Genomic DNA, 72,089 nt, shown 5'->3' on the forward strand with positions numbered 1-72,089 from the left:
CAAATATGACCTAAGAAACACTAAACCAACCAAACCAAAGCTAAACTCACTGTCAGTGAGGCACATTCAATACACGGCAACCCTGTAGGACAGTGTAGAACTGCCCCCCGGGGGGTTTCTGAGATTGCAAATACTTATTGGAATAGTCAGCACCATCTCTCTCTCACTGGTGGGTTTGAGCCACTAGCCTCATAATTAGTAGCTGAAATTGTCTTAAAATGTCTTGGAAAGTAAGAAAGAAGCAATACATTTAAAAAACCATTTTATTGGGGGCTCATACAACTCATCACAACCATACATCCATCCATTGTGTCAAGCACTTTTGTACATTTGTTTCCCTCATCATTCTCAAAACATTTGCTTTCTACTTGAGTCCTTGGTAGAGCTCCTCATTTCCCTCCTCCCTCCCCACTCCACTCTCCCCCATGAACCCTTGATAATTTATACATTATTATTATTTCATCATATCTTACACAGTCCGATTTCTGCCTTCACCCACTTCTCCACTGTCCACCCCCCAGGAGGAGGTTATATGTAGATCCTTGTAATCTGTTCCCCCTCTACACCCCACTTTCCCTCCACCCTCCTGGTATTGCCACTCTCACCATTGGTCCTGAGGGGTTCATCTATCCTGGATTCCCAGTTTCCAGTTCCTATTTGTACCACTGTACATCCTCTGGTCCAGCCGGATTTGTAAGATAGATTTGGGATCATGATAGTAGGTAGAAGAAGCATTCAAGAACTAGAAGAATATCATATGTTTCATCATTGCTACACTATGCTCTGATTGGTTTGTCTCCTCTCCGCGACCCTTCTGCAAGGGGATGTCACATTTCCCACAGATGGGCTCTGGGTCCCAACTCTGCACTCCACCTTATTCACAATCCTATGATTTTTTATTTATTTTTTTGGTCTTTGATGCCTGATACTTTATCCCTTCGACATCTTGTGATCTCATAGGCAGGTGTGCTCCTTCCATGTGGTCTTTGTTGTTTCTCAGTTAGATGGCTGCTTGTTTATCTTCAGGCCTTTGAGACCTCAGATGCTATATCTTTTAATAGGCAGGCACCATCAGCTTTCTTCATCACATTTGCTTGTGCACCCATTGTCAAAAGCAACACTTGAAGAAATAATTGTTGAGATTGAGTCAAAACACACTACAAATATATATACCAAAATTATATATATATACCAAAATTAAGCTGCTGCAAAAAAATAAAGAGAAAAGTCATAAAAATATCCAGAGAAAGAATGCAGATTAAATTACGAAGAGTAATTTAAAAACCAACAGCTCATTTCTCAAGAGAAAAGAGGGCAACTTTGTTACAGTGGAATGGCATCTTAAGGGATTAAAAGAAAATAAGTGTTAATTCATCATTATGTACCCAGCAAGAATAGCCATTAAAATGCAGAAGAAATAAAGATGTCTGTCAAAAGCCCAGAGAGCTCTTTATCAACATACCTCATCTACATGAACTACTAAAAGGAAATCTTCACAATGAAACAGAGAAGTGTATAAACAAATGTAGACCATCTGAAAGGGTAAAATATGACAAAATACAATGAACATAACCCTAAAATAACCCAACAACAATGGGTTGTAGGATTTCAAATGTATGTACCAATAAGTGTATGACAATAACATGGGTGGGAGAGAGTGCACAGAGAAGCATTCACCTACCAGGTCTGAAACTGCTATCCTCTGCTCTGCAAGGTCCTTAGCTTCCGGGATCATCTGTGATCTCGGATTTTGAGAAAGCTATTCGTTTCAGGACTGTTCAGAGCGGCTCACTGTGCAAACAACTCGTCTTATGCTAAACATCTGATTTCCTTCTGTGGTTTTGGAATTTTGATATGTGCCAGACAGAAAGTGCATATGGGATCATCCTCTAAGAAGTGCCTCAGCTTCTGAGTGGCCAAAAAAAAAAAGCATTGACTTGAAAAATGTTGTGCTTTCAAAGAACAGCTCTGAAGTGACCCTGACCATTTCCCCAAGGTCATTACTAGTGACAAGACATGGTGCTATTTTTACAACCCCCAAATCAAACATCAGTCAAGCCAGTGGAAGATGCCAGTGGATGACTCCATCATCACCTCACCCAAAAGAACTTTGTCAAGTGAAAGCAAAGATGAAGACGATGCCCATTTGGTTTTTTGATGTGAGAGGGATAGTGCATTTGAAGTTCATTCCACTGTTAATCAAGCTTTCTATTTAGAGGTTCTGAAAATATTGCATGACAGTGTGTGACAAAAAAAGGCCTGATTTGTGGCAGTCAGGTGCCTGGTTTTGCCTAGTTTTGCCACCACGACAATGAGCCTGCTTACACAACCATATCAGTGCACCAGTTTTGGGGGAAAAACAGCAAGAGAGCCCCATGCACCTTACTCACCTGACCGCATTCCATGCGACTTTTTGTTTCCACAAATGAAGAGAGACATGAAAGGACAGCGATTTGAGGACACAGAAGGGATGAAGAAAAAACAACAACAAATAAACCAAGGGAAGTGCTTCTGTCAGCCATGCAAACAGATGAGTATGAAAAATGTTTCCAAGAATGGAATCACAGATTTGACAACTGTATTAAGTGTAATGGAGAATACTTTGGCGGTGATAAGGTTGCTATGTAAAAGCCATTTAAATACATAGCTTTGGGAAAAATCTCCATTTTTGGGGGAGAGTTATCCCATCATATATTTAAATGAACTATTCAGCTTAGGAGCTAGGACTACTCCAGAGAAATAAACTATGGGAAAGAAGAACATTATTCATGGGATAGATGGGGGAAACTCTTTAACCCTTTGTTACAGAGTAGATGCTGAATGATAATGACTCTGTAAGACAGAACAGAGGATTATCAGTGATGTAACCCATATAGCTTCTTCCCATGGAGTGGCAATTTGGACTGAACCAAAATGCTTTTGATAACAGCCAGTACTTAACCATTGTGCACAACTTCCTGAAAATGAAATGTGCAGTCACTGTGCACTCAAATACATCAAGAATAACATTCCATGTTGATGGCTTATATGGTAATTAAAAGACACATCACGAGATTGCTGCTAACAGAAGTCACACCTTAAATGTACGAAAAGAATGGTTGAAAGGAAAAGTATGAAAAAGATATATCAAGCAAACCGGTGGTGCCCTATAGTTAAAGGACTTTAAACACGTGATCACAAAACATTCAGGAAATGTACAACTCATTTGTTAATCCTCCATTTGAGCTTGACCATAACAGCAGGATTTGTACCAAGGAAACCTGAAAATGACACAAATGATGACATTTTTGTTTTCAGAGAACATATTTACCATTGATGCAAACCTTACTCCAAAGGTAGCAGCTATATCTATACCTAATCTATATCAAACAGTAATATCTGTCTTCTTCTATCAACAGATGAATGGATTCAAACACTGTGGTACATACATACAATGGAGTACTGTGCATCGCTTAAAAGCAGTGATGAACACATGAAGCACATTGCCTCATGGGAAGAACTGGAGGAAATTATGCTAAGTAAAGTAAGCCAAGTACTACATGAGTCCGCTGAGGTAAGTTTTAAAAAAAATTCAAAAGAGGCTCAGGGAAAATGCTACTGTATACAAACATTCCTCTGGTGAGGCCCAGGTAGTATGGCAGGGGCCAGACCTAATCTAGGGACACATGTAGCAGCCATCTGAAAAGGAGTGTGGTGGGGGGTGGGGGAGGAAAGGAAATAAAAGGGGATAGAAAGGTGTTTCAGGGTTACAGGGCATTAACCCACCCTAGGGGAGGAAATTGTTTATATCTCCACATGGACAGAAGGACCAGACTTAAATCCGGTGTTCTAGGATGTGAATGCAGCATGCCAGCATGGAGTGGGGAACCAGTGGAGGGACATGAGGGCTCAGCCCCATACAAACCACCTGAACAACTTCCTCTCCCTCTAGAATAATTTACTTTAGAGGACAGCACTGATGCTGCAGCTTGGGGAGAGGGACATGTGTGATCAGAGCACATGGGAGCAAATGAATGGGGAGGAAAAGAGAGTGGAGCACATCCTGGCCCACCAGGCTTGGAGGACGATATCCCTGCTCCAAACAGCCAATGCACAGAGTGGACCATAAGGCTGATCCCACTATGAGACACGATGTCCCTCGCTGACCAATGGCCCTAAAGGGAACAACACTGGAGACTCAGTGTTGGGATTGGCCTGGTCTGACCCCACCACACTGAGGCAAAACACTAAGGGTGTCTAGCAGAGGAGCGGGGAGGGGAGTTGGAGGGGAAGAGGGGGTAGAGGCAGAAGAGCAGGGAGGCCCCAAGGGAATGCAAAGGATAGACTTTTGGGCCAGAGTGTGGCACCCAATTGGACTCAACTGGAAGACACTCCTAGAGGTCAACAAACAGACCTTGAACTAGTTACAGGTTTTGCTTTATTATTATTATTTATTTATTTGGTCATTGGTTTTCTTTTTTGTTGTTGTGTTCTCTTTTGTTGCTTTGTCTTGCTTTGCCTTGGTTTTTTGGTGCATATTATTATCTCTACAGGTCTATCTAGATAAGATAGTTTGGATGAACAGTCTGGAGGAGAAAACAACGGGGCCGATGGTTCTGGGTGGACATGGGAGAGGGGGAGGTGGGGGAAAAGAGGTGGTGTTGACCAACCCAGGGACAAGGGAACTACTGATCCAAAATTAATGATAAGGAGGGTGTTAGAGGCCTGGTAGGGATTCATCAAGGGCAATGTAACCAAGAGAAATTACTGAAACCCAAATGAAGGCTGAGCACGATAGTGGGACAAGAGGAAAGAAAAAGGAAATAGAGCAAATAACTGGGAGGCAAAGGACATTTATAGAGGTCTAAATATAGGCACATATGTATATAAATATATTTATGGAGGATGATAGGGAAATAGACCTGTGTATGTAGGTTTGAAGAGGAACAACCAGCCATCTAACTGAGAAATAACAAAGCTCACATGGAAGAAGTACACCAGCCTTTGCGATCACGTGGCACCGAAGGGATCAGGTATCAGGCATGAAAGAACAAAAAAATCATAGCATTGTGAATGAGGGGGAGTGTAATGGGGGGAACCAGGTCTCATCTGTGGGCAATTGGACATCCCCTTGTGGAAAGGCCGTGGGAAGGAGACAATCTAGTCAGGGTGCAGTGTAGCAATGAAGAAAAACACTCTTAATAAGCGATTTAACCACTAGTAATGTATACAAATTTCCAATTTAATTATACCTAACAACATATTTTCATAAAATAAGAATCACATATTAATAGAGCTAAAGGGGATAGATAAAATTCACAGAAATTTTGGAAACTGTCAACACCTTGCTTAGTTTCTTAAGGCTGCCAAAACACAAAAACCACAGCAGGTAAATTTAAAGAACTACATTTATCTTCACACAGTTTTGAAGGCTAAAATTTCACATCCCTGTTTTAGTTGTGTTTATTTCCCTTTTGATTTTCCTGGGAATCCGTTAGTCCCTTGGCTCTTGAACACTTCTTACACGGCATCTGTCTTCTCCAGTATGTGTCTGCATCTGTGTCTAATCTGTTCTGTTCATACTTTTGAGGTAATTAGGTTTGGGACACACCAAGACCTCATTAATGCAACAAAGAGAACCATATTTCCACACAAAATTCCATTCACAAATATATAGATGTATTATGCTGGGTTTAGAGGAACAAAACCAGTGACTCTCACATGTATATAAGAGAGAACTTTCTATCAAGAAGTAATTTTATATTAAGAAGGAATCCCAGCCCCAATCAACTTAAGTCCATGGGTCGGATGCTAGCCGGAGCCCTCTTCAGACTCACAGAGGTGCAGGCCAGTGATGCAGAAAGATGTAGCGGGAAGCAGGGATCACGGGCTGCTAAGTGCAGCATTGTGTGCATTCAGGGTCTGTGGGAGCATGGCAGTGTGCTGGCAGCTCCCTCAATTGGTGGCCCAAATGCAGCCACTGCTGGAGGGAGACATAGAGTCCCAGCAAGGGAAGGTAAGGGGCAGAGAGATGAAGAATCCTTCTTACAGAAAGGGCCACATATGTTGGACTCGACTCGTACATTTTCTCACAGGGTAGAGTTGCCATAAAATGTACCTACCACAAAGTGGTGTGATTATAGCACATTTGGGGGGAAATACACTATGCAATCCATCACAACATCTTTATCAGTAAAAATTAAAGACATTGGGAGAATTCCTGCTTTTCCGAACCTGTTTCATGGGATTGGAGGATTGGATTGTCTCATCCACCACCTTCTGCTCAGTTCGGATGGTGCATCTGTCTCATTGACTTCTCACCCTTTGGACTTGAGCCAACAGCTTACCCAGATGGCCAGCCCGTCCGGGAGTGGGTCAGCAGCTTGCCGTCTGACTTGCCGAACTTGGATTCTTATGTCTTTGAAGTCTTCCTGCCGATCTCAGATCCATCATTGGCCACAGCTGTCTGACTCAGGAAAAGCCATTAGAGCCGCTGAATTGGCACTTGCTCAGACTTGGACTTTTCCATTTCTACAACTGCGAGAGCCATTTTCTTGATGTAGATTTCTCTATCAGTATACACATATATAAGCAACCAGTTTTGCTTCTGTTGAGAACCCAGCCTAAAACACCTCATCACAAATTAATGCTAAACTTTTGTGTGAGCGCGTCCTGTTCTTTTTGCAGAACGAATGTTGTTATTCTAGGGCATATGCTTCAGCTTCCATTTCAACTCGTTTTATCTTCAAATAGGCATGTAGTCTCTGTACTCAAATAATCAGGTCAAATACAGGGTACAGATGACTGTGCAAACTCTTATATAGGTTTTCAACATGGATTCTTCTGAACTATTTGCTGAATTTCACCCAGGTGAAGGGAAACTACACAGATCGAGAGGCAGTTGAGCAAACAGAACAAGGGAACACTGCGTGATTTCAAATCAAGAAAAGTGTAAGTCAGGGTTGTACCTTTTCAGGATCCTTACTCAGATTGTGTGTTGAGCAAATGATCAGAGAAGCTAGGTTACATGAAGATGACGTCAGTGTCTGGTTTTGAGGAAGGCTGAGAGACAGCCTTGTTTGCTGAAAGTGAGGTAGATTTGAAGCGCTTGCAGATGAAGATCAAGGATTGCAACTTTCAGCGTGGATTATAGCCTTACATAATGAGAGCAATCGGTGACATCATGATAAATGGAGAAAATACGGAGATGGTCAAGGATGTCATCTTGCTTGGATCTTCCATCAATCCCCATGGAAGCTGCAGCGAAGAGATCAAATGATATATTGCATTGGGTAAATCTGCTGCACAAGACCCTTTTAAAGTGTTGAAAAGCAAGGATGCTACTTTGAGGACTAAGGCATGCCTGTCATAAGATACAGTGTTTTTAATTGCCTCGTGGAAGTTGGATGTTGAACAAGGAAGACCAAAGAAGGATCTATGGGTTTGAAATATCATGTTAGTGAAGAATATTAAAAGTGCTATGGATTGCAGAAAAGCAAAAATTCTATCCTGGAAGAGGGGCAGCCAGAATGTTTCTTAGAAGCATGGAGGGTGAGACTTCATCTCAGAACTGACTTGGTGGCACCACAACAGCCAGGCGACATTTAGACTATCCAGAAAAAAATGAGAGCAGAGAGTTTTCTGTAATTATGTATTCTGTCATCAAATGCTAAGCTATACATTTGGTGCCAAAGATAGTACTGGACGTGGGAATATTAGTGTGACTTCAGGAATACATTACTTGACGTGGCATACTGGGGCAGTTTGTATGTTGACATCATACCAGAAGAAATGCCACCAGTGTCAAAATCCAGCATGGTCACTTGTGGTGGTCAGATGTCAGTGAAACTTCCAGAGCAGGCTAGGAAGAGGGAACAGGCTGTCCACTTCTTCTTCTTTTTTTTCTTAATGAAGGAAAATACACATAGATTAAGCCCCTGGTGAATCTCCTTCTGATCATGGACCAGGGATGGCAACAGCCTGGCTGGTGTGTGGAATGCCTTGGAAGGGAGATTGTTGCAGCTGCAGTTAGGCTAACACTTAGCATCCTATCATTTGATCTTCCATTTAAATTTATTCTAGTTTTGAATGTTTTCTGCTTTCTTTTTTGTTTTGTTTTGTTAAGATCATTTTATTGGAGACTCTTACAGGTCTTATAACAACCATACATCAATTGTATCGAGCATATTTGTAGATATGTTGCCATCATTATTTTCTAAACATTTACTTTCTTTTTTTAAAATCATTTTATTAGGGGCTCATACAGCTCTTATCACAATCCATACATACATCAATTGTGTAAAGCACATTTGTACATTCATTGCCCAACTGTCCCCTTCTAAAGAGATTTGTCACTAAAAATCTTATGAAATTTTGGCAGGCAGTGAACGTCTCATGTTGAAAAGCATTCAAAATACTATTGAAGAAGAGCTGGTCTCTTAAAATAGAGTTCACCTTAGTCACATGGATTAAGCTGAGTTTTTAGGACCTTCACTTGCAGATGGAGCATAACAAAATGAGAAGAAATCATTAATTAATTATTATTATTATTTATTATTATTATTAATAATTCTGAATTAATAATCAGAACATGGAATGCACCTAATATAATCTAGGAACATTGGAAGTGGTCGAATGTGAAACAGAGCCTCTAAAGTATTGCACTAGACAAATCTTCAGTACATGACTTTCTTAAAGGGTTGAAGAGGAAAATTGACATTTTGAGGACTTAGATGAATCTGACTTAAACTATGATATTTTCAATTGCCTCCTATATATGGGAAAGCTGGACAACAGCTAAGGAAGCTCAAAGAATAATTGACACATGTGAATTAAGGTGCTTGTGAAGATTGTTGAAAGCACCATGCTTGAAACCCCAGACGAACAAACAATTCCTTGAAGATGGACACCATGCTTGGCACAGTAAGGGGACAATGATAAAGAGAAGGCTGGATGAGATGAATTGTCCAATGACTGCAACCAGAGGCTCAAGCAAAACACTTCTGAGGATGCCGTAGGACCAAACAGTGTTTGTCGTAACGGATGTCGGACATCTATGAATTAAAACAGACTCAAGGGCACCTACCAATAGGTAACATGCCACTTGCCTTGGTGCTTGGAATTATGTTTTTTGGGGAACAATTATGCTGTCATCTGGGCTGTCTAGGAGCTGAAGCTTATTAGGAAGCTAGTGTAAGAAATGTTCCCCAATAAGGAGTTCTATGTTGAATGGTAACTAATAGCCTATTGAATTCTTTCTCTTGGAGAGTTTTGAAACAAGATGTGAAAGCTGAGCAGAGAGACCCCCAGAGAAGGGAATTGGGTTGGAACTGTGGCATCTCAGGGTAGAGAACAGTGGCTGTCCTCTCTGGGGAGACACATTTGAGAGGATTGCCAAAAGTGTACTTAAGCAATGAGTGCCATTTCATTGTCAAGAGGCGCAGTTGTGTGGCTTCCCATCTCGTTTCCCACTCCCAAACTACACAGACTCAGAATAAATCTCTGTCGTCTGAGGTACTGTCTCAGTTCCTATTCAACAGAGAAACAGAATTGTCTCATTCTCTCACCAACATGTCTCTCTTGCTCTCTTCCCCCCTCTCTCTCCCTCTCTCTGTATATGAGCTGGGGGTGAGTAACGAGGGTAATAGTTATATGTATATGAGAATGAGAAAGATTTGGGGTCAGGGCATGGTATCCCAACAGACTAGACTGGAAAACACCCCTAACGGCCAACAAATGATCCTTGAACTAAAAAAAAAAAAAGAGAAAGAAATAGGCTCATGTGCTTGTGAGGGTTGGAAATTCCAAACTTTGTAGGTTAGCTGATAGGCTGGTTGGTAATTTGTCCAACATTGTGCCCCAAATCCGTAAATTGGGCACCGTGTAAAGGATTCCTACAGCTTTGTGCTACCAAATGGGTCTCTCAAGAGACTAGAACAGATTCTTACAGTCCTATTTTCTAATATTAGATTAGATAATGAAGTTAGATAATGAGAAGACTAGAAGTGTTCTGGTATGACAAGGATTTATAGTCTTGAGGCAGAATATGCCACTGGGAAAATTCCCTTTTTGTTCATAGATCTTTAACCAGTTGGATGAAGCTTACTCACATTATGAAGGTTACCCTACATAAGACCAACTGACGTAATCATAAGTAACTACCTTAACAACATCTACATTAGTATTTGACGCCCAAACTGGGGACCATCGCCTAGAAAAGTTGACCTGTAAAATGAATCATACCTGGCATCCTAATGTTCCTGAATCTTGCGTCTCAACACAGCACAGTGGGTAAGTGTGATGGGAAGAAGGACCAGAGCAGCATCTCCCCAGCACAGATGAAGATGGAAGACCTGGCCCCGGCAAGAAGAAGAAGCTCCCCAGAGCAGCATCTCCCCAGCACAGATGAAAATGGAAGACCTGGCCCCGGCAAGAAGAAGAAGCTCCCAAGAGCAGCAGAGCCTCCCTGCACTTCCTGGAGCATGCCGGCCCTGCTTGCTGGTAAGGAGACAATAAGAACGCATAGGAACTGTTTAGCGGATATAAAATAGTGATGTTGGCATTGTTATCAATCATTATGACCTTTTTTTGTTGCAATTATTTGTTAGGGACTAAATGAGATCACACAAGGGAAGTACCAACCATGATGTTCATCAGAGGATTTGTATCCTCACTCCCAGGGCAGTAGGTAGTTAAAAGGGGGCCTTGAGTCATTTCCACCTGACAGTGGCTTTGTGTCAAACAGAATGAAGCCATGTCCAGGGGTATGCACGAGGCACATATTTGTTGTTAGGTTGGAGGTCATTGTCACAACCACTGTGTCATGTCGTGTCATTCAAGGACTTCCTTTTTTTCCCTCACCCTCTACTTCCCCAAGCACGCCGGCTAAACTCCTCCCAGGTAGATTTGTTCATTCTCTCAGTCTACAGTATGTGCGGCATTCCTCACCAACACCACAGTTCATATGCATCAAGTCTTCTCTGTCTTCCTTATTCATTGTCCAGCTTTCACATGCATATTCAGTGATTGAAAATTATGCATTTATGGCTTGGTTCAGGTGCATGCTAGCCCTCAAAGAGAGAGAGAGGGCTAAAGTGATAACCAATTTTTCTGCTTTTTAGGATAAAAGTAAATGAATATGTGCCATCCAAACAAGCATCATTTAAAGAAAATATTTCCTATTCTTCTCCAGTAGAAATCCTCCCTTTCAGTAACCTCGACCCCTAAACTGGAACACCTAACAACCATGCACAGTCCTTTCTCGACTTAAGTTGTTCCCCAAACATGGCTCATGAAGCAGCAGCTGCATCACGTGGGGACTTGTTAGAAATATAAATTCTTGGACCTTATCCCAAACTTTATGAAAAAAAAATTCTGGGGGGCCAATAATCCGTATGTTAAAACAGCTCACCAGGCATATAGTGTATATATGTATATATATATATATATGTGTGTGTGTGTGTGTGTGTGTGTGTGTATTAATATATATATTAAGCCTTAAAGTCACCTTCACTCCTGCTGTTACCAATGTTACCAAGCCTGAAATGCCCCATGGCTTCTCCGTACACGTCCCATCTCTGAAGCTAGCCTTACTCTCAGAAGTCATCCTAAAGAAATTTCTGCTCTGTCTTACAGAAATCTTGACACACCTAAACTAAGTCATCTGCAGTTTAATCTGTTCTCTAAGCGGTTTCATGTGTATGAGACACAAGCCTGAATAGTCTTTGAGGGCAAGATTTTTCCCATCCTAACTACACTGTGTGTGTGTGTGTGTGTGTGTGTATACCAAAAGCCAAACTCCCTGTCATCCAGTTGATGTCAATTTCTCATGACCTTATAGGGCAGAGTAAAACTGCCCCTGAGAGTTTCCAAGACTGTAACTCTTTGGGGGAGTAGAAAGCCCTGTCTTTCTCGAGAGGAGTGGCTGGTGGTTTCGAACTCTGGACCTTGGAGGGGGTAGTTTTGAACTGCGGTTTGAAACGGGAGGTAAGCAGCACAGTGTGTAACCACCTGGCCACCAGGACTCCCACTGTCAATGTGTACAGTGCATTGAATTGAAAGAGCGAGACATCTTTTGTAATGAGTGGTAATCCCCTTCAGGTTCAGGAGTGATATTGGCTTTCGCTTTTGCCTTCATCCTGTGTGAAGTAAGGATATCTAAGCGCTTTCTGAGTAGAGTTTGGGAGTCTCTTTCCCATCGACTGAAGAGACCCTGGTGGTGTCATGGCTACGCTAGGGGCTGCCCTCTGAAACCACCAGCAGCTCCATGGGAGAAAGATGTGGCTTTCTGCTCCCCTAAACAGTTACGGTCTTGGAAACCCACAGAGGATCACTGTGAGTCAGCATCGACTTGATGGCAGCGAGGTTGGTTTGGGGTTTTTTTTCTAGCCAACGACAACAGGCATGAAAACCGGGGGTTTCCTCCCCTTAAACCACCGGCGTGTTCTTGCAACTTCAGACGCGGTGCAAAATTTTTAGGAAAAATCTATGAAAAAGAGGATAAGACTTAAAAGTCCTCAACAATTTACCTGCTCCCTTTAAGACCTTACGAAACCCTTTAGGTGCATTAAAAATGTTTTCCTTTAATTTTTAATTTCTGTTTTACGATAAGGCTAATTAAAGCAACACCTGTTTGGAATGATATGGCTGGTGCTGGGTCAACATTTCCATTGGTTTATAATCCAGCTGTGAAAACTCAATTTGGACGAAAACTTGGGTGTATAATATCCAAGCCCAAGAGGATTCAAAAGAAACACTAATATACCAGTGTGCATATTAGGGGGCCGAGCAAATAGAGGCAAAGTGGTTTCAGGTGCTCTTTAGCACTGTGTAGCGTGCAAACAGTTTTTACAACCACAGTTTGGAGGCCTTCGGCTTCTCATGTAGGTAGGTTGCCTTTGGGTATTTAAAAAGAGTGAAAACAGGTCAGTTAGTCTACATAAAATGCTGGCTACTGTGCACTTGGTAATGAGGTTTCTCTCATCAGCGAGGTCTTAAGATATGAAGTGATCACTCTCATGTTTCTCTGGATTTAAGGCCCCCTTGAGATAAACTAATGTGACAGATGACAGGAGCTTTTGAAGACCAAGGGGCAGCTTCTGTCCTCCCTCTTCTGTGGGGAGGCCATGAAACTGAGATTTATTAGCTTGTCGTGTAAAGACTTGGGTTCACAGTGGAAATAACACTGTAGACTAGACCCGACTCTGTCCTACAGTGGTTTCTAGATACTTTAAAAATACCTACAGGGAGGCCAATAAATAAAGCAGATAAAAGTGAAACTGATCAGATAGAATTGGGGGGGGGGCTAGAGCCCCCCACCTGCTCATCCGTCTGACACCAAGAAACCCGGGAGAGACTAGTAGAACCTCTAGGCCAATGAGAAGCAGAATTTGAAAATGGCTCTGTGTCTCTCAGGCAATACAACTCTATGCTTTTATTTTATAAAAAGAAAAGAAGAACTGCTTCATTCTACCAAGGGGATAATGTCCCCATTTCCACTTTAATTTGGTACACACTCTCAATTCTTCCTTTGATTAGACATAATATTCACCATGGTACCAAGATGAGTGAATCTTTGCTTGCAATAATATTCCATGATTACTTCAGAGAGAGTCCTGCCCCCCACCAAACCAACAGCAATAGAAGGAACAGAAGCTAGACCAGTCTCTACAAAAGCTAAATAACTGTTTATTAAACTGTGCTTGATGATCCTCTTGAGAAACCCTGATACTCAGAGGAGTGGGGGGGATGTAAAGAAGAAGCACTTGGCTAGGAGGCAGGAGATGAGAATTCTGATTGCAGCTGTTCCCGTGCAGCTTTGTAAGTGAGACTCTTGCAAGTTATTAAGCCACAAAATCTTTCCCCTCAAAATGGAGAGGGTTATTCATAGGTTCTTTTGGAAGGTAGAGCGGTCAAATAAAATGAAGGATTTTAAAAATAATTTTATTGGCACTTTGTCCATATACAAATGAAAACATTTTTAAAGTATTTTGTGCCTGTGCTAAAAAAGGTGATAAATAAAATGCAGAAAGTATTGAATATCTCATGGAAGTAAAATTTTGCTGAAGATAATTCAAAAACAGGGAACTGCCAGGATTTCAAGCCTGGTTCAGAAGAGGGTGTCATTGCTGATTTTAGATGGATCATGAGTTACATCAGAGAACACCAGACAACGTTTACCTGTGTTTTATTGACTATTCAAAAGCACTTGATTGTGCATATTATGATAAGTTATGGTTAACATTGCAACGATTAGAAATTTTAGAACACTTTAATTGTGTACATGTGGAACACAGACCAAGAAGCACTGGGTCTAATAGAACAAGGAGACACTTAATGGTTTAAATGGTTTAAAGTTGTGTGTCAGGGTTCTATCCCTTCATCATGCTTTTTCAATGTGCACACTGAGGAAATAATCTGAGGAGCTTGTCTCTGGAAAAGAGCACAGCATCAACATTGGGAGAAGAGTCAGCAGCAACTGCTCTGTGCAAGAGACAACTTTGTTTGCTAAAGAAAATAACTTGAAGCACTTACTAATGAAGATCAAAGACTCCAGCCTCCAGAGAAGATCACACCTCAATGGAAAGAAAACAAAAGATGGGATCATTAAACAACATCATGATAAGCAGAAAAAATATTTAAATTGTTAAGGATTTCACTTTATTGAATCCACAAGCAATGCCCATGTAAACAAGAGTTAAGAAATCAAATGTCATGTTGGACTAGGAAAATCCATTGCTAATGACAATGAGTGTCAGAAGAAAATATTCTGAAATATTAACATACATGAATGATTAAATTATGTGTTTTGTGAATTATAGTCCAAAGGTATAATGATAATAAAATAATAATGCATTGAAAAGCAAAGATGTCCCTTAGAGGGCTATGTTGCCTCTGACCCCAAACCCATGATATTTTCAACTACCTGATGTGCAAGTTGGACAATTTGAATAAGGAAAACCAAAGAATGATTGCTATATTTGAATTATCAGGTTCAAGGGAAAAATGGATACACCATGAACTGTTAGAAGAATAAACAAATCTGTCTTGGAAGAAGTACAGCCAGAATGCTCTTTAGAAGTGAGACTTTGTTATACATACTTTGGACAAGCTCAGGAGGTACAATCCCCCCAAAGGTATATCATGCTCGGTAGCAGTCAATGAAAAAGAATACCTTCAATTAAATGGCTCGAATAGGAAGAAATTGCTTTGGAAATGTGGATGGCAGCCTATGTACAATACCATTGAATGAAGGATTGTTATAAGATTTCTAGGAACCCTAATAAAATAATTTAAAAATAAAAATAAATGTTAAATAAGAATAAGTAAACTGACACAGTGGCCGTAGTAATGGTTGACTGCATATTCTGGGGATGTTACATTTGTGGGCAGCTTTGTTCTCCTGTCCATAGATACGGCTGTGACAACTAGGATCTGACTCGACGGAATAGCAAGGCAGCACGTGATAGTTACTCTTAGGGGAGCAAAGGAGGGAGAAATGTTTCCAGGAACCATGTAGAAAGTCGTATGAAACCTAGACGGCTCATTGCACCGACTCCATCTGTGCTTTTACTTCGTCCATTCTCTTTAACTCTTCACACACACACACTTCCCAGATTCTCATAATTCCCATATCCCTCTGTCTCCTTGTCATTCTCATTAACTACTTCATCCATCTATAATAAATAAAGATCCTTCGAGGTAGGCATGCTTATCCCACTTGCCTTCTACTGTTGTAATTGAAAACGTTCCGTTTAGAATTCAGATCCCTGGATTCTCAGTCCAGGCTCTTTTGATGAAAGGCCCAGGTGTTCAACTCGTTCAGTAGCAGCGAGTGAAGACACTGCTGTGAACACACCAGCCATGCTCTTCTGTGTCTCTAACGCGCCCTCTCTATGGTGTCTTGGGGAGTCAGAGGACCTTCTACTTCTGAGTTCCTCCTAGGCAGCAAGTGGTCCTTCCTTCTGCCCTTCACCAGGCTGCACAACCCTCACTGCTACTGATTTCTGAAACCTTTTCATCACCTCAAAGAGAAATACTAAGTACATTGAGCAACAAGTCCTACGTTCTCCTTCCTCCAATCCTTGGTAACTGCCTGTCTTTATGAATTTGTCAATTGCGAACATTTGGCATGTGTGTAATCACATAATGTTTATCTTAGCCATTTCTTGAAGAGCTTGTAGCTAACAGAAAACAAGGGGCCTATGTCCCTTCTCCATCTCAGACTCCTGATGCTTCTCCCAATTCAATTACCATATAGACTAGAGTATAAGCTGACCCGAATGTCCATCGAGGCACCTTATTTTACCACAAAAACTGCATTAAAACCTGCTGAAAGACTCAGCTTATATACAGTATCAGCGACCTGATATCACCTTCTCTTTAAAAATGCCAGTGATCGATGGTACCTTTAAGTCCAGACACAGTTTAGGAGTTTGTTTAATATAAAACCTTGTGTTGAAATGATGAATTTCTGGTGGCTGTATTTGCAAGGTCAGCAGATATAACGGGGGAGGGCAGTGTTAGATTTCTTCAACCGTACTTTGGCCATCTTAGCAGGAGAGACCAGTCCCTGGGAAAGGACATCCTTCTTGGTAAAGTAGAGGGCAGTGACAAAGAGGAAGGCCCTTGACAAACTGGATGGACGTGGTAGCTGCACCTGGGCTCGAGCGCGACAAGAGTTGTGAGGACGTCGCAGTCACAGGCAGCACGGTGTTCTCTTGCACACGGGGTCTCTGTGAGCAAAACCGACTCCATGACACTTCGCAGCAGAATCGGCACCACGTTGGAATGTGTGCCTGCACCTCGCTTTGACTAGGTCCTTCCACTTCTCATTGCAAGACTCATTTAATCCTCTGTGGTGGTGATCCCACGACAGGAAGAGGGGCCGTGAGCAGAGCTGGAAACGTCTATGGTAGCCCTCTAGCCCAACTTTTTAAGATAAATTCAATGCTGTTGGTTACTTCCATGAAATGTTAGAAACCATTGAAGTCACGAGGAAGTCACAGTCTCTTAGTACCAGCCCTCCATTTCTGAGCATTTCTATGATGTGAGGAAAAGGAAAAATATTCTTTGTTGGTACATGTGCCTTGGTTTGTTTTTTTTTGTCTCAGAAAAATACAGTGAGTATACATAGGTAGGGAGCGGAAGCCACTCAGGTAATTATGGCATATCATGGCCCCGAAGGTTATGCAGCAAGGAAGAATTCAGGATAAGAGGTGAGGACAGAGAATGGCTTTTGTTTGCAGTTTGACAGCCTGGTGATGGCTGGGGAGCACCCGAGAGGCCCAAGGAGCTATCTGTCATACAAGCTTAACAGCAAGCTAAACCCACTTGATGGGACCGAGCTGGAGGCCGCTAACGCTGCCTTACCTCCCCTCCTTTGGGAGTCAGTCTGCAGTGTCTTTAGAGGGGAGAGGAGGCCCTCCTTTTCACCGAGTTTCCCCACATTTATCTCACACAACTCACCAAGCTGGAATTTGACCCATGAAGCCTTAATCGGAAATAACAGATTAACAAAGTAGCATGTCATCTAATTACACTTTCTATGATAGGTTACAGACTCAACATGTTATAGGTTTAAGATAAAGAGACAATAATATAAAATAAAGCAACCAATCAAAAATCTCCTTTGGCATTACATCTTGCTCTCTTTCCCTTTATATGTGATCCTCCTGCAAGAGTCCACAATCATTATGAATATCTACTACCTCTTCCAGTTTACCCCACAAGCTGTTTTATCCTGGTTTCTTCATTATAGGACCCTACTTTTTTGACTCACATGTTTGGCCACTCTCGCCTTGAAATTCTATCAAGCTTGGCTTCCTACCACTCAGTTCCATCACTAACGCCGCGCTCTGCATACTACTCATGTTCCTCCAATGACCTTCTCTTCTGCATAGGATACAAACCAAAGACTGTGAAAATCAGAATCCGCAGTCACACGCCTTGAGCATCCACCAATGCACACACTCAAAACATCCCAAACAAAATTTATTTTCCTTCCCCCCAAATTTCCTATATTCTCTACCTTGGCAAAAATCATCATTATTTGCTGAGGTATTCAAGCAATTAATTCAAAAGTCTCACTCTAGCCATTCCTTGCCCTCTACCCCCATGGTCCTGTAAAGATACCTTACCTCCTTCTTCTTCATCCAGTGTCTATTGCATTGGCTCAGACCCACATTCGTTCTCAACTGCCTTACTGCTGTAGTTCCTGTTATGGATTGACATGTGCTTGATCCCTACCCTTGCCCCCCACCATCCCCCGCAAAAAAAAAAATGCAGGTTCTTGGATTTCTGTTTAAAGCTTTGAAGATATGATCAGGTAAATTATCAAATTCATAGAGTCAGATGGGTCATAATTCTAAATGGTGCTTTATAATAGGGCTGAACAGATACAGAGATGGATCACATAGGAGAGGGTGCTATGTGAAATGTGTCTACAACTCAAGGACCAGTGAGACATGCCCAAGCTACCAAAATATGTAAAAGATAAGGAGAGGTCTACCTCCATGGTCGATGGAGCACTGGAAGCACTTACTAGTCGATGCTGGGAAATTTAGAAGTCAGCTACTTGGCTGACTGACTAGAAGAGATCCATATTTGTACCTGTTCCATAAAAAAGATGACCCAACAGAATGCTCAAAGTATCACACAGTGTCATTGGTGTCACATGCAAGTAAGGTTTTGCTGAAGATCATTCAATAACGATTGCAAAAGTACATTGGCAGGGAATCAGGGGTTTAAGTTGGATTTGGAAGAGAATGTGGAACAAGGGACATCATTGCTGATGCCAGAGGATCTTGGCTGAAAGCAGAGAATACCAAAAAGATGTTTACCTGTGCTTTGGTGACTATGCCAAGGCATTGAACTGTGTGGATCATAACAAATTATGGATAGTCTTGAAAAGCAGACTGGAAATTCCATTGTTATGTGGAACTTGTATGTATAAGGGGTGGTTGTACAAACAGAATAAGCAAATACTGCATGGTTTAAAATCAGGAAAATTGCGTGTCGGCGAGGTAATTTCTCATTATCCTTTTTCAATCCATCCACTGAGTAAATCATCAGGGAAATGGGATTACGTGAAGAAGAATGTGGCATCAGGATTGGAGGGAGGCTGTTCAACAATCTACAATATGCAAAACTTGCTGAAAGTGAAGAGGATTTGGTAACAACTGTCGATGAAAGTCAAAGTGTAGCCTTCAGTATGAATTACAACTCAGTGAAAAGAAAACGAAAACACTCACAACTAGACCAAAATAGGTAACATCACGATACAGGGAGAAAAGGTTGAAGTTATCAAGGCTGTTGTCTTGCTTGGACCCCCAATCAATGTTTCTGCAAGCAGCAGTCAAAAAATCAAATGGTACATTTCATTGGGTAAATCTGCTGCACAAGATCTCTTTAGAGTTTTGAAAAGCAGGATGACTACTTTGAGGATTTAGGAGCCTTTGATCTAAGCAATGGCATTTTCAATCCTTTCACATGCACATCAAAGTTAGATACGGAATAAGGAAGTCTGAAGAGTAGTTGATGTGTTTGAATCATGGTTATGGTGAAGATGATTGAAAGTACCATGGACTACTGAAAGGACAAACAGATCTTCCTGAGAAGTACAACCAGAGTGCTCCTTAGTGGCAAGGATGGGAGGCTTAGTGTTACACACTCTTGCTTGTTGTCAGGCCAGAACAGGCCCTCGAGAAGGACATCATGCTTGGCAAAGTACTGGGGCAGTGGAAGAAGGATGTCCTTCCATGATCATAGACAGGCAATGTGGCTGCAATGAAGAGCTCAAGCGTAGGCATAATTGTCATGATATGCCGGCCAGGACACGTCTTACTCTGTTGCCCATAGGCTCGTTATGGGCCGGAACTGACTCAAGGCACCTGACAACGCCTGTAAGGGGTGATGTGAGAGAGCATGGCCCTATCAGTACCATGGACGGTACATTTCTATGTTTCCGTATCATCCAGTTTGTGGTGTTTTATTCCGGCAGTTGTAGGAAAGGAAGGTAATTCTGCCCCACTCCCTTTTTCCTCCACTCTCTCCCTTTGCCCACATTTCTGTGGTTCTTCTCATTATAGTCAGTTCCCATTTCTCCCCCTTCCCCCACTACCCTCATGTATTGCTACTCCCATTACTGTTCCTGAAGGGTTTATTTGTCCTGGATTCCATGTGTTGAGAGCTCTTATCTGTACCAGTGAACATGTTCCAGTCCAGCTGGATCTGTAAGGTAGAATTGAGGTCATAGTGAAGGGAGGAGAGGAAACATTTAAAAAACTAGAGGAATGTTGTGTCTTCCATCGGTGCTATACTGCACTCTGGATGACTCATTCATTCCTTGTGACCCTTCTGTGAGGGAATGTCCAATTGTCTACAGATGAGCTTTGCATCAATATGTTTGTTTGTTTGGGGATTCCTGATGCCTGATCCTGCTGACACCTCATGATCACTTAGGCTGGTGTGCTTCTTCCATGTGCACTTGTTGCTTCTCTGCTAGGTGGCCGCTTGTTTAACCTCAAGGCTATAATACCTAGATACTATATCTTTTAATAGCCAGGCCCCATCAGCATTCTTCACCACATTTGCTTATGCACCCATTTTGCCTTCAGTGATCATGTTGAGAAGGTGAGCATCACAGATGAGGTTAGTAGAACAAAATGTTCTTGAGTTGAGGGAGTACTTGAGTAGAGACCCAATGCCTGTCTGTTACCTTAATACTTAACATTTAAATATATGTATATCTATATCCCTATTAATATATTTACATATGTGCATGCCTATATTTGTACCTCTATAAATGTATTTTCCACCTAGTTCTTTCCTCTAATTCTTTTTATTTTCCTCCTCTTTCACTATCCTGTTAAATCTTCATTCAAGTTTCAGTACTTTCTCTCTGCTACATTGCACTTGATCAAACACCACCAGGCATTCTACAACCTCCTTGTCATTGACTTTAGATCTCTTGTTGTTCCCTTGTCCCTGGGATTATTGGTTTTCCCCTCCCTTTCTCCCACCACCTCCTCTCCCATGTTCCCCTGAAACTGTTGGCCTCATTATTTTCTCCTCAGGATTAATTATCTGACCCATCTTATATGGATAGACATGAGAAAAAGAAGAAAAGGGGGGGGGAGCCTATAAATAGTTCCAGGTCTGTCTGCTGACCCTTCTGGTTGTTTTCCAATCAGATCTGGGGAAGCCCCACATTCTACCCAGCGATTCTGCAGTCAAGCTTAGGGATTCACCGGGGACTTCATTGCTTTGCTCCCCGTACTGCTCTGTAGTGCTCCCTTTGTGTTTTGTGTTTTGCTTCGGTGTGGGGGTTTCACACCATCCCAATTCCCACACTGTGTCTCCAGTGCTGTCCTCTGTAGCACTGTGGGTTAGTAAGGGCACATCATGTCTTGAGGTGGGGCCAACCCCATAGTCCTCTGGGCATTGACTGCTCTGAGCAGGAATGACATCCTTTAGACTTGGTGGGCCAGGATGCTCTCTTCTTTCTCTCCTTCCCTCTTGGTTTGCTCCTATGTGGTCTGGGCAGACTCTCCACTGTCCCCGGGCTGTATCTTCAGTGCTGTCCTCTATAGTTCATTCCTCTGGGGAGGGGTCAGCCTAGCTGGAACTGGGGCCTGCCCTGCAGATCTTTCTGTTAGTTTGCTACTTCATGCCAGTATGTTGTCCTCAAGGCTTGGTGCCCTAGGTTGAGGTCTGGTACCTTTCTTGATTTCCTGTGTGTGGGTTAGTGCCCTGTCCTCCTACTATCCACAGCTTCCTTCCCCCACCCCCTTTTACCCTTGTTTGTAGTTGGCTGCCATATGCATCCCAGGGTAAGGTGAGACCCCTGCCAGAGTGCCTGGACCTTACCCTGGGAATTTATGCATTTGCTGGCTTTCCCCTCCCCCTTGTTCTTTTTAAGCTGACCTCAATGGATTGATGTTGTTCTTGGCCTTTGTGCTTGGCTTACTTCACTTAGCATAATCTCCTCCCACTCTTCTCATGCATCCATGCACTTCATGAATTCAACACTGCTTTTTAGGCATGTGCCATACTCTATTGTACTTAGGGTTTCAGAGATTTTTCTCCAATTGGTTAATGGAAATGTTGGCTGTTTCCAACTCTTTGCAACTGTGAACTGCACTGCGATGAACATTGGAGCACAGATGTGTGGACTTGGTTTGTTTCTTACTTCTTCTGGATATATGCCCACTAGGGGGATTGCTGGGTCATATGGTAGCTCAATTTCCATTTGTTTAGGTAGTGCCGTATTGATTTCCAGAATTGCTGCACTTACCTATAGAACCACCGGCAGTGGATAAGAGTTCCTTTGTCACCACCCGCCCTCCAACACTTGCTGCTTTCGGATTTTTTTAATTAGGCTATCTCTGAGGGTATTAGGTGGTTATCTCAAGGTTGTTTTAAATTGACATTTAATTAGCCATTTCCCTTATGGCTAGTGATTGGGAACATTCTCTCAGATGTTTGTTGGCCATTTTGATTTCTGCCCTTATGAAACTTCTGTTCAGGTCTTTTGACCATCTCCTCAATGGAGTATTTATTTATTTATTTTCTTATTGTAGGCTAGCAGAGTCTTGTAGGTTTTAATAACAAAGTCGTTGTCTGATGTGTCATTGCTAAAGATGTTTTCCCAGTCTGTGGGCATTCTTATTACTCTCTTGGTGAAATCTTTTGATGTACATAGGGGTTTCATCTTCAGTATGTTCCACTTGTCAATTTGTGCCTCCTCTGTATTTGTATCCTTCCCCATTTCTGATAGCCTATGTATTCCCTGCACCAAAATTCTCAGGTTTGTCCCAATTCCCTCACTAAGGGCCCAAATGGTTTGCAGTTTTTCCTCAAGGTCTGTGATCCGCCTTGAGTTTATTCTTGTGTATGGAGTGAGGTAAGGGTCTTGCTTCTTTGTTTTGCAGGTAGATATCCATTTTTTCCAGCACCACTTGTTGAAGAGGGCATCTGCTTCCCATTTAATATTTTGGGTGCTTTTTACAAAAATCAGTTGTTTGTATGCTGATCATATCACTTCAGGGTTTTCAGTTCTTTTACATTATTTTGAATGTCTGTCATGATACCAGTACCATGCTGTTTTGACCACTGTGACTCTGTAATATATGCTAAGGTCAGTAAAGTAAGCCCTCTGACTTTGTCCTTCTTGAGGCGTTCTCTCAAGAACTGAGTTTCTTCCCTCTCCATATGAAGTTGGTAGTCGGTTTTTCCAATTCTTTGAAGAAGGATGTTGGTATTTGTATCAGATAGCATTACACTTGTATAGTGCCTTGGGTAGGATTGACATCTTTACTATCTTAAGTCTTCTGATCCATGACCATGGGATATCCTTCCATTTATGGAGGTCATTCTTGGTTTTTTGTAATAGTGTGCTGTAGTTCTCCCAGCACAAATCTTTTGGGGTTTTTTGATTAGGTCTATCCCTAGATCTTTCCATTTGTGCTTGGATATTGTGAAGGGAACTATCTCTTTGATCACCTCTTCCATGGACACCTTTGATGTATATAGAAATTTGATAGACTTCTGTTTATTGATCTTGTATCCTGCTACTCTGCCATATTCTTCTATCATGTCCAGGTCTCTGCTTGTGGAGCTTTTGGGGTTTTCCATAGATAAAATCATATAATTTATAAATATTGATAGTTTCACCTCCACAACTCTTCCTCTGAGGAACAGAGAAACCAAAATAATATGCTGTTATAATTTGAAGACAGTGCCTTTCCTCATTTAGGATCCTGTACTTATGAGAATTTTTGCTTTGAGAATTGTGTATTTGTGAGTAATGAAGTAAAAGGAGTTTTAGTATATGATGTGGTGGTTATAAGAATACTTTGTAAAGTGAAAAAAGGGGAAGCTGACTGGGGAGACAGATATGACTGTCAGTTTCACACAGGTGTTATTCAAAGAAAAACAGCCAAACAATCTACAAATGATACATCAGTCCCCAAATTCAAAGCATTAGCTTAGAAGAATAATCCCCAAAGAGAAGCATCGCTTTGGCAAGTGATTCCCCAATTAGAGCAGTCGAGGGATGGAGGGGGAGCAACTGCTGAGATGAGGTATGGTGTTGTCCATGGAGAAGAGGAGCAGACAACTGTGAATTATGGGCTCCACTTCCACCTGGGACGATGAGTCAATAACAATGTGCCAGAGGGAGGCTCCAGATGGTTTATGTAGTGAGTGTGACCAAAACTCCAAAGAGGAATTAGAGCCTGGTAATTCAAACCGGGCCTGCCTTCTTATGCTGTAGCAACACGCAAACCTGCCAGAATGTGTCTATCGGGTGGCTCTTCCCAGACTTCTGTGGAAACAACTCAGCCCAAACTCCAAGGCTATGCTACAGACTGGGAAATGCCCGACATTTCCTGGAAAGTGATTATTGATCACTTTAGAGCATCTCATGCTTCCTGAGATTTGCATCCACATGAAAGCCTGTCCCATATATTGTCAAATGACCGTCTCAGAGAGAGAAGGCAGAACTGGGCTAAGACAGGGAAGTCGCAACACTTCCTAACCCTCAGCTTCACATCTTCTAACCTCCACTCCTGGGTCCACCTTGCTTAGACAATAAATGGTGTGGGAAACACGGAGGACCTCCAGAGGCCTATCCCATGCATGGGTCAAAGGTACAGTCATACAGCTGAAAATATACAGGAGCCTCTCTCTTGACTCCTCCGTGTAAAGTTACCACCTGCACATCCGGAGGGTCCGAGCACCTGGTCTGAGCAAATCTGGGTGGGATTCACTCCTGCCCCATGTGTCCCCTGGGGCCCAGGAAGCCTTCAGGGCGGTAGTTAATAGCCTGAGGTAGGAAACGGAACAGCACACAGCAGAGCCTTCTGAAGGCCAGGAAAGAGAGAGAAAAGAGGAGCCGGCTGAAGCCTGGAGCCCATAGGGCCCCATATTTTACACAAAGACCAAGTATCAGGTTTGCATCACTGACCTTCAGATGTGCATATGGCTGAGGACACATGCTCTCTTTTAAGTTGGTAAAACAAAGCTTTTCATGAGTTCCTCACTCCCAATCCATTTTTGAGGATTTATTGCAAGGAGGATTAAGGGGGGAAAAGTACGATTTATGACAAAAACAATCATAGAGGGTGAATGCCTACAAAGGAATAAACTGAAAAATTTAAACATGTTGGATTATACTTGCTATGCACAAAGGTTTATGTCATCGTTTTTAATCTTCTAAATGTTTACTCAATACTTGGTATCCCCGCCCCCCAGGGCCCCAGAACAACGAGTATTCGCAGCTCCTACAGGAGTGCTTGTAAAGGAAAATGCGTGGCTTACACAATGCTTTTCCCCAAAGCCACTGAGTGTACTCATTTGGTAAGAGCATGGTATTCACAAAGGGCAGGACAAAGGGACACCTAGTTGAAAGCTACTGTCGGTGACAAAGCACTCACATCCGACCTGAGGGACAAACAAGCAATGCATCCTGGTGGAGGTTAGGAACCAGGGGATCGATGAGGAGGGAATCGCTACTCAGGGTTTGCAGAGCCTAAAAACCTTCCTCCAGGAGGTGGTATTTCTGCTGAGACGCAAAAGGGGGAAAGAATCTGAAACCAGAGATGCGAGCTCAACAGGTCAAAGTTACGAGAAGATGAACTCATTTGATATTGCTGCTGTCACATCAACACCATGAGTGAGTGACGATAAGGGACAGACATTTATTTCCTTTTGGTCTGGTTGTTGTTGTTAGGGGCCATCCAGTCAGCTGGACTCCGAGAGATGCTATGTGTTTAAGAGCAAATTGCTCCCTAGTCCTGGACCATCCTCACCAGGGTGATTTTTTGAGCCCATGGTTGCAGCTACTGTGTCAAGGTCTTGATGATATTGTATTTTATATTTATTTATTTTTGCAGACTCTTATGAAGCACAATGTTCTTTCCCATGGACCAGTCTCTCCTTATAACACGGGCAAGTATGTGGCATAAAATCTTTTCATCCTCACTCGTAAGGAAGTTGAGAAGGCAAAACGTTCCAATCAGGGTCCCAACTCTAAGAGAACGTTCTCATTAACAACTCTGGCAAAACATCCTTGTCTCGAGCATCTAAAACCCCAGAATTCCTTGGTTCCTTACAGTCCTTACATGGTTCTCTCCCCCGCTACACTCTACCGTATTTGTGTTTGCTTCTCTCCATTTCTATGCTGCTTCTGGCTCAGAGGGGCTTGGCCTCGGAAACACCCTAAAGTAGCCACATTCACATAAAAAAGAAAGGCCCATGGTCAAATGGTAGTTCACAAATAATACATGCTTAATTCACGACATTAGGATCCCAGCACATTTCTCGCAGAACACAATGTGGTCCATAACAGAGGGAACGGGCTATGGCGGCTGACTCAGGAGACGCGAAGAAGAAGCAAGAGAAGCCATTGGGAGTCCTGGCGAGAAGTCTTATGTGGATTTTGTGCTGAACATTTCCAGAAGACATGGAATGCTTGCGTGTCAATTCACGTTCAGATGGGCGTTTCATGTCACTCCGTGGTTAAGTGGAGGATGGATGAGGAAAACCAGACCAGAGAGCCAGTGAAAAGCACAGAATGAAGGAAATGGGTGTCCATAGTGTTTTTGATGTTCCGCCCTCCCCACAGCAAGAAACTGTACAAATACCATGATAATAGGAATATCCATCTCCAATAGTGGAATCAAAGTAAAATGGCTTGTCCATCCTCAAAGATTCCCTGTGTGCTTTCTGCATGGCTAGAGGCCCATCTGTTTCACTTGGCCGGAAGAAAAGAGAGCAAGGCAGACTAACCCTCCTGCATGGTTCTCCAAGCAATTTGTGGCCTTCTCCCAAGGTCCTGGGATGAGGACATGGCCCAGGGACCAAACGGTCTCTCCATGTGAGGGAGGCTGGGGACATGGAGACTGGCTGCTGGCACAGGAGCTTATTTTTCTCGTGCTGAATTGCAAGAGGAGTGGTTGAAATCACAAGCAAAATGCCACATTGTACGCCTACTGAAGTCTGGGCTCAAGAAAAAGGAATCAGATTGCCAGTGCGTTAGCTGTTCTCAATACAGTCCTGGACCTTAAGCTGTCTTGAGCAGAGATGCCAAACAGCTTGGTAGAGACTGGCCTTTGGATGGGTGTGGGCAGGGGAGGGGGAAGGAAGGAGAGCAGTTGGCTTTCTATTGCAATGATTTATTCAGAAGCCGCTTCTTTCCCTGCAAGTCTTTAGTATCTATCACCAGTCTACAGCAGGGTAAGTCTTTGACTTTGCATGTGAACTTGCAGTAGCCCTTTGATGCGCCACCTGACTGTGTGCGGGCAGGCACGGGATTGTTTGCAATGGGTTTGCACTTTTCACTTCTCGGTAAGGTAAGAAGCCGATGCTCAAACTTTAGAAAGGAACCGGATTGTGCAAGAATGGCAGTATTTTGTCGGTGGGTTTTCTGGGTGGTGTTTTTCATCTTCACCTGAAGACTACGTGACTAGAGGTGAGACTGTCGTGTGTGGGAGTGGCAAATCACAACAGAAAGAGCGACACCATGCTCAGTAGCCAGGGGTGCTCCTGTGTTGCCTGGTTCAAGCCCCACCCTTTTCTCAGGCTTTGACCTAATCTGCCTTAGATTTTCCAATGGAAAACACAAAATCCCGAGGAGCTGAAAGCACCACATCAAGGTCACAGAATCAAAGCCGTGTCTGTCCGTGCCATGGTCGTACTCTCATTCCTTGCATTCTGCAGTGAACGGACTCTATTCGCATGATGGTGACCTGGAGCATTCTGCCACCGAGCGGTCACTGTGGTCGAAGGGAGATGATAGGTCATCATGTTTTCCAGGCTCCTCCGGGTGCCAACTTGAGGCTGAGTTATAGCTGAGTACAACAGAGGAGAGTGAAAAAGAGCAGCTTCTAGCTTTTCCAGCGTCTGGATACCTTGGGATCACAAGATTTGCTGAGAATGCACCCAGGGTTGGAAAGGGGCACTATAGCAGACCCCCTTTTGTGTGGGAAAAGCTAGCAGACACGACTCTTAGAATGTGCCAGTGTGCTTCTTTCGTTCACTTTTAAACAGGCAGGGAGCTTTGCCTGGGTCGCTGGCAGAACAGCAAGTCTTTTCGCGATTACCTCAGTGATCTAGGGTGATTTATGGCTTGTTGCTTTGAAAAGCACACACCCAAACGCATGCTTGAACATTCTGGACCGCAGCAGTTGTCTCCATCCAACAGAGGGCTGATGTGATTGCTGTAGCTCAGGCCTCAGGCACACATTCAGGGATCTGGGTGAAGAATCTGAAGCCCCAGGCCTCAAAGTGTTTCCTAGGTTCACCCATCCAGAGGGCAGGAAATGGGCAGCTTTTAACTGTTACATGAATTGGAAGGTTGAAGACAAATAAGTGAGAAAATTAAAATACTGTCACTTTATGCCAATTTGTAAAAAGACTTTCAGAATCGTGTCTGGGGTCTTAAAGGCTTGTCTTCAAGTAAGTAACCACCCAAGCGAGATGTCAACTAAGTCCACATGGAAGAAGCACATGCACGTACACGTGTGTGATCCAAGGATTGGAAGTAACAAAATCAAAATCTGGAGGAGGGAAAGGTCTCAGAGCTGCAACTCTGAACACCATGTTTTCAGAACCTCTGGATGCCGGTGAAAGTCCCGATCTCTTTGCAGAGTCCCCACATGGACTAAGTCCCTGGTGAATCCCCTCTGACCATAGCCAGGGATGTGGGCAGCCTGCTACCAGACAGAAAGCATTGCCAAATAAATCAATTATGGCAGATGGAGTGAGGTTAAAATGTAACACCTTATTACTTGATCTCCCTTTGGGCTCATTTTAAAGTTGCTTCAGGTTTAATATTTTCTGCTTTCTCTTTTATTTTGTTATTGGGTTGTGATTGTTTTGTTTTGTATTGTATTATTTTATGTGTATGACATGCAGGATAGGTAAATCTTTAAGGACAGTACCTTGGGGCATGGCAGAGGCAGTTGGGGGGCACTGGGGGACTAACCACAGTGAGCAGGGGAAGAAGACAATGTTCTGAAATGGAATGTGCTTATTGTTGCACACCTGTTCTTAATATGATGGAACTCTTCAATGGTAGTTTGCATAAAATCGATGGCAATACAACTTTCTAAAAACTAAAATATATTTCCAGAGTAGAGTTCAAAACATAATTTTTCTCTTCTTGGTTTTTCTTAAATAGAACATAGCTTAAAAATGGTAACACTAATAGCAAATAGTTATCCAACATTAAGCAGCAAAAGGTAAAAAAGAGCTCAATTATTAAGCAGTGGACACTGATCTAAGTCTGCTAATGCGTTGGGTCAAACCTTTCAACGTCCTCTGAGGTAGTTGCTGTTGCTATTACTGCTTGGAAGCAGAATGCAAGGGACACAAAGATTAAGCTTTTTACCCAGTTTACCTGGGTGACGAGTGTTGGAATTGAATCCAAACCCAGAAAGTATTGCAGGCTAGCAACGACCACACCGCACTGTTTCTCAGAGAAAAAAACAACAAAAGTCAGATTGCATTACACATTTTATAACCAAGCCTAGCAATTTCCACCCTTCTCTGCCCCTCATTTTTATTCACTAGAATGAGCCACTTGCAATTCTTTCTGTGCTTTTTCAGCATGCCCTTCCCTATTATTTAACATCATGCTTCTATTGTCTTTTTATTGATTTTTCAAGTGCAGACATTATTTATTGCCTCGGTGTTCTGGAAGATGAGAATGTACCTCCTCTGTCCCACCTTCCTCTCTTGCTTTAACCACTCAAATGTGCCCTCTCCCTACTCTGTTTATAGAAACAGATTGCTTTTAGTTAAATCCACACCAGTCTCTACTTCCATATGATTATGTAAATGCAATTCCAACACAAGCCACGGTGTGCTGTGGTCACAAGCCATACACTATTATCACCTAATCTTTTTCTACAAGTTTCTGCAGTTCGTATCGACCTCTTTGGTTTCGTATTATCTGTACAGGGCGCATCACCGGTAATCGATTCCTCGCTCTCTAAAAGAGCTATCAAGCGCTTCTGAATTTGAACTAACCCTCCAAGCAATCCTTCCGGCTTGTTTTCCTGAGTGATTTCTCCTGCCGCCATCTGTCCTGTCCCTCTGTGGCAGTAGGGTTTGTTTATGCTCTGGGGCTGATGCGGAACTGCTTGCTCTTTTAGCGCTTGTTTTCTTCATCATCGTCGCCGTCGTCGTCCGGGAATTTCCGTCATCTCTTTTCTAAACCGAGTCTCTGGTTCCAGCATGTCCAGACCTGTGTTTCACTTACTTTAGACTCTAACACTGGGCGAACACCTATTGACGTAATTTGACTCTACTCATAAATATGACCGTAGTTTGGGTATAAATTTCGAGGCTGCGTACTTCTTTTTCTGGAAGAATGTTAGGGCATGTCTGTCTCTACAGTCATTTGGCTTCCAATGCTATCTTTTAAAAACCACTAGGCATTTTTTCTAGTTCATTCATTTATTCATTCAGCCAATATCTACCCAGTATTTATTAGATACAAGAAGGGGGGGAAAAGGTAGTCTTTTACTGATAGAGCTTAAAGTGTCCCCACGCAGAAAGAAACATTGGCTACACTACTAGCTTTCATTAGTAAATAAATGCCATAAAAGAAAATTACATAATGCCTTGACCAAAAATCTTTTCCCATGAGAAAGTTACATTTAAGTTGAAAATCTATATAACGAGTGGCAGGGGATCATATGAGGGGAAAAAGTTGAATATGTGAATCAAAACCAAAACCCAAATCCATTGCCATCGAGTCAATTTTGACTCACAGTGATCTCCCAGGACAGTGTAAAACTGCTCTGTAGCATTTCGAGGCTTCATGGGAGAAGACAGACTATTTTTTTTTAAATCTTTTCTTTATTTATTTTTTTCGTCTTTTTTTAAAACAGTTTTATTGGCACTTCATCCACATGTAATTCAATTCAATAGTTCAGTCATATCAAGAAGAGTTGTACCATTACCAACACTATCAATTCTACAACATTTTCTTCTTTCTTATACTCATTGTGATTCATGTAATTATTTTTATAATTGTAGCAAAAATATACACAAGACACTGTCCATTTCAGCAATTTCTACATGTATAATTCAGGGCCTTTGATTGTGCTCTTCGTGCTGTACAACCATTATTGATATCTTTTTCTAAATTATTCTGCCACAATCACGAGGTAATTATTACTAATTCTTTCTAAGGAACAGGTGCTTCCACCTGAAGATATTTTGAACCTTCTCTTTATCTCAAATTTCCCAATAATGTGCATTTCTCTCTTTTTTAAAGGTAGCATAATTATTTAACATACTGGGCACACAATATTCCCTTACATCTGAAAAGTCAGTCCCCGTGACTCCAGAATACTTACTTCTGCTATCTTTTTAGGGTTTCCCTTTCCAATATTTTATTCTCATTAAGTTTTAATATTAACTAATTAATTGATAATAATTATTAAAAGTAATCTCATTCATTGAATCTTGGTTATTATGAACTCACCCTTTAATTTCCTAAACTTATTGCTTTTTATTTTATATTAATCTTTGCTGTTATAGGAAAAAGGATACGGTTTTCTAATCCTAATAAAGCAGGGGTTTTCAACCTGTGGGTCACTACCCCTTTGGGGGGGTCAAATGACCCTTTCACAGGGGCTGCCCGATTCATAACAGTAGCAAAATGATAGTGATAAAGTAGCAATGTAAATAATGTTATGGTTGGGGGGTCACCACAACATGAGGAACTGTATGAAAGGGTCGCAGCATTAGGAAGGTTGAGAACCACTGCAATACAGAGGTACAACCTCAGGCTCACAGAGACTGTTCTAGTCTGTCCTATCGGGTGCTTATGAGCCAAAATTGATTCAGTTTCAGTGAGTTTGGTTTCTGTTTTCCTGTCATGTTGTTGTTGTTAGGTGTCTTTGAGTCAGTTCTGACTCATCGCGACCCTGTGTACAACCACCATTTTCACAGTGTTTCTAGGTCTGAGCCTCTTGTTGTAGACACCGTGTCAATCCATCTCATCAAGGGCCTTTCTCTTTTGTAGTGGTTCACAACTTTACTAAGCACCATGGCCTTCTCCAGGGACTGGTCTCTCCTGAGAACATATCCAAAGTCCATCCTGTCCATCCTTGCCTTTCAGAAGCATTCTGGCTGTACTTCTTCCAAGGCAGGCTTGTTTGTTCTTCTGGCAGTCTACGGTACTTTCAAAATTCTGTGCCAGAACCAGAATTCAACACCTTATGGAATGGATGGATTTGGAGAACCTATGTCAAGTGAAGTTAGCTGATCACAAAAGGACAGATACTGTATGAAACCACTATTATAAAAGGAAAAATATTTTCATACTAAAAGAAACAAACATCCATGGTCATTGGTAGGGAGACAGAGGGCTGTTAATAAGGCAATAGGCTACAGTGTAGACAGGTGTTAACTTTAAAAAATAAAACAACTTCACTACCAGACCCACAAGAAGCCCCATTTTTCCCCCTGCATAGCTGCTAGTGGTTTTGAACTGCTGACTTTAGGATTAGCAGCCCAAAGCATAACCACTATGTCACCAAGCTTCTTGCTATAGCTTTCAGTGAAGGCTAAGATAGCTTCTACAACAGAGACAAGAGAAATGAAAGGGTGAGGTAGAGCAAGCTATTGGGAGGTTTGATAGGTAGGTTAAGTTGGATACAAAATTGATTATCTGAAATGTAAATCCTTACCAAATTCACAATAAAAAGTGATAGAAAGGAAGGCAGGAAGGCTGGAAGGCAGGGAAGAGGGAGGGAGAAAGGAAGGAAGGAAGGAAGGAAGGAAGGAAGGAAGGAAGGAAGGAAGGAAGGAAGGAAGAAAGGAAAAACATTCTGAATTTTGTCAAGGTATTCCTAATCTGGCACGAGACTACCTTACCAACCCTCCTTCTTACATATAACAGCCACGCTCTACCTGCAGCCCCATCGGTATGGATAACTCTCAAACGATTTGTTTTCTTGACTTGATTATTATTTTTCTTTCTTCTGCCCCAAATGTTTTTTATCAGCCACGTCTATGAAAAGTCCTCCAAAACGAAATTCAAATCCAATTTTCTTTGTTTTATCCAGAATTATCTTTACTCTCTCCAGCATAGGCTGTTAATTGTCTGCAATTCTCAGGTGGCACTTACAGCCTATGATATATATATATATATATATATATATATATATATATATATATATATATATATATATATATATATATATATGTATATACAGTCTATGATGATTATAATTTGAAAACACATCTTCCTGCTTTAAGGGTTTTTAACTCTTTCAGTTCCCCATCCAGGGACTTGCATATAGCATGTGCTCTAGCTCAAGAAATACTTCATTCAGTAGTTCTAAAAGATGGCTGCACAGCAGCAGAAGAGGGGTGCTATTTAAGACTAAAGTGCCTGAACCTTAAATGTAGGTCGTGTCGTGATCGCATGTTGGGCTGCGAGCGGCCAAGTTGGCAAGTCAGCCGCTCCATGGGAGAAAGGTGGGGTTTCCACCCCCATAGAGTCACAGCCACAGAAACTCACAGGGGCAGGACTCCCCGTCCTGTGGGGTGGCTATAAGTCAGCACTGGTTTGATGGTAAAGAGAACCCCATTCAAGAGTCATTAAATGAGAATTTCTGGGGGTGGGGCCAAAGCACTGCTATTGTAATAAAGTTACTTCTTCAGTGATGCTAACATGCACTCATTGAATCCAAGTGCTAAGTGGGCATCCCAGAAATAAGAGGAGTTAAGGAGGAGAGAAGGAAGCAAGCTCTAAAATGGGCCCCTCACTAAATCACAGTCTTGTCTAAACCTCCTATCAGCCCTGAACACCAGTCACTGCAGCTGGAAGAGTTTTTGGTTTCACTGTGACTTTGAAGTGAACTTGCACTTTTAAAGAAATCTTTGATGACGTAAAAAGTAGGGAAGATATATAGTTGAAAGAGCAGCCCTCTCATGTGGAAATGTTTACTTGGGTTCTGGAATGTACCTGGGTTTTTTGGGTTTTTTTTTTAAGTAGCTTTGAAAATTTTAGTAGCACATGCTTCTATTCATCCACAAGCAATTTACAGATGATGATGATGTTCTATCGCCTCTTCTGAAACTCAAAATCAGTTGTCTTCTCAGGATGTTTCCCTCAATCAAGGTTGTGGTGAGAACCTGTGGGTTGGACAGACCACGCGTTGTGTACAATAAGACTGTCGAGGGCCCTGAGTTCCTGTGTTTTTTCCTCCTGCTGTCATTACAGGTGCAGCAGCAAGAGCGAGGTGGTTCTTTCAGATGTCATTGTACCTAGTTCCTCTGAAGCAAAGAGATCAACCCTCAATCTGGTTCTCAAGCCTGATTATTTAGGAGACTCATTCGCAGAGCTAGTTGTGAAGCAAAGAACAGGCCGAGCTCAGCGAACTTGTATAGAAATGTCTGTGCTGAGCACTCCGCTCTTTTAAGAACTATCTCTATGAGATCAAATTGACACAGTAACGGAAGAGATTATATCAGAACTTTGTGAGGCAGTGGGCTTAAATGAACGAAGGAAGGATAGCTTCGCTAGGAGGGAGAAAATGGTTACACAGCTAAAAGAACATAATCAGTATCACTAAAATTGCACATGGAAAACATCAATGTGAATCTCAACAACAACAAAGTAAAGAGATTCTTTTTAAAGAGGAGAAGGAAAGGGGAGCGACCGCGATTCTCAGTGTTTACTGTAGCTAACCTGTGTGACCCGATAGCAGTGAGTGTGCATCTGGCTTGCACCTGCGGGATGTTCTGAGTTATAGGTATTTGGATGGAGTTATTCTATGAGATGAGAATTTAGAGAGAGGTTACGTGTTTTGGTCACAAACTTTTCCCCAACCATGCGTGTAAACCTTCATCACACTTTAAGTGTTTTCAAATTTAAAAATCTGTTTCGCTGACCCTGATCCTTCCCACAACTCACACCCACACCTGAGGTTGCAACAGGAGGCAGGTGCTTGGCTGGTTCCAGAAGGTGTTATGAAATCAGAAGAGAGAACAGGAAGAAAATAAACCAAAATAAAATAAGGAGCCATTTCTGTGATTTACAAACTTATGTTTTTAGCTATAATTTAGTTCAAGTAATAATTCTTCTAATACATGAAATCCATGCTAAAACAAACCAAAACAAGAGCCCAAGGATAAAAGATTAATCAGGCTTATTTTCTCAGGAACCTAACAAACTCATCATCTCCTGCATCTTCAAGAAGTCTCTATTAGCCGATGACTGAGAAAATAAAACATAAATCTAGGAGGGAACTCATCCAATAGGAAGCTGTAGGCCCTGGATGCAGAGAGAGCTCACCAGCCCAAATGCCAATGGAATGTTAAGGGAGATCAGGAAGAGGTGGACGAGGATGTAGTCGTCAGCCAAGCTGAATGCAGACAGAAAATGCAAAGCATTCTTATGATTTCTAGGAAGGGAACAACAGGATTTTACCTTCACAAAGGTGAAACTGAGTTTTCTTGGTCTTCAAATTTCCTTTTCGGTTTGTTTTTTGTTTTCCTCCAGTCGGGTCCCCACGAGACAGTCATGGATAGAGTCTCTCCTGCAAATAAAATGGAATTGCAGAGGGCAGCAGCAAGCTTTAGAACCCGACAGCCATGGGCTTTGGGTACCATCAGCTCTGTACCCCGGCCCGGCCCCACCCAAGCAGCCACCGGGGAAGTTATGTGTTGGGGCGTCGGGAAGGTCTACAGGAAACACCGTATTTAGTTCAAGGAACTTTCAGAGATCACACCCTCTATGCCACTCCCCCAAGTGCACCGGGGTTTCTCACTTTCTTAGAGTGTAGTCAGCGTCGCCGCCGGTGTCAGAAGCAGTGAGCCTTGTTGCTTTTCTTCTCTCTTTGGGTGAAAATACTGGTGAGAAATCTTTATTTAGAGCAGATCCGTATGTTGTGTATCTAGTAAAACGGGTAAGAGAATCTCTTTTAATTGCTTTAAAAAATTATTAGTGTCCTTTTTGGAGGACCTGTCAATATTTAGATATTCTTTCCATGGGCACTTTATGGTCCAAATTCTTGCCTGTTAAATGCAAAAAAAAAAAAAAAAGCCTAGGGAATTATTTCTTTAAAAGGACTCAACTTAAACACATCTGTGGAAACTAAGCATAATTTATTTTAAAATTAGGTTAAAAATGTTTGCAGTGTATGCCCAAACTTTTCCAGATGTTAAAAAAGTAAACACTATTAGATCAAATTTAATTAGGTTTGGTGTTTTAATCAACTATTACCTGATTTTCTTTTTTTGCTTATAACAAGATTTATTCGTATTTTGGAGGTGGTCTTAAAAGTGTTAATTTTAGCTTTTCTTTATAATGTAAACACACACACCAAGGCATTTTCTTATTATAAACTGAGTTAGATAAACTTTCAGTATAGCTCTGCTTCATTAAACCAGGAAGTTTATACACTCTAACAAAAAAAATATGTATTTCCATTTCATGTTGGCATCAATAGTGGTACTGTGTATAATGTTGTTAGTACTGGTAGCTGGAATTCTCCATGGGAGACTGATGAAAGACAGATGACAATAAAAAGGGCATCAGGAAATAAAATGTGGGCTGTGGCGTTAGAAGTAAGAACACTATTTACTAAGGTAGACCTTGCTTCTTGTGATGTGGCATTCAAAAAATCAGAGAAGACAGATTGAGGCTTGGTGTAATTGGGGCCAGTGAAAAATCGGAAGACCTTCAGTGAAATAGATGGACACAGTGTCTGCAACAATAGACTCAAACACAGCAATCACTTTGAGGATGCCGCAGAACCAGGGAATGTTTATTCTGCTCTCCGTAGAGTTGCCGTGCATTAAGCAGAGTAGGCAGCACCTGAGAACAACAATACAGCACGTAGCAAATAATAGGGCAAAGCTAGGGAAGCTCGGGGATAGGAGAGGGTTTCTTCACCTGCCATATTTTTAGGAAACAGGACCTAATGGAGTGTGTAGTGCTTTATAATATTGTTCTTCCACATTAGTTTCCTGAATTTCTTTGACTGACAGGGAAATGTGTTGACGAAGTTCCTGTTGCTGCACTGAAAAAAACAAGTTGACAGGTTCTGGTCGTTAGCTGCCTAGTTAACCTCAACTCAGAGACCAGTGTGACAGAGTAGAACGATTTCCTGAGGGTTTTCTTGGTGGTAATCTTTACAAAAACAGAATGCCAGCTCTTTCCCCCATGGGGCCATTTGGTGAGTTTGAACTGCCAACCTTGAGTTAGCAGCTGAGTACTTAACTACTTGGCCACCAGGGCTACTTACGTTGCAGATTAAGTTGAACTATAGTGGTAGGCTGGTATTGGGTCCTTTTCTAGCAGCCTTCATTGAACAAAGTTCTCTTGGATTCTACAAGTCAATAAGAGCAGATTTATTTGCCTGTCATTGTGCATGTTTTAATTTGGTGTGCTGTGCGATATTAGGAATCCCTGGGTGGTGGTGATGCTTAATGCACACAGATGATAACCAAAATAGTTAGATTGGAGACCAACCAGAGACATCTCAGAAGAAAGCCTTGACTATTTACCTGTGATATCCTATAGATCAGTTAGAGTCCAACACATTTTAAGTTGAATTCAAGAGCAACTTTAAAAAATGTGTTATTTAAAAGTAATGAACAGAGATGTTAAAGGCTTCCACTCTAATTTTTAAGCTGAGGTTAATTTTGTGTTTGCCAACTCTGAGTGTTGTGTATCTAGTAAAGGGAAATAGAATCTCTTTTAATTCCTTAAAAAAAATTGTGTCCTCTTTGGAGGACCTCTCAAGATTTAGATATTCTTCCCACTGGCACTCTATGAGTGCAAGAGAATAAAAGGTGAAGTCAACACATATTGCTATGCGGGTCCTAGTTGACACATGTATGAGTTTACTCTGAGCAGAATGAGTCTAAACATGTCTGTGTGGTCAGTAGATGGTCGCAGGTCCAGCAAGCACCCCGTTTTAGTCTCCATGGGGTTCCTGCAAAGAAAAGATCCAATGAAAACCGTGGGGTTCAAGAGGAGCTTCTGGGTGATTTAAATTCAAGGCAGGAAGATCAGTTTAGAGCTTCGTGGTGACAGTGTTTTGTTTTTTAGTTTCATAGGGATAATCGTGAAACATTGTCTCCAAGGATGCTCACAAGGGATTATTATGAAAAGTCTTTTAAAAAATTGAAAATTGCATTGGTGAGAAAAAGGTCCGGAATTAGCTTCTATCATGACAATCCACTTGCTTATGTCATAGGACAGCAAGGGCAAGGGCTGTCCTATGAGAACTTCACTAAGAAACCTACTGTGCCCACCAAAAGCCCAATGTTGCTCCCAAAGACTTTACTTTGTTTCCCAAAGCCAAAGAACATTTCAAGATAACACCATTGGCATCCTTTGGAGATGCCCAAACTGCCTGGCATGTTATCATTTGAAGAGTGCAGAGTCCTTCAGGAAGAGTTCCCACTGCCATGGAGTTAATTCCAACTCATCGCAACCCTACCCTCCATAGTTTCCAAGGCTGTAAACCTTTATGGAAGCAAAATAACTTCAGGTTTTCCTACAGAGCAGCTGATAGATTTGCATTACCAACTAACCCAGCCACCCTCAGCTTACCCCACCCCATGTGTTTGCAATGAACTTGTTTATCACTGAAGATTTCAATTGTATCCAGTTAACCTTGTAGTTAGTGATTTGATACTTACCTGACAGTACCACAAGGGCTCTCTGAAGAAGGATTAGAGAGATGGAAACCCCACATTCAGAAGTGCATATACTTAGATGGAGGACACGTTGAGAGACAATATCTTCCCACATTGATATTTTTCTGAATGAAGTTATATATAATTGTATAACACCTTTTTGACTGACCCTTGTAATGAGATACATTAAAGCAGTTTAAAGGAGATTGGGAGGACGTGAACTAGTTGCAGAAAAGGAGTGATTTGGCTATGAAGGTATAGTGTGTGGGCGATAAAGGCAAGGTCCGACTTAGTTACATTTTTAATATGATTTGGGGGTAGGCATTTTGAATGAAAGGAAAAAAGAGAAAGAAGAAATCATGAGACAGATTTAGGGAAATAGAGATAAAGAGGATAAAGAGGGTTCAGCTGCTAACGGGAGGATTTGAACCTATGAATGGCTTTGAGGGAGAAAAGGTGCAGCAATCTGCTCCTAGAAACTTCCCTGCGGGCCATTCAATGGCAGCAGAACTAGGAGGGGTCCATTGGAGAGCATGTGATGGAAGATGGCAGGTTCAAGAGGACCTTGGAATTGAAGGTAAGGCAATACTGTCTGATGGTAGCTGAGAAGAATTTGTCCTGAGGTAGATAAGAGGTACTTGTCCTAAGGTAGCCGCTAAGAGCTTAGAAAGTTGTTCTGCCCTCAGGAAGGGAGATTTTACCTATGAGCTTTCTGTTCTTGGTCCTGAGTTGTAGCTTCTTGTTCCTAATCCTGAGTGGTACTTTGTTCATTGATCACTTTGATCTATGGGAGGGAAAAGGTGGTAGCTTAGAAATTCAATGAGGCAGTTCTAGTCTGTCCTGTACAGTCATGATGAATCAGAATCAGCTTGCTAGCAAACAACAACATAATTGTCATGGAGTCAAAAGCTGTGCTTTGGTTCTGTTTTTTCATTCTTTCTTATGAAATCTTTCATTTTCTTGATTTTTTTAAATGGAAGAATAGATCAATCGTGGTTTCTGAAAAATCTTTCCCTGGGTTTTCAGAAACTCCAAGACTGTAAAAGCAAGAGCATCTATAACAACGTCCATCCCCATAAACTAAAATTGTCTGTGGTTACAGGTAACATATTATCATTGTCAGTGGGTTTTGTTTTATTTCCTACATAACAAAGATATATGGAGACTGGCAGTCTGAGGAGAGTGCTCTAGGAAATATCCTTTCTTTCTTTCTTTCTTTCTTTCTTTCTTTCTTTCTTTCTTCCTTTTTTTCCTCCTGAATCCATAGAGTATGTTCTTCAGGATGCCTCTTTTTTTGTCTCCAAATATCAGAACTGTGTGCCAGCTAAGAAGAGTTAAGAGTGAGAAATTAAAGCATATGCCTACCGGGTTTGTCTCTGTAATTAGAAAGCAATACCTTATCATATCTGGTAGAGATTCCCTTAATACATTGATGAGAACTATGTCACAGGATAAATTCTCATTCACAAGAATCTGAGCAGCAAAACATTTGAACTGTGTACATTTTCACTCAAAGGATATTGTGTTTCCTTAAGAAGATGACAGAGAACGAGTACTTTGTATACTACCAGGAATGTCTGCCGCATCTCTAGCTGGTTATATAAAGGGAGGCAAGCAGGAGAACATTGGTGGAGACAGATTAGCTAAGTTTGCTCCGCATTCCCTGCCATTGCTAAATTTTGTGTCGGTGATCCTTATATTTAAACTTTCATATCTTTCGCAGCATCCTACCAGACAATTTGCTAATTTTATACATGAGCAGATATGAGATAAATTGTCTGCAGTAACCCACTAACCCACTTATCACAGAAGCATGTTTAAACATAGGCTGTTTAGAATAAACCTATTAACTGGCGCTCCAGTAACAATACGTTGTCCCTCAGCAGCCACTTTCACTAGCTGTACACAGTGGGTACTTTCACTGGCTGCGCATAGTAGGCACTTTCACTGGTTACACATAGTAGGCACTTTCACTTCCTCTTCTCCTGCTAAGGGTATCAAGCTGCCTTTGGACTTTATGAAATTTATTTTAAGAATCTCTCTTCTGCTTTCTTCTATTATTTCATTAATACATGTATTTTCTCTGATTCCTTCCTTATTTATTTTGAGAAGTTTATAAATCAGAAACAAATAATGAGTAGCAACTGCGCTACATGCAGACTCATAGCTACTATTTCAAAATGTATTAGATCGCCTTCCTTTGTAATATGAATCCCTTCCAGTTTGTTTGGACGGGTAGCTGTCTCCCATATTTTTTAGCCAAAGCAAGGGGGCACCTTCAGCACTGTATCTGTGTTAGGTCAGATTGACTAGAGAAACAAATCCAGGGATGTTCATATATGCATAAGAAAGAGCTTCATATCAAAAAGTAATTTTATATCAAGAAAGCATTCCAGCCCAGTCCAACACCAAGGCCCCAAGTCCAATACTGTTCCATAAATCCCTCTTCAGGCTCAAGAAGCCACATGCAGTGTGCAGAATGCAGGAGGATCACAGACTAGAGTCATATGGATCCAAGGATGGCGGAGCCATGGCAGTGCACTGGCAGCTCTCAGGATCGGTGGCAGAAAAGTGACAAAAACTCAATCCAGGTTAGAATGTGGGACTTATGATAATATTGCTGGTGGCAGATGGATCTTGGCAAAAAGCAGAGAATACCAGAAACAAGTTTGCCTGTGTTTTATTGACTCTAGGAAAGCATTTGACTGTGTATATCATAACAAATTATAGGTAACATTATGAAGAACAGGAATTCCAGAACACTTAATTGTGCTCATATACAACCTGTACATAGACTAACCAGCAGTCTTATAGACAGAAGGAAAGACTATGTGGTTTGAAATAAGAAAAAGCGTATGTCAGGATTGTATCTTTTCACCATATATTCAGTCTTTATGCTGAACAAATCATCTGAGAAGCTGCAATAGATGGAGAAGGATGCAGCATAAAGGTTGGAAGAAGACCTGTCAGTCTGAGACACGTAGATGAGCCAGCTTTGCTTGTTGAAACTGAAAAATACTTGAGATACTTACTGATGAAGATCAACATCTCAAGTCTTCAGTATGGCGTATACCTGAACATAAATAAAATAAACATTCTTACAACTGGGCCAATAGACAGCATCATAATAAATGAAGAAAAGATTGAAGTTCTCAAGGATTTTATTTTACCTGGATCCACAATCACTACCCATGGAGCCAGCACCCAAGAAATAAAATGAGGTGTCATATTATTTGGGGGTATGTGTTGATAAAAAGCAATAACTTCCCTTTGTGAACTAAGGGGTACCTAATCAAGCCATAGAATTTTCAGTTGCCTCATCCACATGAAAAATCTTAAATTTCCTGGAAATTAATCATGTGTTTCCAAATAATCAATGAATGAAATAAGAAATTAAAACTAAATTTAGACAATATCTTGAAATAAATGACAATGAAGAAACCACATGAAAGTTTTCACTTGATGTCAAAGCATTTCTTATAGCAAAATTAATAGCCTTAAATCATATACATGAAAGAAAGGAGACTGAAAAATAATTTGAGATACACCTCAAAAACTTTATGATGGAAGAAAGGAAGACTCGGGATTCAGAACCATAGTCACGGGGACCTCAAGTCCAATCGTGATTATAGAGTTCAAACAATGTTCTATGTTCTGCTGTGGTAAGCAGTGAATGCGGTCCTTGAAAGCTGTGAGCAGCCATCTAAAGCTTTTGAGATGTATCTGAAATCATTATTTTTTGGTCACCCTACTTTTATGCACATGGCTTAAGACTATTCATTTTGCTATAAGAAATGCTTTCAAGGGATCACACAAGGAGCCCTGAAAGCTTAGGAGAAACAGGTACAACAAAATCCAAAATCATAAAAGAGACCAAGTCATCGTTCTTCTGCAGTCTTTCTGAAAACTTCTTGTCCAGATCTCACATGCCTATGAGACCACCAGTACCACCATCGCTTGGACCAAGCTCACCTTCTTCCTCAAAGTGACATCTCTGCTTCATAACCCGACAAAGAGGGCTTTTGCAATGTGGATCCAACCCAAATGGAACTTTTGACATTTCAAACTTTTCTCCATTTATCAGGATGTTTATTGGCTGCCTTGTGAGTGTCTTTATTTTTTGTGTTGAGCTAGAATTCATACTGAAGGCTGTTTTTATTTTAACCTTCATCAGTAAGTGTTGCAACTCCTCTTGACCTTCAGCAGCCAAGGTTGCGTCACCTGTAGATTGCAGCTTGTGAATGAGCCTTCCTCCAGTCCCAGCGTGCTGTTCCTCTCCCTATAGTCTGGCTTTCCAGGTTGCTTTCTCAATTTACAGATTAAATAAATATGGTGAAAGGATACAGCCCTAACATACACTTCTGATGACTTTAAATCATGCAATCCTCCCTTGTTCTGTTCACATGACTGCTTTTAGGTCTATGTACATTAGCAAAATGATAGGTCCTGAATTCTCACTCTTTAGTGTTCTCCATAATGTCTTATGGCCCACACAATTAAATGCTTTTGCTTTCATCATCGTATTCATTGAATCTAAGAAAAATTTCAATTAAGCAGTTCACAGATATACTTATCACATAGTATCTTATACTTTACTAAGAATTGTGTGCGGTCAGGCATAGCAGAAGATGCATGGCAGGGATTGGGTAACCCCAGAAGTTATGGCACTAGGCATTACCAAGCCTATTGTTGCTGCTCATCAGATTAATGGCCTACTGAATGTGTTGTAATAATTGTCTATAATAAATTTATTTTAAAATTTCATCTTTGTGACTCATATCCTCTTTAATCCACAAAGTATTTAGAAATACTTCTAATTTTCAAATGTGTAGTAGGCTTAATAACTGTTATGACTTATTTTCAATATTTTTATATCTTGATCAAAAGCTATAATGGATGGAAACTATCTTGACATTTCCAAAGAAAGGTGACTCGATGGAATAAGGGTATTATCAAGCAGAATTATTAATATCACATACAAGTAAAATTTTCCTGGATATAATTGGGGGGGAAAGGTTGTGGTCATACATTGAAGAGGAAGTGCCAGAAACTCAAACCATAGTCAGAAAAGCATGCTGTTAAGCAAACCTGATGCTCAAGACCTCTTTAAAGTATTAAAGAACAAATATATCACTTTAAGGACTAACATGAGCCTTATTTGAGTCATGAGATAGCGTAAATCCTGAGCATCCAGTTTGCAGAAGGCTATGGATGGCGATGAAAGCCTAAAGTTCATTTTCAGAGTCCCCACATGGATTAATCCTTCCATGAATCTCCTCTGACCACTGACCAGGAATGTGAATGGCTTTGCTATCAGACAGAGTGATTAATAGAGGCACCATTAAGTTAAATTGAACAGCATATCATTTGTTCTCCCCTTTAAGCCATTTAAATTTGTTCTGACTGACAGCTATCTAGTCAATTCTTACTCATAGCAACCTTAACAGGCAGTGTAGAACCATCTCGATGGAGTTCTAAGACTGTAACTCTTCATGAGAGTACAAAGCCTCATGTTTCTCCTGCGGTACTGGCTTCCAACTGCTCACCTGGCAGTTAGCAGCCCCAGATATAATCACTACATCACCAGGGCTTATGTTCTGCTTTTTTTGTGGATTGAGGTTTTTCTGTCCTTTTGTGTCAGAATTGACTCAAAGGCCATTGGTTGTGGTTTTAGTTTAGGTCAGGCAGATAGTTTGTACTCAAATGTGAACTTAGTGGTTAGTGTTTCAAACCCACCCAGAAGCACCATGGAAGAAAAGACCAGACCATCCGTCCTATCACCATTACAGCCAGGAAAATACCGTGACTCAGTTCTATGTAACTCACCTGCAGCCAACAACAATCGTGTGAACAGAGTTTTGCAACCTGTGAGGTTTATAAAAGTATAAGACTCATTATTGGTCCTGAGGGGTATATCTGTCCTGGATTCCCTGTGTTTCCAGATCTTATCTGTACCAGTGTACATCCTCCGGTCTAGCCAGACTTGTAAGGTAGATTTGGGATCATGGTAGTGGGGGGAGAGGAAGCATTAAAGAACTAGAGGAAAGTTGTATGTTTCATCATTGCTATACTGCACCCTGACTGGTCTGTCTCCTCCCGTGACTCTTCTGTAAGGGGATGTCTAGTTGCCTACAGAATGGTTTTGGGTCTCCACTCTGCACTACTCCTCATTCACAATGATATGATTTTTTGTTCTTTGATGCCTGATACCTGATTCTATTGACACTCATGATCACATAGGCTGGTGTGCTTCTTCCATCTGGGCCTTGTTGCTTCTCAGCTAGATGTCCCCTTGTTTATCTTCAAGCCTATAAGACCCCAGATGCTATATCTTTGATAGCCAGGCACCATCAGCTTTCTTCACCACATTTGCTTATGCACCCGCTTTGTCTTCAGCAATCATATTAGGAAGGTGAGCATTATGGAATGCCAGGTTAATAGAACAAAGTGTTCTTGCATTAAGGGAGTGCTTGACTACAGGCCCAATGTCCTGCTACCTTAATACTAAACCTATAAATATAAGTACATAGATCTATTTCCCCATAGTCATATATGAATATATTTACACATGTACATGATTGTATTTAGTCCTCTATAAATGCCCTTTGCCTCCTAGTTCTTTCCTGTTATTTCCTTTTACTTTTCTCTTGTCCCACTATCATGCTCAGCCTTCATTTGGTTTTCAATAATTCCTCTCAGTGACATTGCTCTTGATCAAGCTCTATGAGCCGTCCTATACCCTCCTCACCATTGATTTTTGATCACTCATTCCCTTGTCCCTGGGTTTGTTAGCAACCCGTAATTACAGTAGCAATAACAGGAGTGTAGGAGGAAGGTGGGGGAGAAAGGGGTAACCAATCACAATGATCTACGTATAACCCCTCCCTGGGGGATGGACAACAGAAAAGTGGTGAAAAGAGACATCAGACAGTGTAAAACATGAACAAATAATACTAATTTATGAATTACCATGGGTTCATGAGGGAGGGAGGGGGAAATGAGCTGATACCAAGGGCTCAAGTAGAAAGCAAATGTTTTGAGAATGATGATGGTAACAAATGTACAAATGTGCTTGACACAATGGATGTATATGTGGATTGTGGTGAGTTATGATTTTAAAAAAGAAAAAAGTATATGACTGTATTCCTGCCTTCCCCTACATTTTCAAAATAGCACTAAGCATGGAGCCGATGCTCACTAAGTATATGGGTACTGATGGACTAGTTAAAGACATGATTTTATTTATTGATACTCTTTTTTATGTCTGATACTTTTGATGTCATCCCACAGTTCATCAGATCATCTGTCATTAGAATTTAATACATCAAATCTGCTCTTGAGATGGTCTCAGAATTCAGGTGGGATATACTCAAGGTTGTATTTTGACTCTTGTGGATTGTCTTAATTTTCTTCAAGCTTCAACCTGAACTTACGTACGAGCAATTGATAGCCTGTTCCACAGTCAGCCCCTGACCTGGTTTTAGCTACTTGTATTGAGCTTCACCATCATCTCTTCCCCAAGATTCAGTCAATTTGATTTCTATGCATTCCATCGGGAGATGTTCCCATGTATGTCACCTTTGGGGTTACTGAAGAAAAATACTTTCTATGAATCAGTCATTAGGCTTGAAAAATTCTATCATGCGATCTCCAGTGTCGTTTCTATCACCAAGACCATATTTTCCAGCTACTGTTTCTTCCTATTCGCTTACAATTTTTACAATCGTATCGCCAATAAATGTCAATGCATCTTGATTTCATGTTTGATCAATTTGAGACTGAAGATGCTGGTAGCATTCCTAATATCTGCATCACTAACTTTAGTGGTTCATGTGTAAATTTGAATTATAATTGTATTGACTAGACTTCCTTGTATGCGAATAGCTATCCTGTCACAGACAGCATTTATTTCAAGATAGATCTTGAAATGTCCTTTTTGACAATGAATGCAAGACCATTCCTCTTGAATCTTTCATTCTCAGCATAGTAAACCATCTGATTTTCTGATTCAAAATGGTCAATACTAGTCCATGTCTCCTTACTAATGTCTAGACTATCACTCTTTATGTGTTCCATTTCACTTTGTATAATTTCTAATATTCCTAGGTTCATACTTCATGTAAGTTTCAATTAGTAGTAGATGTTTTCAGCTGTTTCTTCTCATGTTGAGTCATGTTTTTTAGCAAATGCAGATCCCAAAGGATATACTCCCACAGGATCCATCCATGTCATTATGATTGACTCTCCATCTTCAGTCATATTTTGAGTGCCTTTACACCTGAGAGACTCATCTTTTGATCAATTTCAGACTTAGCTCTATGGTCTGCTGCTATTCCTGAGTCTTTCATTATCTGACAAGGTTCGCTGCTGTCCACGTATACAGTGACGAATTCCTCTGACGTGGCTTGCCTGCTCCTTCTTACTCTGTTCTTAGTCTGTTAATTATTGACATTGGTTCACTTTGAGTGACCCTGTTGGTGTTTGAAATACCAGTGACATAGCTTCCAGCCTCACAGCAACACCCAATGGCCTCAAACTGAAGGACAGTTGTAAGAATGGCCCAAGGCCAGGCAGTGTTTCCTTCTGTTGGACAGAGGATGGCTATGAGCTGCAACTGACTCAATGGCCCCTGAAAACAACAGCAATGATAGAAATGTAAGCCAAGAAGCAGACCTGGCTGCACTTTAATCTGCACCACTGGCTTCCTGTGCAATGGTGGACAAGATCTTCACCCCACATTTTATTTCGTATCATACAGTAGCTAGAGTCCGTCTGCTCCCGAGTTAGGTGATTCAATTAGTCCTGCTCTATAGACCCAAAATGAGATCTCAGCAACCTCTCGCATTCATCATTAGACCCACCATCTCTTATCGTTAGAGGTTATCTTCTGTCTTCTCACATGAGGATCTGAAATATGATCATGAGTTCTCCATTGAAACAGCAAAGGGAAAAGGGAACATGTGAAAAATTTTTTTCAGTAATCCCACATAATTCTCTGGCAGCAGGACTAATGCTGGCCTTTCAGACCTCATTTCTCACAGATGGACAGTTGAGGAGGTGCAGCCAGTTGGCTATTGTTTCATCGCGTCAACACATTTCTGGACTTAGCAAGTGGCCTTTCTTTCCCTTCTGTCAACTGGTGGGGACCGATGCCTCGCCTAGGTGTGGGGTTGCTTCCCAGAGCTACCTTTCCATGCTCGCCCCTCCACGATCACACTTGGGTCCGTCCACTCTTGGCTCTGTCTCCTGGATGGCTACTGACCAACTTTCTGTCTGACTTCGATTTGAACTGGACGTGGAAATGAGGATCTCATAGGCAAAAACCTCTTCCACTTTGGTGGCTGTTTCCAATAGCTAGGCGAAGGACAGAGAAGCCCCAGTTGCTCACTGGCCTTTCACCTGAGAGTGGACCTCAGCCAGCAACTGCACGGTCCGTGAAGCTAGGTTGTGAACCATGGCCCCCAGGGTCCTTTCCGTGACATTTTTAGACTCACCATAGACTCCCTCGGGATGCCATCTTCCTCCTGCTCCTCCCAGAGCTTCCAGAGGGCACTGGTCACACACAGATGGCCCCTGAACTTTCCCCTCGCTGTTGCTGTTGCCTAGCCATTCTGCTTTGTAGTTGTTCCCAGGGCGTTTAAAAGTATCCTTCTCTTTGCTCTATTCTTAAAAGTTCAAAAACTCTAAACATTTGGAAAAAACACTTTTTTTTTTCACTTAGAGACAAAACAACCCCAACCTTTTCATGCATATTATCATTCTTCCTTCTGGTTCTATGTCTCTCCCTTTCATGCTATTTCCTCTCCCCTCCTCTCCCCACCCCTCCCCATGCCCTTCTCTCCTCTCCTCCTCTCTCCTCACTTCCTCCCCTTCCCTCCTCTCCTCTTTTCTCTTCCCCTTCCTCTCCCTTCCCCTCCCCTCCCCGTTCCCCCTCAGGTCTTCTAGTGTCCCTTACGTAGACCTAGACAGTAATTTGTGAACCATGGAGACAAAGGGAGTGACATTGATAGGAAAAGGGGAGCGTAGCTGAAGACTCACAGAGTCCTGGTGGCACAGAGCTTAAGTGCTCAGCTGCTGAGCACATTTCTAGTGGCTGGAGCTCACCCACTGCTCCTCGGGAGAAAGCTCTGGCTTCCACCACGTTTGCACATTAGAAACACTTTGAGGCCATGCGACTCTTTCTTGTAAGGGAGCTATGCACGAGTTGGCATCAACGCTACAGTAATTTTCCCCCCTGCTTTGATATTTTCTATGCTAGTCTCTCGAGATGCCCATGTTTCTGACTACTGAGTATCCGGTATTGACATTGGGCCAAGTATGCATGTTTCCAAACCCAGGGGCAGGGCGGTCATTTAACTCTGCCGGCAGCCTCCGTGTTGTTCTTCGTGAGCAGAAGCAACTTGTCTTTGGGAGGAGAGACCTGGGGACTTGAAACTCAAATCTTTCTAATGTAAATGGTTGCCTGAGAAGGTGAAGGAGTAGAGAAGATGGAAAGGTTTAAGCCACGCTTGCGCAGCGAGATGAAAATAACTGAAGTCTACCATCCCAGGATTAACTGGGAAACTATGTAGCTGATCTGCTTTTGTGATAGGAAGAGAAATAACAATTAAATAAACAATCTGAAACACTCTCTGTGCTGATACATATGACCCAGTCCCACTGATACCCTCCCATGTGTTCTTCATTATATGCATTAAAAATTATCATCTGAGTGGAAAATATTATAAGAAAAGAACATTTTAATCTGAATGGGGGCCCTTTTTAAAAAAAACAATTTATTGGGGCTCATACAATTCTTATCACAGTTCATACATATACATACATCAATTGTATAAAGCACATCTGTACAGTCTTTGCCCTAATCATTTTTTTCTCCTCTTTTCTTTTTTTACATTTTATTAGGGACTCATACGTTCCTCTATCTCTTGGCTAGACAAATAAAACACATTTAAATATGTTTATGACATTCTTAATGAAAAATATATTTCTGATAAGAATTAAAAAGAGATATTTCACTAAAATCTTCCTCCATCCTCAAATTCAGAGACCTAACATTGACACCAACAGCCTTAATGGGCAATTATTTCTCTGCTACCCAAACGTTGGGAGAGTCCCTGGTGGTGAAGTGGATACATGTTGGGTCTCTAACCATAGAGCCAGCAGCCACTCCACAGGAGGAAGACGAGTCTGTCTACTCTCACAAAGAATCGCAGTCTCAGACCACCCCCCACCCCCCACCCCCTGCGGGCAGTTCTATCCGGTCCTATAGTGTCACTATGTCAGAATGGGCTCAAAGGGAATGAGACCCAACGGATACGCTGATTTGTGTTGTGTTTTAATAATATTAAAACTCCTTGATAAGTGTCTTGAAAATCTCTCTACATTGAAAGAATAAGGTTTCTACTATCAACTCCAGATGAAACAGGAAACCTGCAAAGGCAGTTGCTGTTGTAATCAACATAAAAAGCTGTTAAAGCGCTGCACCACCCAAAGGGGCTCAAGGCCCAGGGATTGTGCTCGAGAATTGTATCAAGCCTTCATGTCGAAATTATTTGTACCTTTTTTAAAGCTATTCCAAAAAACAGAGATGACTTCCAAGATTCCAAATCTGTTCAAAAGCCATAAAACCTTGATGCCACACACACAGAAAAGCTTATTTGTGAATGGAGACTTGGAAATGCCAAATGTAATATTAACAAATTAAATTCAGCTACACGTTGAAAGAACCGGTTACTACACCCATATAAAGCTTGGCCCATAAATGAAAGGATATGGAAACATAAGTAACCAATCGATATAATGCATTCTGTTATTTGGTAAAGAAGAAAAGTTATATGATCATCTTTAAAGATGGAGAAAGGGCATTTGCTAAAACATCTATTTTTAATAATAATAAATGATTAGACAATTTAAGGTAAGAGTATTTCCTTAGCATGATAAAAAATCTGAACACAAGAATTTTTATATTTAACAACTGAAACTAAAGTTGTTCTCAAGTGCTGTTTCTAAGTACTTAAAGTCTTTATTACTGAGAATAATTTAAAGTATTAATTACTAATAATTTAATGAATAATTATGAGAGTAAAGTATGAGACATAATTGTTGTCAATATGATTGTTCATTTGTTTTTTCACATAAATTCTACTTGAGTTCAAATTAATTGCTAGTGAACTAAGTGTATGAATTAAGTTGGAGGAGAATGAATAAACTAATGACATTATCTTCCCACTAATGAACTTGATATATCTTGATATATCTGTCCATTTATTTGGGTTTGTAGCTCTTTCAATAAATATTCTATTTTTTTCCATACTTTTAGAAAAAACATCTATTGTTATATTGAAACCCAAATATATCAGTTCTAGTTTTGTGGCTACTTTGAATGTGATATTTTATTTTCTACTATATTTTAATTTAATTAAAGCCACTGCCATTGAGTTGATTCCAACCCATAAGGCAATTCATGAGTAAATCTTCATGAGCACAGGTAGCCTCAGCTTTCTCCCTGCAAGCAGTTGGTAGGTTTAAACCACTGACCTTGTAGTTAGCAGTTCAGTAACGACTTGACAGACATAATAAAATGGTCTAAAGCAGCAGCTATTTACTCTCTAATGGTTGAATGATTTCTCTGAAGTCTCAGAGGAAAAACATTTTCTTTGCTCTTTCTGAGCTTCTAAGTATGTAGATAGCTTCTGGGAGTTGCCTCTGACTCATGGTAAACCTATGGGTAACCGAACCAAATGAAACGCTACCTGGTCCCACATCATCTTCATGATTGGCAGCATGTTAGACATCAGCATCTGACCACCGTGCCAGTCTTTCTCATCAAGGATCTTCCTCACCCTCATTGGCCTTATATTTCACCCAAAAATATCCTTCTCTAGTAAGTGATCCCTTCTGATGGTAAACCCAGGAACTGTTCTTTTGTGATTGCCAATGTTTTCATTGGGTAGTTTTTGGAAATAGATAACCACACCTTTCTTCCTACTCTGTTTTAGCTCTACTGAAACTACCCATGAAGGCTGACCCTGCTGGTATTTGAAATCTCAGTGATACAGTTTCCAGTATCATACCAGCATGTAAGAAAGCACCATACAACAAACCAACAAACGAAGGGGTGATAGTTTTTATAACTTATTTTAAAAAATAAAACTTTAGATACAGATAATCAGGTAGAAAAATAAAACCATATACAATAATTAGATGTATGTGTTGGTGTTACTTTTAAGTGTTCAGCGAGAGGGAGAGAAGCATTTTAGACATCATGCTATTTCAGTTCTAAGTGATTTAGCTACACAAAACGACAACTCACTGCCATTCATTCAATTTCAGCTCATAGTGACCCTATAGGATAGGGTAGAACTGCTACTGAGAGTTTCTAAGACTAAATCTTTTTTTTAATTTTCAAAAGTTCTTTATGGATGTTTTTTAATTTAATAAATAATTTTATTGGGGCTCATACAACTCTTATCACAACCCACACATACATCAATTGAGTAAAGCACCTTTATACATTCGTTGCCCTCGTCATTCTCAAATTTTGCCTTCCACTTGGGTTCCTGGAATCAGCTCATTTTTCTTTTTTTCCCTCCCCCTCCTTCCTTACTCCCCCCTCCCCCATGAACCCTTAATAGCTTATAAATTATTATTTTATCTTATCTTACACTGCCTGGCATCTCCCCTCACCCACCTTCCCATTGCCCATCCCCCAGAGAGGAGGCTACACATAGATCCCTGAGATCGGTTCTCCCTTTCTACACCCCCTTCCCTCCTGGTGTCACCACTCTCACCGCTGGTCCTGAGGGGTTCATCTGTCCTCAATTCCCTGTGTTTCCAGATCCCTACTGCACTGCTGTGCATCCTCTGCTCTAACCAGGTCCGCCAGGCAGAATTGGGATCATGATAATTGGGGGGGAGAGGAAGTATTCAAGAACTGGAAGAAGGTTTTGAGTTTTATTGTTGCTACACTGAACCCTGAGTGACTCATCTCCTCCCCACTACCTCTCTGCAAGGGATGTCCAGCTGTCTACAGATGGGCATTGGGGTCCCCATCACGTGCTCCCCTCATTCACAGTGATGTGATTTCACCCGCCTGCCTTTGTTGTTTGAAACCTGGTCCCCTCTGCCCTTCTTGATCACACATGCTGGTGTGCTGCTTCCGTGTGGGCTTTGTTGCTTCTGGGCTAGATGGCCACTTGTTTACTTTCAAATCTTTAAGTCCGTGGACGCTATAGCTCTCAATAGCCGAGCACCATCAGCCTTCTTCACCACACTTGTTTATGCACACATTCGTCTTCAGCATTTATGTGAGGAAGGTGATCGTACAACCATGGTTTTTGTTCCTTGGTGTCTGCTACCTGGTCCATTCAACACCTTGTATTCACTTAGGCTGTCTGAGACTAAATATTTATGAGAGTAGAAAACCTCATCTTTCTCCCACATACTTTAGCATACATCTAAAAAATATGCACTGACATAGACACAGTATTAGCAAGCCAGAAACCAATTATGGATTATACTTTGATTTGATTAAGTCTTGAACACACACGTCTGCTCCCTCTTTTGTGGCAGTGAATTTCTAGAGACTATAGACTAGTTTGCTGGCACAATGTTTCACATCCTTGATCTGCCTTGCTGCAAAGAAGGAAGAACCCGTCCAATTTGGAGGAACGAGCCACAGAAAACCGTATGTATATGATCAACATTTTGTCAGATAGTGAGCGCCTAATGAAGAGAAGCAGAATCTTTTCAGCTAGTTCCAGAAGATGAGCTTTTCGAGTCAGAAGGCACTCAAAAGATGACCGAGGAAGAGCTGCCTTCTCAAAGTAGAGTGGGTATGGATTACAACTTAAAATGAAGAAGACCAGAAGCCCACAGCTGGACCCGCAGGTAACATTTTGATAAATGGAGAAAGGAGTGAGCATGTCCAAGATTTCGTTTTACTTGGATCTGTAAGCAATGCTCATGGAAGCAGCAGTCCAGAGAGCAAATGATGCGCTGCGTTGGGTAAATCTGCTGCACAAGCCCTCTTTGAAGTGTCGAAAAGTGAGGATGTTACGCTGAGGATGAAAGTGCCCCTGTCCCAAGCCATGGCATTTCAGCTCCCCCACCCATGTGTGGAAGTCAGATGTTGAATAAGCAAGACCAGAGAAGAATGGAAGCATTTGAATTAGGGTGCAGTCAAAGTATCTTGAACATCCCAGGGCCTCTAAAAGCACAAACACATCAATCTTGTGGAAGAAGCTGAGCTAGCACGCTCCACAGAGGGCAGCACGGGGAGACTTTGTCTCATGTACTTGAGACGTGTTGTCAGAAGAGACCAGATTCTGGAGGAAGACATCATGCTTGGTAAAGTAGATGTGCAGCAAAAAGAGGAAGGCTTTTGACTAGATGGATGGACACAGTAGCTGCCACAATAGGCTCAAACTTGAGAGCACTTGTGCGATGTCCTGGGACTGAGTAGAGGTTCCCTCTGTTGGACATAGGGTCACTAAGAGTTGGAACTGACTCACGGCACCTAACAACAACAGCAGCAACAACGAGTTCTTTTTGACTGGTTTTTAAGAAAGCAGATTGCCCGATCTTTCTCCCGTAGAGCCTCGGGATGGGTTGGAACACCAACTTTCACTTAACAGCAGGTTCTTAATCATGTAGGCCACCTGGGCTCCTTTGGCGGTGATTAAACGAGGCTTTTCTTAATAGCAGCTCACTCTGCGACACTCCTCCTTGGAATCCTTCAGTGGTTGCCAGTTGCTCTCACTAGGTAAAGTCCATAAATTCACTCCAGTTTGTCTCGGGCACCTGGCTTCCCCCTTCCTCCCTGCCTTACCAGTGTCTTCCTATGAAGTTATTTTCCAGGCCCTCTGGCCTGCTCTTTCATTTTGAACCTGCCTGTTTCCTTCCATTCTCTGGTTCATCTGCCTAGGAAGCTCTTCCATCAGGGCTCTGCCTGCTTTGACCTTAGTCTTACTTCTGATTCCAACTGCGAGCCAGTTCTTCAATCCACCAGATTGGGATGGACATGCCTTTATACGTCCACAGAGACCTCAGGACTTTCCCTCCATAGCATGTAGCGGAGTTTAATTGTTCTTACTGATTAAATGCCTGTCTCCCTCACTGGGTCAGACACCCTATGATGTTAGGAATCAGCTCCATCTTACTACCTTGTAGTCCCAAGTCTTCATTATAGAGTTTAATTCACAGTAGCTTATCAAAGATATTAACTTTTTCAGTGCCTCAATTACTTTGGCTTCTACCATGTGAAAAGAAATGATACTTCCTTTGCAGACTGTCCCGCAGTACATGGTATCCTATCGATAAAGCCTGTATCATGTACCTGGAAGAGAGAAGGATGTCAATGCATGATAATAAATGTAATAACTGGAAAAACTATCCTTTTCATAATTACTGGAGGTTTGATACATAGATCCCATTCGCCATTGTACACAAGCAATGTGTAATATAATCGAATGTTTACAACCTTTTACACCGTGCTTGCTGTTAAACTAAAATGTGTACGCTTAACTTTCGTATTGCATAGACCCAGGTGTTACACACTCTTTTCTTAGCCAGTGTTTCAAAAAAGACACCCTTAATTGGGTTAGGAGAATAAGATAGAGTAGGAGATGGTTTGCTATTGCATATTTTATTTAACATGGGCATTTATTTGATTGCCAGCAGGCTGCTGTTATTCATTGATTATTTAGACTTATCTCTTGGAGAAAAATAATACATCTCAAACTTAATTTACCACGGTGCTAAAATCTCTTTTAAACACGGGTGCATATGGACAAGTTAGCGGCTTTTGAAGAAAGACGTGTTCTATTGTCTGAAATTGTCCTTTGATTGTATAGGTCGGCTGATACCATTGCTTGGCACGGGGTACAGAATCCAAAACACATGGAACAGTTAAAAACCAACTCCCCTGAATGATCTCACTGCCTCGACTGCGTTTGTAATGTAAATCCTTTCAGAAGTGCTTCGGGCCTTTTTCTATTCTTAGAAGAAAAGTCACAAACTGAAGCGTGCGTCACCTTCGCAATCAGCACCCCTTTTAGCTTCTAATGTGGACCACATGGTCGTTGAAGAGGCTGCAGTGTTACAGAAATGTCATTACAGAATTTCTCTATGTTAACATGTATCATCTGTCACATAATTGTTTGTTTTACAGCCTATACCTATAATGGGCTAAGTGGGGACTATTTATATCGTTAACAATGAGTGCCTTTAATTAGTATTTGAGGCAACTGGAACATGTTAAGGAAGCTGACACAAATCTGGCTGGAGAGGCGCGATTCCATGTGAATTTCATTATGGAATTGCAAAGACGTTACAGTTGCACAGGTACCAAGGTTCCTACTTGAACTTTCGTTGCCACGATAACATGTCTACCCAAGACGCATGAACACGACAAGCCACCACAGTGCATCTTTCCCAGCCCAAGATGCGTCCATGTTGTGACTTGGGTCCGGATGCCTCCCAATAGCTCATCCAAAGACCTTTATTGGTTTGCAGACAACACAGGACAGCGCCTGTGCACACTTTGGGGAAAAAAAACCTTATTGGTAGAAGTGCTTCATGCCAAGTGAGAGTTTGGCTGTTGGATAAAGTCTATCTGTTGACTGGTGCAAATGGATTCATTACCGAACGCTCCTATTTAGACACTTTCATTGATTCAAAGATGCTTTGTCAGCATCTTAGGTAGACTACTGCCAGGCTGCCTTTGATAAGATAATGAAGAAATAGTTACACATCTAGATTGATAAGAAGATTGAAAAAGATCCAGAGAACCAGTCTTTGACTCCTTCGGAAAGGAATTCCCACCTCCAACAATAGATGCTGTCAGGTCATTCTAAACAAACGCTGAGAAGCTGTGTGTGATATGTGCTTTCCCCCGTGTAGGATTTTGTAAGGTATGCAGGGTATATGCAAGCTGTCATCTTGGTTTACAAAGTCAGACAACATTTTCGCATGTTGATCTCAGCTTCAGAAAGAATGCTAATTGTTTTGTCAAATGAAAATTAAATTTTAAACAAGGAAGTATCATTTTGGGGTGATTTATATTGCTTGGAAGTGAAACAATCCACCTTTAAAAAAAAACAATGTATGACTTACAGATGTAACCAATAGGTCTCAATGATGGTTTCTATGAAATCTGTGGAGTATATTTTTAAATGACAATTTACTGAAGTATTCTAGTGGGTACATCTTGCAATCAGAGGCTGTGCATAGGCAGAGTATCTTTGGTTATATACCCACACCACCAACTATCACTTTCTATCACAGAAAATTCTGGGGATCTGAACCACTGGAAAATTACTAGCAGATTTCTATTCTTGGCCCCTTCAGCAACACAAATACATAGGTTAGGACAGTGGTTACTAGTGATCATGCATCATGCTACCTGACAACTAGCTCCTGGAGGCCTTACCCACCTGGCCTGCCTTAGAAGCAGGTGAGCCTGAACTAAGCCCCTCATGCACATATTGTCATGGTACCTTTGGACTTGGTTGTTTCTCAGCAAGTATCTTGTTATGGTTTTATCCATTCCCAAAAAGATTCATCTGCATCTATATCTGAATCCAGGAAAGCTGTGTCACTGTGAAATCTATATCCACAACCACTAGTTCATCATCATCTACAGATACACAATCATAATTGACCACACATTCAAGTCAAACCTATTTAGGTGTCAGTATTTTAATTGCATTTCAGATAAGCGGTAGAGAGCTCAATGTACTTCTTTAATATAGTCCACAGCTTTCTGTCAGAGTCCCAGGTTCCACTTTATTACTTAATAACCTTTTTTCTTTGCTTTGTTAGTATAGAGGGTTATAATCATAAAAAACTATAGGACAGAGTAGAAGAATGCTTGTTGGTTTCCAAGACTGAAATTCTTTACAGGAGTAGAAAGCTTCATCAGTCTCCCATGGAGTGGCTAGTGGTTTTGAACTGCTGACCTTGTGGTTATCAATCCAGCACATAGCCCACTATATCATCAAGGTCACTTACAGCCCCAAATTGATTCTATGGCAGTGGACGCACTCTTTCAGTGTTCTATAGTTATATGTGGTATAATTTTTATATTTATCTTTTTATTGTTGTTTGCTAATCAGGCAGGTACATAGGTAGAACTTTCCAAAATCATTGCAGCAGAATACTGACAGGGAACTACCAGGGTTAAGGCAGGATTCCAGAGAGGATGTGAGTGAGAGATATCATTGTTGATGTCTGATGGACCTTGGCTGAAAACAGAGAATACCAGAAAAATATTTGCCCTTTTTGAAACTGACTTTGCAAAGACATTCAACTATATGGGTCAAAATCAATCATGGTGATATTGTGGAAATATGAATGCCAAAACACCAAGTGTGCTCATACAGAATTTACATCGACCAAGAGGCAATTGTTTGAACAGAACAAAGAGCTGTCTCAATAATAAAAGGTGCCCATAAGGGTGTATCTTCACCATTCTTATTCGATTTGAATAATGACCAAGTAATCTGAGATATGAAACTAATTAAAGAACATGTCATCAGAGTGAGGGGAAAGCTCGATAATACTTGGATATGCAAATAGCACAACTTTGTTTGCTTAAAGTGAAGAACACTTCAATAACTTGAAGATGGAGATGAAAGAGATGCTCACCTTCCTAACAAGATCGCTGAAGATAAAGCAGGTGCATAAGGAAATGTGGTGAAGAAAGCTGACAGTGCCCGGCTATCAAAAGATATAGTATCTGGGGTCTTAAAGGCTTGAAGATAAATAAGCGGCCATCTAGCTCAGAAACAACAAAGCCCACATGGAAGAAGCACACCAGCCTGTGTGATCACAAGGTGTTGATAGGATCAGGTATCAGGAATCAAGGAACAAAATATCATATCATTGTGAATGTGGGTTCGTACAGATTGGGGACCCAAAGCCCATCTGTAGGCAACTGGACACCCCTTATAGAAGGGTCTCAGGGAGGAGACAAGCCAGTCAGGGTGCAGTGTAGCAATGATGAAACATACAACTTTCCTCTAGCTCTTAAATGCTTCCTTCCCCCACTATCATGATCCCAATTCAACCTTACAAATCTAGCTAGACCAGAGGATGTACACTGGTACAGATAGGAACCAGAAACAGGGAATCGAGGACAGATAAACCCTTCAGGACCAGTGATAAGAGCTGCAATACTGGGAGGGTAGAGACGGGGTAGGGTAGAAAGGGGGAACCAGTTAAAAGGATCTACATATAACCTCCTCCCTGGGGGATGAACAACAGAAAAGTGGGAGAAGGAAGACGTCATACAGTGTAAGCTATGACAAAATAATAATAATTTATAAATTCTCAAGGGTTCATGAGGGCAGGGGGAGCAGGGAGGGAGGGGAAAAATGAGGAGCTGATACCAAGGGCTCAAGTAGAAAGCAAATGTTTTGAGAATGTTGAGAGAAACAAATGTACAAATGTGCTTGACACAATGGATGGAAGTATGGATTGTGATAAGAGTTGTACGAGCCCCCAATAAAGTGATTTTAAAAAAAAATGTATACAGCCACCTGTAGGGATTACACTTCAACATAACGAAAACAAAGGCCCTCTGGAAATGGACGAAGAAGCAACACCGAAGTTGGCTCCAGCCAGTGCTTGTGTGAGCAGCAATCAAGAAACAGACCATGTATTCATCGGCCAAATCTACTGCAAAAAGATGTTTCACAAGTAGTATAACTCAAGTATATACAGTACCCAATTCATGATAGCAGGAGAATGGAGCTAGAAATATGGAATAAAGGATAGTTATTCATTATGCAATGTTTACTTTTTATTGAAGCAATAGATTTAAAGCAAACGTCACAAAATGCAAAGCATCACTTCTTAGGTACAGGAGCATGGATGTTTTCATCGTAGTCTTTGTGTTTTTCCTGTATATTTTTCAATTTATCATTTAACTATTTTAACTTAAATAAAATCATTAACTGAAATAAGAATTTTGCTCTAATTTCAGAATAGAAACTGTACCTCAGCTCAGAGAGCACCAGGTTATTTGCCTCACATCAGTCATTGCAATTGTCTGCCTTATTTAAAAGTTACTCATCTGGTGCTCAGAGAGAGTGGATTTCAAACTAAACATTTCTCTCTCTCTTTTTTTGGTTTACATTTTTGTTTATTTTTTATTTTACATTAAAAAATCATTTTATTAGGTGCTCATACAACGTGTATCACTATCCATACATATATCAATTGTGTAAAGCACATTTGTACATTCAGTGCAAGATATAACAAAATTATAAATTATCCAGGGTTCATGAGGGAGAGGGTAGTGGGGAGGGAGGGGAAAAATGAGGAGCTGATGCCAGGGGCTTAAGTTGAGAGCAAATATTTTTAGAATGATGAGGGCAATGAATGTACAGACATTTCTCTTTTTAGCTGCAAGTTGAAAACATATACAAAAGTATAATGCGTATGTTGACTTCAAACTACGTTATTTTCAGAACTTCACATTGAAATTGTGTGCATATAATTATAACAACCCAATGTTCACCAATAGGAGAAATGCATAAATACGTTGTGAAATATTTTTTTTAAGTCTTGTAAAGCAAAGATGCCACTTAAAAGAGCAGCCAGGTTATTTTCAAACACGCTTTGTGGTAACTGGACAGTGACTAAAGAAGGTCACAGAAGAAATAATACCTTGGAATTCTTGGTGAAGAATATTAAAAGAATATTAAAATGGAATATACTTATAACAAAAATACTGTTTGGAAGGAAGTACATCCAGAATGATCCTTAGAAGTGAGGATGGAAACTTTCCCCTGTTCAGTTTATCCTGCTTTATTCCTTAAAAAAAATTTTTAATCATTTTATTGGGAGTCATACAATTCTTATCACAATCCATAAATAGATCCATTGTGTCAAGCACATTTGTACATTTGTTACTATCATCATACAATGAAATATATGACAAAATAATGATTTATGAATTATGAAGGCTTCATGTGGGAGGGGGAGGGGAAGGAGGGGGAAAATGAGGAGCTGATATTAAGGTTTCAAGTAGAAAGCAAATGTTTTAAAAATTTTTGTGATCAGTTTTATTGGTCCATAATCCATATATAATACAATACAATAGTTCAATCATATCAATAGTTGTACAATCATTACAATTTTAGAACATTTTCTTCCCTCTTGTAGGCATTGCTATTAGCTCCCAATGTCCTTCCAACCTGCCTTACCCTTATCCCCAAGAAACCTTTATTCCAGTTATTGTCTCTATGGATTTATCTATCCTAGATTTCATATACAGAAAAGCATACTACCCGTCCCTCAAGTCTTAAAACAAAAAAAAAACAAAACAAAGTAAAACAGAGAAAAACATCAATAGAAAAGAAAGTAAAACTTGAGAAAATTTAAAATGAGCCAATCAGATAAGGTGTTAAATTGTAATTTAACTGCATCTGGGATAATCCACTTCTCAATGCACTCCATCCATGGTGTGAGGTCAGAGGAAACATACTTGAGGATTACATCACAACATAAAGGAGGCAAAAACCCTTCAAATGGTTGACTAAGCAACATCATTACGTAGATCCAGCCAATGTACACGAAGGCACCAGGGAGGAAATAAAACCACGGACAGCTCTAGACAACCTCTCTGGAGGCTTAACCCGCGTGAGTTTCCACCTTGCCTTTGCAGTTTTTAAACTGAAACAACTTTGAAACGAATCGTAAAGGAGAACACATTATATTACAACATAGCCTAACTATATCTGTGTAACCTGCACATGGTTCAAGAGGCAGTTGTGTGACTAGAACAAGGGAATACTGTTTAAAATCAGCAAAGGTGTTCCTAAGGGTTATGTCCTCTCACCATATCATTCAATCTGCATACTGAGCAAATCATCCAACCATCTGAATTATATGAAGAAGAATGTGGCATCAGGATTGGAGGAAAACTTATTAATAACCTGAAATATGCAGACGACACAACCTTGCTTGCTAAAAGTGAGGAGGAATTGAAGCACTTGTTGATGAAAATTAAGGGTTATAGCCTTCAGTAAGGGTTACAAACCAATGTCAAGAATACCAACATCTTCACAACTGGACCAATAGGTAATGGAAAAGAGGTTGACATTGTCAACTTTTTTGGCTTGCTTGGTTCCACAATCAATGCTCATAGAAGCAGCAATCAAGTGATCAAAATGGGTGTTATCATTAAGAAATTCTGCTACACAAGACCACTTCAGAGTACTGAAAAGCAAGAATCTTACTCTGAGGACTAGCGTGCCCCTGACCCAAGCCATGTTATTTTCTATCATCTCACATCCATGGGAAAGTTGGACATTGAATAAGGAAGGCCAAGGAATTGATGCATTTGAATTGTGGTGCGGATAAAAATATTGAAAGGACTGTGGACTGCTCAAAGGATAAACTGTTCTGTCTTGGAAGACATTTGGCTAGAGTGCTCCTGAGAGGCAATGATGACGAGACTCCATCTTACATACGTTGGACGTGCCATTGGGAGAGGCCAGTCCCTGGAGAAGGACACGATGCATGGCGAAGTTGAGGGACAGTGACAACGAGGAAGGCCCTCAGTAAGAGGGATGGACACAGTGCCTGCCACATTGGGATCAAGCACAGGAACAATTGTGGGATTGGTGCAGGGCTGAGGAGTGTTTTGTTCTGTTTTGCCTAAGATCTCTAGGGGTTGGAACCAACTCACTGGCACCTAACAACAACAACAACAACAACAAAGCTGCTATAATCGACTTTATATCCGTCTCTGTCTGAGAACAAGGGTATTCCAAACTTCAACCACAGTCAGAAGGGTGTTCACCCGAGGTTTAATCTGTGTGCACCTGCAAATGGCTTTGGGGACTTCCATTGTCATCTGTAGCCTTCTGTAAACCAAGTGTTCACAATTCAAGTTCTGATGCCGTTCCTTCTTTTGGATTCGGATTATATGACGTACAATTTTTGGATCACCCAGGCTAACGTTTTTTGTTTTCATGTGGATTTAGATGACATCTTACCTAGATGGCTGCCTATTGGAAGACAAGCTATTCTACCTGATAGCCAGACACCAACTAGTTTCCTCGCCACATTTTGCTATAGCACCCATGTCTTCAGTGATACCTTCATGAGGAGGATAAGTATCACGCAGGGCCATCTCATAAGAATTAGCTGTTTTTAGAAAGGGATGGAGTTAATTAAGGGAGAACCATAAATCCATTCATATATTTAGAATTAATACATGTCTCTAGTTCACCATTCTTTGGAATAGGCACAAATATGGATCTCTTCCTCTCAGTTGACCAAGTAGCTGTCTTCCAAGTTTCCTAGCATAGACGAGGAATACTTCCTGTGCTTCTTCAGCTTTCCGAAACATTCCTGTGGGCATTCCATCAATTCCTGGAACCTTGTTTTTGGCTAATGAGTTCAGTCAAGCTTGAACCTCTTTCTACAGCACCATTAGTTCTTGCTCATATGCTACCTCCCGAAATTGCAGCATGTCAGCTAGTACTTTTTGGTGCAGTGACTGTGGGTTCTTTCCATCTTATTTTGATGCTTCCAGAATCATTCATTATTTTGCCTATAAAGTCTTACAAAATTGCATTTCAGGACTGAAACTTTTTTCTTGAATTGTTCAGTATAAGATAGGCTGATTGTGTTCTTCCCTTTTTGTTTTATAATTCTAGATCCTTGCAAATTTGTTATACTATTTGTCATTGTCTTCTTGAGCTGCCCTTTTGAAATTTTCAATTCAGCTCCTGGACTTCATCCTTTCTTACATTGCTTCACCCACTCTACAATTAAGAGGAAGTTTCAGAGTCCCTTTTGACATTCACTTTGACCTTTTCTGTCTTTTTAATGACCTTTTGTTTGCTTCATGAATGCCAGTCTCAATGTCCTTCCACAGCTCATCATGTCTTCTGTCATTACTGATCAATGAAGCAAATCTGTTCTTGAGATATTCTCAAAATTCAGGTGGAAGAAACTCAAGGACATATTTTGATTCTTGTGGATTTCTTTTAATTTTCTTCAGCTTTTTCTTGAAATTACACAGGAACAATCAGTGATTTGTTCCACAGTCAGACTCTGGTCTGGTATTAGGTGCTGATGTTAAGTCTTCCAACAAATGCAATCAATTTGATTTCTGTGTATTCCATCTGGCGAAATTTATATGTATGGTTTCTTTTTGTGTTGTTGGAAAAGGGTATTTTCTATAAACTAGTGGTTGGTTTTGCAAAATTCTGTCATGTAGACTCCAGCTTAATTTCTATCACTGTTTGTATTTTCCAACTACTGTGCCTTCCTCTTTGTTTCCAACATTTGCCTTCCAAATCACCAATAACTATCAACAAATCTTGATGACATGTTTGATCCATTTATGACTAAAGTCATTGGTAAAATTTTTCAACTTCTTGATCACTAGCTTTTGTGTTCGGCATATAAAGTTGAATAATAATTTTATTGACTGAATCTCCTTGAAGGTGGATGGATATAATATAGTCAGGGGTTGACATTGTACTTCGTGATGGATTTTACAAGATCCTTTCTGACAATGAATATCAAGTCATTCCTTTTGATGTTATTGTTGATGTAGTAAATCATATGATTTTCTGACTCAGAATGGCCAATACCAGTCTATTTCAGCTCACTATGCCTAAGGTATCTACCTTCATGCATTCCATTTCATTTTTTACCATTTCCAATTTTCCTAAATTCATACTTTGCACATTCCAGTTTTCAATCATTGGAAGATTTTAGCAGCTGTTTCTCTTGATGTTGAGTCATGCCCCATCAGCAAATGGGGATCCTGAAGGTTCCACGCCCACAGGCTTTACGTGACCTAATGTTACCATGGTCAACCCCCTCCAAGAAGTCATCTCCTCTTCAGTCACGTTTAAAGTTCCTTTGAACCCGAGGGGCCTATTTGCCAGAAGTCTCTCTGACAGTGTTCTGCTGGCTCCCTTTGTTTGGGTTTTCCGTATTTGAAAAGGCTATGAAGCTGTGCATAAGATCTTCTGGGGCTTCTTTCTCTGAAGTGGGGGGCTGAGTCCTTCTTTATTGTCTGTCCTTAGTCTGGAAGCTTCTCTGAAACCTGTTCACTTAAGTGACCCTGTTGGCATTTGAAATACCAATGACATAGCTTCCAGCACCACAGCAACACACCAGCCACCACAATACGCTAAACTGACCGACAAGTGGTAGTCCGCTATCATTGATATCACACACAAGTAAAATTTTGTTGAAGATCATCCAACAATGCTGGCAGCAGTACACTGACAGGGGACTGCCAGAAGTTCAGGCCAGATTCAGAAGAGGATGTGGAACAAGAGATTCAAAACTGATGTCAGATGGATCTTGAGTCAAAGCAGAGACTACTAAAAAGATGTTTGCTTGTGTTGACTGTGCAAAGGTGTTCATCTGTGTGGTCCATGGTCCACTGTGGTGTACCTGGAGAAGAATGGGAACACTGGACACTGCACTGTGCTCATGCAGAGCTGATGCCTGAACCAAGCAGCAGTTGGGAGCAGAACAAGGGAATACTGAATGGTGTGCATCGGGCTTGTATCCTCTCTCCATACTTGTTCAATCTGTATGCTTAGCAAACCATCAGAGAAACTGGATTTCATGAAGAAGCGTGTGGCATCGGGACTGAAGGAAGGCTTAACAACCTGTGGTGGGCAGGTGACACAACCTTGCTTGCTGAAAGTGAGGAGGACTTGAAGTGCTTGCTGATGGAGATTGTAGCCTCAATGACAACTCAATGTAAATAAGATGACAATTTATGGATGGATGACAACTCAATGTAAATAAGACCAAAATCCTCTCAACTGGACGAATAGGTAACATCATGATTAACGGACACAAGGTTGAAGTCGCTTGGAGTTTGTTGTACCTGGATCCACAATCTTTGCTCATGGAAACAGCGGTCAAGAGATCAAAAGATGTCTTGCATTAGGTAAATCTGTCATACAAGACCTCTTTAGCGTATTGTACAGCAAGGATGTTACTTTGAGGACTAAGGTGTGCCTGATTCAAGCCATGGCATTCCCCGTTGCATTGTATGCATGTTAATGTTGTGTACTGAGTCAGAAAGATGGGAGAAGAATCGATGCATTTGAATGGTGGCGCTATAGATGAATATTGAAAGTACCGTGGACAGCTCAAAGGAGAAACTGACCAGAGTGCTCCTTAGGGGCAAAGATGGCAAGACTTCATCTACATACTTTGGGCACTTTTTTCAGGAGAGACCATTCCTTGAAGAAGGACCTCATGTTTGGTAGAGTGGAGGGACGGTGAAAAAGAGGAAGGTCCTCCAGGAGATGCATTGACACATCTACTGTGTCAATGGGTTCAGGCATTCGAACAATTGTGAGGAGGCTCAGGACTGGGCAGTGTTTCCTTCTGTGGTGCACTGGGTCTCACTGACTCAAACGGCACCTAACAATAACAACACCGAGTCACCCATTGTCACTTCATATCAAAGAACTCTATCAATCACTTCTTTGAGACATAAAGTGATTCTATTTTGGTGTCATGAAGTTAGCCAATGGTATGGAATTTAAAACATAGTTGAGAAAAGGAAATTATAAAAGTGTAGGGTGGCTATTGATTTTTACAGATTAAATCCTTAATGACTTGACACTGTTTACACAAGCAATGAGGGTTGGTGAGAGAGGAAAACGTTCAATAATATTCATTGACAGAGGCAGAACTACACCTACCAGATTAATACATATCTTAATAAAGCAAGGAGCAATTGAACAGCACTTAAAAAGAACAACAATAATTTTACACAAGTAGTCTGATCAATTGTTTTTTTGGTCCATTCTGGTTTTTTAAAATAAATTTAATTGAGTTATAATTAACATACCATCTTATCCAATCATATTTTAAAAGGTGTGCATTCATTTCCACAATCGACTTTAAAACATTTTCTTGCTCCCTGTACCCATTGCTGTTGACACCTCATTTCCACCCCTCACCTTCCCTAAACAGAAAACTATACAAAACAAAGAGGAAAAAAAAGAGTCCAACAACAATGATCAAATAAAACAGAAAAACTTCAATGGAAAAGAAAGCAGAAAGAGTTTTAAAATTAGAATAAATTCAAAATGCGTCAAAAGGGAGATCCGGTCTTCCCACTGCCATCTGAAGGTGCATGCAGCGTGGGAAGGGACTGTGGGGTTCCAGAGGGACTACAAGTCAGCCTATAATGGAATCAAAGTAGAATGCACAGCAGAAGGGCCAGGCCATGGTTGGCAGATCTCTGCTTGGTGTCTGCTCTGGTCTTCTATAAATATCTGTATAGGGACACTGGATTGAAAGAAGTAGGAAAGAGTAATGGGATTAATGATTACCTAGGAACTCAGAAGGAGAGGGAGGGCAGATTGGGGAATCACATCAGTGTGCAAAAGAAAGGAGTAAAGGTTCCAACATTGATTATGATGATGATTGCTCTTGGTGAGATTGGCCTCTGAATTATGTGATATGTTAATTCTAACTCAATAAAAGCAAAAGGGAAGGTCTCATGACCTGGTGTTACGGTCCAGCTTAACTACACCTCCCAAAATCCATTGTGCAGCGCTCTTTGTCTGATATGAAGGCTATTTGTATTTCCAGATTATGGCCAGTGGAGATCCACCAGAGAGTCACTCTACGTACGGACCTTGCACATGATTTGGGGCTTCCACTACCCTCCACCACATTCCACAAAGTGGATGCTTAGCATTTAGGATCTGGTGCCATTCCCTGCTCTGGGTAAGGACTTTATTCTTTACAATCTATGGACCACACATTCTGGCGTTCTTCTTCCATATAGACTTAGCTGATTGCTCATTTTAATGGCTTCTTATTTTGAGATAAGCATTTAATACCCCAGTTGCTTCCCTCCCCCCTTTAATAGTTGGGCACCACCTGATTTCTTTAGCACATTTCTCTGTTGCATTCATATATTCAATTTTCTCATAAGGATGAGTACCAAAAAGTACTCAGTCACATGGAATCAATATGAGTTTGAATTGACTTAGTGAATCTCAACAATGACATTAAGGGAACATATGGTATCTTGCTAAGATAGAGAATGTAGAACAAACCAAAATAAAAGTAAAATATCTTACAGGTGGATTATACTCAATGCTAAACTTGAGCTTTTGGAATTTGGGGATAGATAACTTTAAAGACCCTACTGCCCCCACAGATTCCATCCAGGGTTCATGTAGCTTCCTTGAAGACCAGGTCTATTGTTACAGCATTCATGAGATGTTATCTGCATTTATTTGGTTTCTATGGGTTCAAGATATACCAACCTCAAACTCACTGGCTGAATGTATTTAAAACAATCCAGTGAGCTGGTGGAACCATATATAAGGTAGGAGTATTTGTTCCAATGGAGGAAACCCCAAAATGCTGAATTAGAATAGGGACGGGCTGCAGAAATAAGAATCCATCCTGTGCCAATAAAGTGAAGGGGATTTGGGAGATGAAAATGGAGATGAGACCCAGTGGGGGCTGGTGTTGCTCAATGTCCCAAATGAAGCAAGAAGGACTCTGTCCTGCTGCTCAGCTAATCAAACCCATGCAGATCAAGCTGGCAGAATCTAGCTGTCTGACAAGGCAATCGATTAGAAAAACAATTGTCAGAATATTTTATTTGAATACCTTCAGCAAAAGAGAGAGTCATGGTGCCCTGCAGAGCCCTCATTAACTACATGCTTAACTGATTTTTAGTCATTACTAAGCTGCAACATCTAATGCAAATGTTGATTAAGACAGAAATTCATGTCTAAGAAGATTTTGTGAAAAAAGTATAATGTTACATAGAATCATTGAGCATCTTCTATCTAAGTATCATCTGTATTACTGTTTACAAAAATCTTTAATTACTAAGAGTTAGATGACGCACAGTTAGTTTTACATATAATTCAAGAAGGGATTCTATTATGGAATTTCTCCAGAGTTTCCTATGGAATAAAAAATTGAATCAGAAGGAATTTAAGTACTACAAAAGCAAAACTCTTCTAACTTATGCCTCTTCCTTGTGTTCTAAGAACATACATACATCAACGAGAAGAAATGCAGAGTAGTAGAGGAACATTTTATGAGTTTTTTGGTCCCTCTCCCCTCCCCCTGCCCATATTCATTTGGATCCGTCTCCTTTAACCTCTACTAGCGCCTTTGGAGTCACCTGGACGTATCGTTTATGCTTGACAGTAAGCAGGAGGAGCGAACTTCCTTTGGGTGGGATATGCAGAACTTGGGATGTATGTGTATATATAAATATATAATATATATATTGACATTTTAAAAAATCAAAATTCCCCCCTACATACATTTTTTAATCTGTGCCAGAAATGTGTTTCAGAGAGAGTCTTATTTTCCATACTCAGACATTGTATCATCACTCATCTGTATAAGTGTGCTTCCTTACCTTCCTCACTCATTTGTATAAGTGCTTCATGCCTGCCCTGCAACATGAAGGGTCACACAGCACCTGTGTAAAGACTGGCTGGTCTCCGCGCCCTACCCGGAGCTCCCCCAATGCCCTTACATTTATTAATTTATGAAACTGTTTTCCTGAGAGCAGTTTTGTGTGTCCATTGGATTACAAACTTCACTAAACAATACAAAACACACACACGCGCGCAAAAACAATTCCTGGCCAAACATTGCCATGAGACAGCCAGTAGTAGCTTGTAAACTAAATATGCTTCAAGTAGCAGAAAACGCGGACAACTAATGTAGTCTACAGAGTTGCAGGATTACATCTAACGGTGTGGATTCAATTAGCATTGCAGATGGAGGAGCTAGTACACTGGCTGACTGATTTGCCAAAATCAGCTTACAAAATAAAGCAACAAAAGCTAAGACCACACCACCAACCGCAGCTCTCTTTGATGGCATGCTGTCCCAGGAAAATAGTCATGGGTAGGTGGGTGGGGCTTACAAAGGATGGTGCGACGTGTGAAGGCTTAGACGATTCCTTGAATAATTAAAGCCGCGCAGAACAAATATAAATTTCCAAATCTCTGGTCAAGAAATGGTAATAAGTTGGTGCTCTGCAGCTTAGTTATTCAAAGACTCCCCAGTTTCCCTCCACTCTGATGGAGTCACTTATGACTAGCCAATATAAGTAAAGATTACAGTTTTTAAACAACAACAAACATCTTATTTTTGCATATGAACGCATCCTCCCCATGTCTTTAAGTGTGGCAAAGATAGCTCCAACAAACCGTTTCCCTTCAACTGGCTTCACATGTATATTTCCATGACATGAATTACGGCATCATGCTATCCAATCATCACTGTTACTCATTTCCAAGTTTTTCCATTATCTTTAATAGGAGCTCAGTGTCTCCAAGCATTTTAACTGAGCAACAAAAGATTATTGAAAAACGAAAGAAAGAAAGAGAGAAAGAAGAAAATAAATTAAAACTCTCTGGAGCTCACGTCAGCACAGAATGGAGGAAGCTCACTGGGTTGCAAGTGGGACAGCTGAGGATGAAGTGCTGGGACACGGGCGTGAGGGCGTGGAAAGAGAGGGGATGCATGTGCGCATTGGTTGACAGGCACTTTCTGCAGGATGTGCCCTTTGATGTCTGATGAAACTGGGAATCAGTTTGGGTAAAGACAAGTTTGACTCCGCTTACTTGAAAACCAAGACGGTCTAAGTTAAATATGAGGAATCTAAGATATCCATATTAAATGATCATGGGTGTTTTTGAGTTGAAGTGCCAGCAGAGAAAATTTAATAGACTTGAGTGTGATCATTTCACTACCATTGAGTCGATTCCAGCTCACTGTGACCCTAGAGAGGCTTTCCAAGACTGTAAATCTTGACAGGAACAGACAGCCTCATAGTTCTCCCATGAAACAGATGGTGAATTTAAACTGCTGACTTTGCAATTAGCAGCCCAATCCCTAACCCACAGTGCCACTTGCTATGTCCAACAAGTTCATTCCAACTCAGAGTAAACCTGTAGGCAAAGTAAAGTTTCCCATCTGGTTTCCAAGGCTGCCCATTCTTACAGAAGCAGAGTTGTTGGTGACTCTAATCTTTAGCCTTTTGCTTTAACCATTGAACAACCAGGGCTCCTTTACTATATTCCAGAAACTGAGCTAAATGCTTTAAATGTACTAATTCACGTATTTCTGTCTTAGGCATGGTTCTTTGGAGAAGCAAACCAGTAAAGTATTGACTTATATATGAGTTGGAATTGACTTGATAGCAATTGACCTCTTTCTATCTAGTAAGTAGATAGATAGATAATCACCTATATCATCACATCTATACCTATATCCATATCCATGTCTATATTCATAGCCATATGTATATCTAAGCAAAAAGAAAGGAATAGTAGTTGAAAATATGGCTTTGGTGATAGTAACAAAGGTGGATACCTTATGAGGGAACTTTGCAAGAGCAACAACTTCTGTATCACAAACATACTTTTATCAACTAACACAAAGGGTGGCTATATACCTGGATTTCTCCAGATGGAGAAATACATAGGAATCAACTTGACTACATCTGTGGGAAGAAACAATGGACAAACTCAATATCAGCAGTTAGAAATGAGAAAAGAGCTAACTGTGGAACAGACCATCAATTGTTCATATGTAAGTTCAGGTTGAAGCTGAATAAAATGAAAAGTCCACAAGATACAAAATATGATCTTGGGTCTATCCCATCCGAATTTCAAGAACATCTCACAAAAAGATTTTCTGCATTGAACACTAACAACAGAAGTCCTGATGAGCAGCAGGAGGACATCAAGAACGTCATACATGAAGAAAGCTAAAGGACATTCAAGGACAAGAATGGCTAACAAACACATGAGAAAATGCTCACAATCACTAGCCATCCAGGAAAAACACATTCAAGTAACAATGAGAGATGACCTTACATGGACAACGATAGTCCAATTCCAAAACAAAACAGAGAGCAACACATGCTGGAGCGGGTTCAGGGAGACTGGAACCCTCATACACTGCGGTGGGATTGTAAATATGAGCAACCATTGTGGGAAATGACATGGCACTACCTGATCAACTGGAAATATAAACCCCATAAACTCATTCCATTGAGTCAATTCTGAGTTATGGCGACCCTATAGGGCAGGGTCTGTGGGTTTTTGAGGCTGTAACTCTTTATGGGAGTAGAAAGCCTCATGTTTTTCATATGGAGTGGCTGGTGGTTTTGAACTGCAGCCCAACTTATAACCACTACACCGCAGTACTCCTAGAAATAGCATATGACCTGACAGTACCTTTACTGTGCATATATCCCAAAGAAATAAGAGATAAAGCACAATAAATGTATGGTCTCCGATGTTCACAACAGCAAGAAGTTGGAAACGGTCCAAAAATCCATCAATAGAAAAAATGGACTAAAACAAAAAACAAACCCCAAAACCTGGTACATACGCACAATGGAATTCTGTGCA

Source organism: Tenrec ecaudatus, chromosome 8, assembly GCF_050624435.1.
Source record: "Tenrec ecaudatus isolate mTenEca1 chromosome 8, mTenEca1.hap1, whole genome shotgun sequence".
Classification (NCBI taxonomy): Eukaryota; Metazoa; Chordata; class Mammalia; order Afrosoricida; family Tenrecidae; genus Tenrec; species Tenrec ecaudatus.